The sequence below is a fragment of the Calypte anna genome, chromosome 7, assembly GCF_003957555.1.
Source record: "Calypte anna isolate BGI_N300 chromosome 7, bCalAnn1_v1.p, whole genome shotgun sequence".
NCBI classification, from domain to species: Eukaryota; Metazoa; Chordata; class Aves; order Apodiformes; family Trochilidae; genus Calypte; species Calypte anna.
This window is the reverse complement of record NC_044253.1, coordinates 38,742,174-38,808,817: the sequence shown is the minus strand read 5'-3', so window position 1 is coordinate 38,808,817 and position 66,644 is coordinate 38,742,174. Positions and strand designations below refer to the sequence as shown.

At 41.7% G+C, this 66,644-nt stretch overlaps 2 protein-coding genes across 3 annotated transcripts; one reads left to right on the top strand and one right to left on the bottom strand.

The window, feature by feature from the left end:
• The first annotated feature begins 7,279 nt into the window (after positions 1 to 7,279).
• HIBCH (3-hydroxyisobutyryl-CoA hydrolase) lies at positions 7,280 to 48,575 on the top strand. Of its 2 annotated transcripts, XM_030453952.1 has the most exons (14): positions 7,280 to 7,529; positions 8,473 to 8,515; positions 9,261 to 9,401; positions 10,681 to 10,765; positions 11,602 to 11,682; positions 14,288 to 14,340; positions 29,995 to 30,073; positions 34,452 to 34,597; positions 35,473 to 35,559; positions 36,589 to 36,647; positions 37,402 to 37,483; positions 41,555 to 41,674; positions 42,754 to 42,787; positions 46,355 to 48,575. In XM_030453952.1, exons 1-14 carry the CDS (start codon positions 7,498 to 7,500, stop codon positions 46,468 to 46,470), a joined length of 1,158 nt encoding a protein of 385 aa, XP_030309812.1. In that variant the 5' UTR covers positions 7,280 to 7,497; the 3' UTR covers positions 46,471 to 48,575. The 2 variants fall into 2 exon arrangements, with proteins under 2 accessions (XP_030309812.1, XP_030309813.1); XM_030453953.1 differs by lacking the exon at positions 42,754 to 42,787 and having other exon boundaries at positions 46,355 to 46,423.
• Positions 48,576 to 48,578: 3 nt separating this feature from the next.
• Positions 48,579 to 60,380, bottom strand: LOC103531312 (small membrane A-kinase anchor protein). Its single transcript, XM_030453954.1, has 3 exons — positions 60,295 to 60,380; positions 56,004 to 56,077; positions 48,579 to 51,994 (listed from the first exon to the last, which is right to left on the bottom strand). Exon 3 carries the CDS (start codon positions 51,824 to 51,826, stop codon positions 51,575 to 51,577), a length of 252 nt encoding a protein of 83 aa, XP_030309814.1. The 5' UTR covers positions 51,827 to 51,994; positions 56,004 to 56,077; positions 60,295 to 60,380; the 3' UTR covers positions 48,579 to 51,574.
• Between the last annotated feature and the right edge of the window lie 6,264 nt (positions 60,381 to 66,644).

Here is a 66,644-nt window from a genome sequence, read left to right as displayed (position 1 = left end):
TAAATTCAGTACCACTGAAGCTCACCATTATCCCATACTGGAGGCTGGTAATTTATACTTCCAAAAGAATATATCTGTAGGAATGAATGACACATGCTTATTTTTTAATAGCTTAAAAACCTCTATTTGTTTTCTGCTGACCTCTTTTTCTCCCTTATTTTTAAGTTCTCCAATCTGCTCTGCTGTCCTTTGCATCATTTGTGACATGAAATGAGGTGTCTTGCCCTATGCACTGTTCTTAACATTATTTTATGAACACTTTTAGAACTAAATAAAATAGAAAGAGAGTTTGGAACCTATGCTTAATGTTGACTTTAAAAATCAAAAGTAAATCACTTTGTGTGAAAATTAATACCCACAGGAGGTGTCAGATGTGTTAAATGGAAAGGTTTGACACACACACCCATTCAGCAAGGTACTGACTGTCACAGTATCAGCCCAACTGCCCTGATGGAAAACCCCACTTAAATTTAGAGCAAGAAATTCTTAAAATAAAAATCTGGTGTGCACTCTGTACTTATCAAGTCCCTGGACTGTCAGAAACCTACTAATTAGCATCAGAGGTTTTTGTGCTTAATTCACTCTGGTTTTCACTAAGCCAAAATGAGCCACAAGGTGCTCACTACAATCACATAGAAGGAAAGGTTCACTGCCAGATGGCCCAAGACCCAAACGTGTAACCTTCCAGCTGCCCAACAGATAAAACAGGGAGAAGGGAGACCAGCAGAAACATTACACACATCACTGAGCTCATACAACAGATCTTTAATGATGCTAAATAGCTGCTGGGCAGGCAGAGCTGCGTTAGGAACCTCAGCACTGGGCTGCATGGAGGCCAGAGAGGCCTCAGCACACCAAGGAGCTACATGGGTGGCCAAGGGACAAATGGCCAAGCCCTACACAATCATAGAATCATAGAACTGGCTGGGTTGGAAGGGACCTCAGAGCTCATCAAGTCCAACCCTTGATCCACTCCCGCTGCAGTTCCCAGCCCATGGCACTCAGTGCCACATCCAGGCTCTTTGGAAAGATCTCCAGACACGGAGAATCCACTACTTCCCTGGGCAGCCCATTCCAATGCCTGATCACCCACTCCAGAAAGAAATTCTTTCTCATCTCCAACCTAAACCTCCCCTGGCACAACTTGAGACCCTGCCCTCTTGTCTTGCTGAGAGTTGCCTGGGAAAAGAGCCCAACCCCCCCCTGGCTCCAACCTCCTTTCAGGGAGTTGGAGAGAGTGATGAGGTCTCCCCTGAGCCTCCTCTTCTCCAGCCTCAACACCCCCAGCTCCCTCAGCCTCTCTTCATAGGATATTTGCTCAAGTCCCTTCACCAGCTTAGTTGCCCTCCTTTGGACCTGCTCCAGGACCTCAATATCCTTCATAAACCACCCCCCCAAGGCAAACACAGACCCACCCCAGGTGGTCTTGACCCCTGATGGCCCTTCTGACCCTTCCCCAGGCAGGTTCTGCTCCCTTGGGCAGGAAAGGAGCTAAATGGGGAGCAGAGGGTTGGCCAAAGCACTTCATTGGGTCCTCCTAGCACCAAAGAGCTGGGAAATGGACAGCCCCAGGGCCACAGGAAAAAGTCCCGAAGGGCCAGGCGTGCTTTAGGATGCAGCCCCCCAAAATGGGGAGATCCTCTTTCCCAGGAGTTCCTTTCTCTTACCCTCCTTGCCTTGCATTTCAACACAGCTTGGATGCTGCTGCTTTCTTCTCCAGCAGCAGCTTGGATGCAGGCACAGGATGCCTTTTCCTCCTCCTGGGACAGCAGCTGCCGAGGAAGGAAGACACAGTTAGGCTTGAGAAGCACCAGGAATCAGGGGCCCCTGCTTACAGGGGTTGTCCCTGCTGTCCTGGCTCTGTGACATGGGTCTGGCAAACTGCTGTGCCTGGACTGGAGGGTAAGTTGCCTTGCACACTGCAGCACACCCCCCTTTTCCTTGAAGAAAGCCACCCCACGGGGCTAAAAATATCCCAATATCAGGTCAGAGTTTTCTGCTCATTAAGAGAGAACTGCATGGCTTTTGCAATATTTTGTTTTAATATCACCTCTATTTTGAGAGCCCAGACTAATGAGTTGTCTGTCATTGCACCTCTTTGAATCACTACAGACTCACTTCCTGGGACAGCATCACTATGTATGTATATCTATATGTATGTAAAGTCTGTTGCTTGTGAGAAATCTAATCAAAATTAATTTATGGCTAGAGTTTTGGATTGAGAAGAATACATGCAACTAACTCCAGTCAGGGAAATTTTAATTCTGATTACATTTTGTAAAACCTGTCTGCCAGATAAGTCAAACCAAGCCAGAACCTGAAAGCTGCTCTGTACCCTTGGCTCTTGGATTCTACCAGAGATAATTCTGAAGAAACAGCAGTAGCCCTCTGCACTCTGTACCACCAGTCTTACCTGGTTTGTTTTCCTATATTAGCTCCACTGCTGTTTTCATGTAATACAAGCAAAGAACCTCAAAGAACTCCCTGTTAACATAAATGAGCTTGACTTTAATCCTTCTAGAAGCACAAATTTGGAGGAAATTGTGAATTAACTGATATTCTGGGACAGTGCTGTTTCAAGAGGTTGTATGGGGATGGTATTTTGAAATACAGACCCACACTGGGTGAAAATCACATTCCCTTTTCCTTCATCCAGGCAGCTCTGATACTCACAGCACCAAGCACATCCCTTGTGAGCAGAGCCAGAGACATGAGGATGACAGAGTGGGATGCAATACAAATACTGTTTGCTAAGTGGACTTCTGAAGCTTCCCCCAGTGAGCAGTGCTGGCTGCCACTGTGCCATCACTTGCATTAGCAGGTGGAAAAAAAAACAAACCTAAACCAAACCCAAACAAAAACCCTGGTTCATTCTTTCCAGATCTGAGAAGCTCAACCTTAAAAACTAGTTATCGACTCAAAGACAGCATTAAGATATCCTTGGGGGATGATTTTTTTTATTTTTTGGGGGGCCACTGGAACTGTCCTACCAACAGAAACCTCACTTTCCTCTGGCCCCATTCCCACACACACTCCCTACAGCTATTCCCACCCACGCTACAGCTCTTTTTAACTGTGTTGAAAAAGCTGAGAGAGAGAAAAAGAGAGAGAAATGTGCTGCCGGTAGTGCTACTCCCCCTCAGGTGGGAGGGTTGGGAGCTGGTCAGTTGTTGTTTTTTCTGCAGCATTTTTCCTTGCTGGATGCGTGGGAAGGAAGGCGAGAGCAGGAGGGGAAGGAGAGGGTGCTCCGAGGAGGGGTGGAACATGTGCAATTACATGCAAATGAAAAGCAAACACAATAGCAAAAGCTTTTCCAAGCTGCCCTCCTAAAAAGAAAAAGGTGTCAAGCAGCTTGGGTCTCCAAGCCAAATTCAGGGGTGACCTCCGAGAGGCTGAGGAGAAGAAGACACCCGTGGAGAGGGGAGGGAAGGAGGGAGAAGGGGAGAAGGCGTTCCGTACCGTTCTGGTTCTGTACGTAGGTGGAGGGTGGTTGGACCAGAGGAGTGACAGCTTGCCTGTGGCAGCAGGGAAGAAAGATGTAGGAGGGTGTTTGCCCAGGGTCCTGTCTAACCTCGGGGGTACTGGCAGGGTGGATGCTGAGCCCGTGGATTGTCTAAGCCAGGGTGAGTGGGTGGGTGGGTGGGAGGAACCCACGGGTGGATGGAGCTCGGCTCTGATCCACCCAAGCCACCCCCACGCTCTCCCTGCTGCTGCCCTTGGAGGCTGGAAGAAAACGGAGAGTGTTTCATTCACCCAGCATGGGGATGGGGTGGCTTTCATCTTTTTCCAAACACTGCTGCTTCCCCACTGAGGAGATGCAAAGTAATCATGGAAGGGGAAAAAAAAAAGGAATCATGGAAGGGGAAAAAAAAAATAAAAGAAAAAAATCCCCCACCAAAACAGGGGGGTGGGGAGGGTGGGTGGGAAGCAGAAAAACAGAGCAATGGGGGCTTTCTGTGGGTTTTCTTTTTTCTTTTTTTTTCCCCTCTAATGGATGCCTCCTTGTTAAAGGAGAAACTCCTGCGTGCCATTAGCTTTGCCCTCATCCCAAGTCTAAGACTTGAGGTGTTACTGTGGATGAATTAATCTGAAAAGTCTCAGCCTGGCTAAGAGTCCTGGGGAAGGGCCTCTGTTCCCATGGGCTTTACTCACATCAAAAAGCAAAAAAATTTGCTTCTTCACATTATGTAGGCTTTTCCTGTGTCTTGGTCAGGCTCACTGCTGTCAGACAGTGGAGAAGCAGATGAATTTTCCACTGAAGTCCACATCCACTCTGCCTGATGCCAGCAGAAGGCTCTCCACTGCAATATTAGGTTGGAGCAAGGAAATCTGAACCCGTGTCATCTGTGGAGGTTTTCCAGGCTGCTGTTCACTGAGACTGGAGTAAGAAAAAAACAATCTGAGGGTTGCTTGTCAGTGCAGATGAGCTGGGCATTGCCTCATTCTGTTCCTTAAGCCTTCACACCCTCGTTTTTCCTCATCTCTATACACTGTAAGGATGCATTCTGTAGCCACACATAAAGAATTAAGATGCCCGCTCTTAGAGCAGCAAAAGGAAAGGTAAAATCTGTAGCAGGTTTGGGTGATGTGATGTGATGAAGAGATGGTGTGATGAAGTACTTGTACCACTTACTATCAGGTCATGGGAGCTCTCAAGGCAAGTGTGTGAGGGGTGCAGTTAATGATCAGGGGGATCTGGGAAGCATGAACACAGCTGAGATGCTCTTGGAATCTTTCTTGTGCACAAGAGCTCCCACGTCCTCAAGTTTCATGTTTTTGTGGAAAAGAAACCAAAAAAACCCCAGAAACAAAACCCCAAAACATCTGCTCAACTCTCAAGCCCTCCTACAGTCTGCAGTTTGTTTTCTCTTTCCCAACTTGCTGAGCAGAGTGCCAGGAGATTTCTTTGAGGGGAGGAATTACAACCTGTCTATCCTTCTGCCTATTGCACTTACACTCCCCAAGTCCCTGGCTGGGTTATTCAGTTTCCTGAGGCCCTTTTTTTTTTATAATTATCCATAAACTCCCAGGTTAAAAGTCATCTAATTCTTCTTATTCCCATGTGACCCCACTATTTTCACTCCTTTTTTTTTTTTTCTTTCTACTTAGATGAGTCTTCTATTTACTGTATAGAAAATATTTTCAATTTGATATTCCACTCTGCAGAAAATATGTGCAGAAGAACTATTAAAAACCAGGATGATATCCAAGTTACTGTTTGGACTGGCTTTCAGTCACTAAATGGTTGTCTGTGAGAAAAAAAATCACAATTTCTAATGCCTGCCACTCCCCCACCTCCAAAAAAACCCTGTAAGTTAATTTAAACCATCAGCACCACGTTTTAAAATTAAATAGAATGCTAGGCTCAAGAAAAATGGCTCTTCTGTCATCACCTCTTCTTCTTGAAGGAAAAATTAAAAAAAAAAAAAAAGAGGAATTTAATCATTAAGCATAAATTCAGTGTCAACACTGTGGAAAGAAATCAGGGGCTGTTGCAAGACAATGCTTGCTGTTACCTGTTTACAAATGAGTAGGCTCCACTCCAGCTCTAAATCAGACGTACACAGCTGGAAGACAACAAAGAAAGGGTCTACACTGTTATTTATAGTGAAGGTTTGGAGGCAATATAGGGGGAGGAGGGAACAGATTAAAATCAGCACAAGTAAGAGATGAATCAGACCACTGACTTATTTTAGATTCTAGAAACAGGCATCCTCTGTAATGTTGTCCTAATCACCACCTTGGCCATGTGCACCCTGTGCAGGTGGCATTTATTAAGAGATTTACAAGGGTTTCAAACAGCCTCCACCTGCTCTTGCCCAAAGTTAGCTTCCACACTCTGATTTCTTAACTTCCATAAATAAAAAATTACCCTACAGAAAGGTTCCCCTCATGTACATCTGAAAGATGTAGGACATGAAGTTCAAAAATGTTCTCAGCTTGATAAACTCCCCATAACTTAGTTATGTCTGGATGAGAGATGTAGAGTTATCCTCAAAAATAATTTAAAAATGCCAAATAAGTAAGGCAGCTTGTAAGAAGCAGTAAGCTTCAGATTTGGCAGCTGTGGTGTCATTTAGACTGGTTTAGATTCAATTGCATGATGCTGGCTGTAAAACAGCATATACGGCTGTATATAATCAAGATGACACTAATAGGCTGAATCTTTTATGATCACATAATCTGCAGGTAAAAGTTTGAATAGTCTGGATAAATTCTGCAATTAATTAGTTTGCAGCAGGCAGTCTCTCTATGCCCTCTCTATGCACCTCGTATCCTATTCTCAGCTATTTTTTTTGTCACAGTGTACAAGACTGAAAAGAGTGACTGCATAATTCTGAAGTATTCTGTCTTTTCTTACGCCTATTTAGTCTGAATAAGATTTTTACAACCACATTTAATATAGCCTGAGAGCTGCTGCTTATAAGCAGAGGCTGAATCATTGCTTGAAATGAAGAGCAAGGTTGCCCTCTGGGGACTCCTCTAAAAGTGCTTCCAAGAGCTGGGAATTTTATTTTTTTTCCCAGTAAAATATTTTTTCTATAGGGTTTTTAAGAGATTATTTTTTTTTTAATACAAACGTGGTTCAAGCCAGGCAGTGCTAAGACCTGGCTACATGGAAAAGATGGAGCTACATTTCTAATACACTATTGTCATTTGCTGCATGGTTCATCACACTTTGTGCTATCAGCATCATGCTTGTGTCCAGCTGAAATGAAAATAATAATAATAATAATAAAAAAAATCGATTTGGTTTGACATAAGTACTGAAATAAGAGTGAATTCAGCATTTTTGACTCTTACTATCGTGTCCATATATTCCCAGAGCAGCTCCTTAGCCTTGCCCTGTGCCTCAGGTGTGGATGATGAGGAGGAATAGGGAGGTCGGGAATAAACACGTTTTACTACAACCAACCAACCAACCAACCACACACCTGGTCAAAACATTAAGTTTCAGTCCCCAAGGATCAGAAAGCGAAGTCACAGGGATATTTGCTACATTTGCTCCATCCCTACCAAGCCCAAACCTCACCTCATGCCCTCACAACCCCCTCATCCAGGCCGGGGAGCCAGCTCCCCTTCAACCGGGACCACAGGTAAGGAAAACCCTTCGGGAAAGGGACCAACAGCTTTATTCACAACCTTCAAGTCATTGTCAGGCGCTATTTTGACCGAAAAAAGGGTTGTTCGGGGTGGGGACCGGGCAGCTCACCGCCTCCGGGATCCCCCGCCCGCCCTACCGCCCGGGAGGGCGGTAGGGCGGGCGGAGGATCCCGGAGGCGCCCGGCTGCGGGGGTCGCCGAGGAACCCCCCCAGCTTCTTCGTACGACGCCCAACAAAGCGATATTGGGGTGAAGATGAAGAAATCCCTCTTCTCCCTCCTTTCCCCCCCACACGCACAGCGCATGCGGCTTCCCCAACCCTCCCCTCCTTTTCCTCCTCCTCCTCACAGCCCGACCCACCCGCTGACGGCGATCGACCGCGCCGGTCCTCGCCATGGCAGCCCGGGTTCTGAAGCCGCTACCCAGGTAATGGGGAAGAGGCTGTGGCCGCCCAAGCTTCTCCCCCATTCCCCAACCTTTCCCTGAGGGGCTTGAAATGGCGCCGGCAGCTCCGCCATGAGCCCGCGCAGGCCTCAGGCTCGGCGGTTCTACACGCCCCCCCCCCCCCCCCCCCCCCCCCACTTCGAACTGGTATAAATTAATAATTTAGGCCTAGATTAGCTTTCCAGCTGGTTAAAACTGATCTTCGGACACATTAATTGCGTTTTGTGCTCTGGTGTAGGCGAAAGAGGAAAAAAATTACCTCAAAAAATCACCTCAAAAGTTGCCTCAGGTTGAGGCAAGCCAGGCACGCCTTAACAAAGGGTGGTGTTAAAGTGCTCCCGAACGAAACCCTGTAACAACTGGTAAAGGACAACAAAAAAAGGTAACAACTGATAAATGACAACAAAAAAGTAACTAATAAATGACAAGAAAAGGTAACAACTAACAAATAACAGCCGCACTGCTGGAGGAAGGGGCTCACAAAACGTCGCAGACACAAACCCTATCTGCAGATGGCACAATGCTCACAGGTGTTTGTTTTTTTTAAAAAAACAACCAAATTGCTACTATTTCATGTCCAGAAAAGAGGCTGTGGATCTTTTAAAAGACACACACTTCCAAATGGCAAGTATATTCCCCAAACTCTCTTATTATTTCCATGTTCCCCTAAACAGAAATCAAACATAGAAGTGGTATCTGCTGCCTCTTTGCCAGCAAGCAAAGAAGTTTCCAACTGTTTTAATACCAAAATTGTACTCTAATGCCACTTGATTTAAAAAAAAATAATTAAAACAATTGCATTCAGGAATTTTTCCTCACAAAACTTGGCTCATAGAATGGCTGGGGTTGGAAGGGACCCTAAAGATTATCTGGGACTATGTAGCTGGCTTACAGTTTTAGCTATCTTTTTTTTTTTTTTTTTCAGGCTGAAACCACTCAACAGACTGCAAGTGATACTGCAACATGTGGTAAGGAGAGGGTTTTGTGTGACTTGGAAGCTTTTGGGACTCTTTCACTCCCCTGAGACAGTACATGCAGTTTCAGGCATAACATTGCCCATGGATTTGAGCAGTTGGTTACAAGTTTCTATTACACTGTAAATTAAATCATTTTGGCCTAACCTACTTTTACAGTTAATTTTTTAATCCTAGCTTCCATGTATTCCTTAAGTATCATTCAACTGTAGGTTTGAAATCAGTTGTGCAATTAGTTTAATGATTTGTTCTCCACAATTAAAAGTTATTGACGGACAAAGCCAGGGGTACACTGGGTTTTGCTCTGTGAAGCTGCCAGCAGGGACACCTGGAGATACCATTTTTATTTTTGCAGGTATTTTCAGAATATGAGAATCAGAATTTTTTCAGAATATGAGATCTTAAAAAACCACAGTTTGGTGTTTTGTGTTTTTCTGTTTTTTGGTGTTTTCCTTTAAATGATCCCAAATGTCACTGTCAAAAGTGTGACAGAAAAACTGGCCTGAACGTTATTGCTCTGAAGGATGAAAACATAAAGTGATTTCAAAAGAACTACCCAGAAAATGCAAATAAATCTCAAAGTACAGTGGGAAATCAATCATACAGTTCCAAAATACAGGTTTTATGATCTTAAGCAGTGTGTTCTGAGAATGTATTTCCATAAACACTCTTTTAAGTATCTTACTCAAGGTATCTAAATGATCACATTTGCTTTATCTTTTTATTTTTGCATTTACAGAAAATGTCCCAGCATACAGACTCGACAGCTGAAGTGCTCTTGGAAAAGAGAGGGGGTGCAGGAGTAATAACTTTGAACAGGCCCAAGGTTCTCAATGCACTAAATATTTCTATGAGCCAGCAAATTTATTCACAGCTAAAGGTTAGTAGCTCTGCTTCTACCAGTCTGCTAGACACGTCATCCAAAACCAGCTTCAGACTTCAGTCTGACACTTCTTAGTGTATTGATTTAAAGAATTAAATTACATGCATTAGCCAATGAGATCATATATATAGAATGGGTTAAAACCAGACAGTTTCAAGCAAGTTAAATGTGTTTTCTCCTTTCTAAGAAAAAAATGACAAAGTTAAATTTAGCATCTGGATACATAGGAGACACACGTATTAAGCTCAGGACTGAATTAAAAGCAAGCAGCACTCAGAGTTTTAAAGTTCCTTTTGGCAGTACCCATCTGGTCAGTCAGCACACACAGATTCCAACCTATACAATATTGGTGTCCCTTGACTGGGTACACCTTTTGTGGAAAGGCTGCAACTCTGAAATAAACCCTACAAATCACTAGGAAACAAGGTGTTGTCAACATTATTCCTCAAAGAAGAGCTGCTTGGGTTTAGAAATGCTGTTTCTACCAGGTAGTGAAGTAATGGGAAATGTTAAGGTTATAAATAGGTTTAAATATATTTAATTTATTAAAATGTAATTAAATTATTTTCATTATATTATTTATCAAAGGCAGAAAGTCAAACTTATCAAATACCAGTACTTGTGGGTTGTTTGCCTGCCTTTGGTATCTTTATAGATGGCTGTGCTGCAAGTTCATGCATTCTTTGAAGAACATTTAAAGAAAAAAAAAAATACTTAATCTATGGTGATGGGTACTGGGCTTTATTTGAAACATAACCTTAAAAGCTGGCACAATTTTAAACACAGCTGCTGTTTTACAGAAATCTCTTATCTCTCTCAGATCTGGGTACACTTTCTTGAAAAAGGGATATAAAAGCATAATTTAAGGGTGTGAAAGACATCTTTTTTCTCAGTGTGGCTGCACCACTGCTGAAACTTTGTACCAGTTCAGCTCCCACCCCCAACAGACTTTGTACCCAGCAAAATACCTGTGCAGAGTTTGATTTGGTCCTGATTGCAGTCATTTTAACAAAATCCATCCACAATTTAAATGCTGTTTTCCTTGCCATGTATCTCAGATTTTCACAGCTTCCATGATTTAGCCTAAAACACTGTTATTACATCTTCCACATTCCCAGCTTTCTGCTTTCTGCCCCCTTGGCTCTCACATTTCAGTTTAGGACAAACTATTTTAAAGTATGGTTTGCTTTTTGAAAAAGTAAAATAACAGAGACAGTGTAGGGTTTTTTTTTTTTGCAGATTTTAGTCTTACGTGGAAACATTTCCTTCTTTTTAGACTTGGGAGCAAGATCCTGAGACTTTTCTAATAATTATAAAGGGATCTGGAGGAAAAGCTTTCTGTGCTGGGGGTGACATCAAAGGTAAGGACTGCAGTTAAACATCTGATGTACCTTTGGCAGTGACATTGATTTCCTTTATTTACTGTGACTCAGGTCAACAGAGGCTTCCACACAACAGTGAGAAATTGTGCTGACTTCTTCTAAAACCTTGATGTGCAGGTGCTATTGACTTGCCAGGAACATTATATGAGACTAAAAATTAGGGGGTTTATTAATAACTGGTAATACCAGTCAACCCAAACAGAGGGTTCTTCACCACATCCTTCTCAGAATTTCATGACTGACAACTCCTTTACAATAAAAATTAAGGGGTTTTTGTGTCTGATTGAATTGGAGAAGGCTGGATACACAGCTGACAAGGGGGATATATCTTCCTTTTTCTTGTAACTACTGTAGGAAATCTCCAAACTGTCAACATTTGCAGCTGTTTTAAATTTTGGGTAAACAAGCAGCACAGGTTATTGTTGAACTGTGCTTTGCTCTAATTGACTTCTCATTTTTTAGTGTTCAGAGTCTTCAGTATAATCAGTTTTAAGTGGCTGCTCTAAATAGTACAAAATATCACAAACAAGACTACCTGACAAGGGGTTGCACAGAGTAGAAAATGGACTGCACCTTCAGGAGAAGTACATTACAAAGTCTACAGCATAACAGAATTTACTCCAATTTGAAACCTTGCATTCATATTCAGAGTCTGAGCACATTTTCTCAACTAAAATAAAGCAGGATGAAGTTGCTGTTGGGTTACTGAAGGAAAAAAAAATACCACCTTATGACATGATATTATTTCTTTTTTTACTTGTTATGGTATTTTCTCTCAACTTACAGTTATCTGTACATTTTTTACTTCTCTTAAGCCATCTCAGATGCAGGGAAAGCTGGAGACAGACTGGCACAAGACTTCTTCAGACAAGAATATGTCCTGAACAATGCCATTGGTATGTTTAATAGCAAATTCTGAAGGCAGGAGTTTTATAATACTGGCTTTGAATGTAAATTCACTTCCCCTCCTTGCTAATCTATGGCAGTGATAACATAATAACAGTGACTTTTTTTTTTTTTAACCAAATTTGATACCAGTAGTGTAGCAGACCAAATATTTATTTATTTTTATTATTTACCTCGCACATAGAGTTTGTTTCTTTTGTTTAAGCTAATATGAGAGCTACCTTACTCCATCCCACTGTTCTGGGGAGCTACATTTGCATTATGGATCTTTGTAGGACCCATTCTGCACCAAATATCATTGGTTTCCTTTAAAGAAGACCTGAGATAGAAATAGATGCACACAAAATGATTAATATTCAGTCAGAAAGCAGATCAAGTTATGCCAAAGATTTCCACTGAAACGAGCTGCATAAATGAATACTCAAGCTAGGAGTTAACTGGTTTTTTGAAAAGAACCTAGGAGAATGCATTCTTGAAATGACTAACAGCAAAGACAGGGTAAAGGATGTCAAGAAAGGATATTAATTCTATAGGGTGAAAGCCAAATCTTGAGTGTTTTGGTGAGAAGAAAATTCTCTATAACTACTTTAATACAGTTTGAGTTTTTAAACATTTTAGCCAGTACAGGAGAGGTGAACATGTTGCGTATCAACCTAGGTTGACAGAAGAGCATAAATACCAGGGTAAGAGTAATTTCTGCAGAGTTATTTTTACATGGTTTTACAGTTTCCAGCTTTAGCATGTTTGTCTTACACCTTTCTGGCCTTCATCAAGAAAAATAGTTTTAAGGTTTCAGGTACTTGGGGAAAAAAATTCATGTTAGAGTGGCAGTTGGAGCAGGTGATTGTTGTATGGCCTTTCCATCTAACTTATTCTAGTCTGTTCAGATCTTGCAAGGGTACATATTCTAAAAGTTTGAGCTTCTGTTATTTATCTACTTTAAAATGATAAGTACTCTGTGTATAATGCAGGTAATTACAAAGCCTGCAATTTTGGTAAGTTTGGTCTTCTTTCAAGACTGAGGCTGCTGCCAAAAAGATTTCTTTATATCTTGTATTTTATAACTTGAAAATGCACAGGGAAGCTGTTTTCACAGCATTTACTGTTGGAAAAGTATGTTTCCATAGGAAGAATTCAAAGATTAGCACCTAGAGCCCACGTATTAGCTTCTGTGTTCATGGAAGAACAAAACTAAAACTGCAGTTCTGTTACAGACTACTACAGAGGATTGAAGTGCCTATTAAAATAATTCTTTTTTTCCAAATAATTCTTTTTTTCTTTTTTCTCTCAAAAAATAAAAATAATTCTTTTTTTTATTGTTTTGAATCTTATTCAAAAGAATAAAATGCTTTTGTTTTCAAACATATAGGTCGAACAAGGGCCTGTATTTATGCAGAAAAGCTAGCACCATTGGTGCAGCAGACACACTTATCAGCAATGATTCAACTGTGACCTCACTGAATATGAGGCAGGGGTTTAATTCACAGTGAACTTCTGCATCTTTCCATGAGAATTAATACAAAGCCTCAGCTCTTTATTTTCATGCCTCCTAGAGGCCCCAGATGCCTGTGCTTTTTTTTTTACCATAACTGTGGCACTTGAGGACATTATCATCTCAACCTGCCTGCACCACCATCAGGGCTGGAACATCCAGCAGAGCTGGCAAGACACAACATGTTTGCACTGCAGTAGTTTGTAGTCACACTTTGGCTGAAACCTCCCAATGCACCTGGCTTTGCAGCCAAGTTCTGGAGTGCTGTGCACACTGCTGGGTGTGAGATGGGCTGAAAGGGAATTTGTGAGTTCTGGTCCTGAGCACAGGGTACACATAGCTGCACAACTTTGGTCAACAAGGATAATATGCTCTCATTAACACAAATCAGCAGGATACAGCCCTGTCAGATATGTGTGTCATTAGCAGCTTCTTCCCATCTTTTATTCACTCTGTTTTCCTAACAACAGTGTAAGTGACCTTTAAAAAGCTTAAAACTGCATGTTGTAAGCAAAGGCTTATTCCTGGCTCATCAGCATTCCCCTGCTACCCTAAATGCAAAACAGCTGATCATACTTGTGAGTGAAATGCAGCAGAGCAATTTTGTTACATATTCCAGATTATAATTGAGACTGTCATTAGAGAAGACTGATTTCCAGTTAAACTGTTACATATGCACACAAATCAATCTATAAGATACAGACATACATATGTGACCACTGAGACACAAGCATGTTACACTGCTGGGTGTGAGATGGGGTGAAAGGGAAGCTGTTGTGTCCTAGTGCCCTACAAAGGTGACTGGAATAGCCAGATGTGGCTCCAGTGTCAGGTAATCCCCTGGCAACCAACCTGACATGGTTGTTTTACAATGTTCTTTTACAACACTCAATGCAGTCAGTCAGTAACTGGTGTTCCTTTTAGCTGCTTAAGAACTACATGAAGCCCCTTCATTGTCAGGTGATGTTTTACTGCTTAATTTACCATTTATTTTCTGTTGCTTTTGCTGAAGTAAGACTTGAGGAAATGTCATGTATACAGTTAGTCACAGCCCCAGTCTTCTGAAAAAATAATTATGTACAATTCTTTTTACATTTTTACAGGCACTTACAGGAAGCCCTATGTGGCACTTATTGATGGCATTACAATGGGAGGGGTGAGTTAACTACCTTGCTGTGTTACCTGATTTGATTTGTTTTGCAGTAATGTTCTGTACTTGAGTTGAATGAAGTGCACACATAACTTCTCAAATATTTCAGGAGCAGCTAAGGTGATCTGCACCTTTTTCTCTTTCTTTCTGCTGCTCTTTTATAGGTAGTGCAACCCCTTTCTCTGAGGATCTGGCAGTTGTGTTGAGAAACTGAGCAGAATCATGTCTGTGTGGGAAATAACCCCTCAGAAAGGTTTTCTAAACAGTAGAGTGGGGGTTTGTAGACCATACAAGAGCTGAGAGTTTTCCACTCAAATTGTATTAGAAATAAAAGTATATAAAAATTCAATAGAAAAATGTCATTCTAAGCTGTACTTCAACAGACACTCATAAGACCAGCTTTGTATTTTTAAACAAAATACTCTGGAAATGCAGCTACTTTCTCACCTCTGCAGTACTCCTAAAACATGAATGAGAAGGTCCTGGCCCTCCCCACCCCTCAAGGTTGCACCTGGAGAAGACTCCCATCACATTGCTGGTTATACTTAGTGCCTAGTACTTGTTTCAGCAGTTGTTGGCTCTAAATTAAAAAGGCAGTACCATGCTTTTCTAGCCACTGAAATGCTGTTCTCTTCAGCTTGACATCTGATGGACATATTTGCATGATAGCAGGGAATGGAATGCAATCTTAAGTCATTTTGAACAAGGAGTCTGACACTCAAGTCCCTCTGTCAGATTGTCACTGAGGTTTATATTGTTTTCTCACCCATGAATGCTATGGGCTTACAGTCTATTTAAATTAAACTTGTCAAAGAGAAGCTACAAGAAATGGAATGCTACATGATCCATTATCTCTCACAACTCTTCCCTTTACATTTGGTCTCTTTTAGTTGTGGTCTTTCCAGCTTGTGATCTGAACATGCCATAGCTCTTTTACCCTTGGCTTTTCTGCTACCCACCCCATAGATCTCAGCTAGGTAAAGGCCTTAAAAAAAATAATAAATATTAAATTCTTTGGCTTTAGGAGGGCGTGGGTTTTGCTTGGACTTAAATACACCTCTGTATTTCACTATATACCATTTACCTATGAATGAAAACTCAGGCACGTCAATCTCAACCTTGCTCAAAAACCCAGCACTATGCACAGAGGGCTCCATCATTCTCATGTAAAACTACTTTAAATCAAAAAGCATATTAGAAACACGGTTGTTATAGGTAGTGAAAGTTGCTACTGATGAACAGATATCACAGAAATGCAATGGTAAAACTTGGAACTGGATGAAAAAGACAAAACCCTTCAGCATTGCTGGCTGGTAGATGCCTTTCTGGAGCTTAATTAGCCAACAGATGGGGCTGTGGAGCTTGTGTTCTGCACCCCTGTAGCTATTCACAACTTGGTACTCAGTATAAAGGCATCTTTTTGTACTTAAAACAGTGGGCTCAAGTTAAAAGTGTGTTTGATGAACACAAGATGACTGAATTTTACTAAAAACTGTGAAACAAATTATAAATACCACGTTTACTGCTAAGGGGTGTAGATTGAAGGGAGCACTGGGCACCTCCTCTCAACCTTGCTAAAAACTGTTCAGACTGTTTTAGGTGAGATCTATCACAGCTTTTTACTTCCTTGAAATTAAGTATCTAGAACAATAGACAAGAAATGTAGAGGATTTAGACACACTTACATAACCCCCCTATTTTTAATATTGTCTGTAAATTAGACCCTAATCTTGTGCTTCTTGATTCTAGGCAAGTCCCAAACTTTTCCCTACTTTTTTGTAGATAAATAGAGGTGTGCTTTATAAACTCAGTCCAACATATGGTTCAAACAGGGCTTTGGCACAAAATATATTACTGTCTCACATAATCTAACAGATTAAAATGATTAATAAGCCTGTTTCAGGGCCTAATAATATACACCAGGCAGATTTGATTGGTGACTTTTAAATGATTTGGCTTAGAATTCAAGTGGAATATTTGACAGAAAGAAAAAAAAAGAAAAGAAAATTATTAATAATAATGGACACAGACTTTAGAAGTTAATTATGTGGTCCAGGTTGGTGGGCTAATTTTATATGAAACATACTTAAAACTTTGGTGCCAAAACAGAAGTACATTGTTTTTAGTCTAGGGAAGAATCTGTAACTCCATCTACATAGTATTCTCTTCCTTAGTATCCTATTTTCTAGAGCATGCATGATTCAGAAGCTCCCTGTTCTAGGTTTTAGTTCAGAACCACTGTGCCAAACAACCATCAACAATCATACTCCCCTCTCTATTAACCCAATCTTTTATTGACATGCAGTAGCCTTGTGGCTATCAGTTTCAGTGTTCAATTTTGTCCTTTCTGCAAAGCAATTTGTTGCTATTTCAGGTCTATTGTCAAATATTATTGAATGCTTAGCTGTTTAATTGTTAATAAAGCCAAAAGAAGCTCTAAACCATTTGGGTTTTTACTGATGAGTAAAGACTGTTGCTCTTATGTATCAATTCCTGCCTTTGGACAATTAAATACAGGATTTAATCCTTTTAGTCCAAACTTTTACACAGTGTATTTGCTGACTTTATTTTAGCAGGTTATGGATTTATAAAAATTAATGCATTGTGTTAATGCTTCTTGCTTTAACAATCAATGCTTTGAGTTTTAGGATGAGAAAAGAAGAATTGTCTGTGGGGCAAGTAGATTATAATGTCATATAGGAAGATTTTAACTTAATTTAGCAGCTGCCAGTATGAGAAGACAACCTGCTGACTAAGTCCTTGGGTTCATGAGGGGCTTTCCATGAGTTTTGCCATTGTACCTAGGAGTGCAGGTTTTTGTAGGCAAGGACTTTTACTTAAACTGAGAGTCTGCATCCAAGTTACTTACTTTAAAAAATTCTATTCTATTCTAAGTTACTATCTTTAAAAAATTCTGTTTTCTAATAGTCACTTGAAAGTACTGTTTAAGTCTATGTTAGTCACTCAGGTTGTAATGTTAAATATGTGAAGTTTTAAACCATGCAGAAGTACAGAGCTGACAGGAGCCTCAGGATTATTCCTTAGCACTTGAAATAGGATTAAATTCATCTAGGTGATTGCTGAGCAGATTTTTGCATTATGCTTTCAGAATTCTAACAGCAGGAATTCTGTTTTTGCTTGATATCCCACCTAAGTGCTTATTTTCAAGTTAAGATTCCCTAGTGTCCAACTTAAGTCTTTAATATGTGTAATCAATATATTCCTCTTACTCACAGCTAAGAATATTTTGAGATTCTTGCATTCCTTGCTCTCAACCATCTCTCTTTAATAGGGATTAGGACAGCTACTCAGCCTTTTCTAGAGATTAAGTCTCTTGTTCTACTTGCAATCCTCTGGAATTTCTCCAGTTTATTTACTTTACAGTTCATTACCAGGGACCAGACAACATTTCAGCTGGAGGACTCATCAGCACCAAGTAGAGCAGAATAATTATCCTCCACATATTACAGAGAGACTCTGTCACAAGGAGGTCACTAAACAGCCTCTCAAAGCATCAGGAGGACACCACTCCAGTTATTCTTAGAGATTTACTCTTGAGCCTTTTCTCCTTGTATGACACGAGTTCTGTCACACCACATTTCTTATCACTTACCTTTCACCACTTTCAAAGCCTTCCTCAAACAGAACTTGTTTGGCAAGAGTCAGGCTTGCAGAGCTCCTCTTTTCCTCAAAGACCACAGAGAAAAAACACCAACCCAGTCCTTACCTCCTCCTTCAAGAAACTTGAGTGCTGTCTCACCTGGCTTGGCCTTTTATAGCTCCACCACCTGAAGCTGCTGAGGCTTCCCAGGTGTACTGAATGTGGGCTGGGTGGGAACCCTCAGCCCTCATACCTTTTTTTTTTTCCTTTTTCAACATCACTGCATTATGTATTTGTATTAAGCTCATGGTTTCTATAACACCCTGATAAATGCATGGAAAACATACTTGTAACCTTCATTTGATTTTACTTTCTGAAGTGTAGTTCATTTTGTTAATTACTGTCTAAACTCCAAAGGGAGATGGTTTTGAATTTGGGTCTTGCCCTTCAAGGTGTTTACCTTCCCCCAAAGTAATCTGTCAGTTCTAGAAATCATTATTTCATCATCTAATGTTAACTCTTTGTAATAATGTTCTGAGACTTTGCTAGAGATTTACATCACCTGTGTAATTTTTCTTGGTAGCAAAGTTCTTCAGCAGGTTCAAGTAAATGCCTGACATGAAAAATTCTAAATTAAGTGCTAGTGAAATCAATCAGCAGTTTTTTAAAGTAGTTGTTGGCTTGGTTTTGTGATCTTTGTCTTTTGTTTAAATATCCCCTGTACTTCTGTGTATGTTTAGGGATGTACATTGCCCAAAAGAGCTTGTTGGCACATGACAGTAGGAGTTGGCTTACTTCCCATGCTTGCCCTAAATGAAAAAAAAAAACCCCATGTTAGCTTATTTCTTAGCTGTTTGAGGTTCTGACACAAGAAGAAGCTGCAAGCTGTGGAGGAGTTTGCTCCAAAGGTTATCTTATGAAGTTGTGGTATCTTTTCAGGAATTAGTACCTAAGAGCAGTAATTCTCAGTCATAGAAATAAATAGAATTCTGTGAAAAGAAGGCCAGCTTCTATAGTAAAGGAATTCTTTACAAGGAGAGCTAAAGTCACTTTTCAGGAGTATTTTCAGGAGTTATTTTTGTAGTTCTTGCATCTCATTTCAACTGTAACTTTTTTCTTCTCATGCTTACTTTGCTAGAAAAAAAGTATTTCTTTTTAATAGGAAAAATACCTTTAAAAGTTCCTAATTCAGTATTCAAAATACCAGCTGCACCTTGTATTTTTCTAAACTGCTTAAACTGAAATGTTACCAAGGGGAAGATATCCAGTCAGAATTTTGTTTACGTAATATTTTGGTTGTTTATTATCATGTCTCTATCTTACCTCGTGTGGCATTGCCTGTGTAGGAGTTTTCTGACAAATCTGGACCAGAGTCATCCAAGAAAATGAGTTTTTAGATATATAGTAATGGTTGAAGAGAGTTTACTGAGACTAGAAACTTAGAGAACACTTTCCAGCAGCTCAATTAACAGGAGGTTTTCTTCAACATTGTTATTAGAGGCTTGCTATAGGTACCATGGGGATTCTACCAGTATAGATCCAAATATCTACACTTACATTTTAGCAGGATTTGGTCAGCAGCTCTCATTAACACGAGTAGTTCTTATCAAATAAATCAGTAGTGGTGTCACATGCACCTTGTAGGTTTGCATTTTAGTCAAATTCCAACACTCAAAGGAGCTGGAGCTGAGCAATAGCTGTCCCATTTTTACCCAGATTGTGTGGCTGGAACTCTTTAGGAATGTTCTTTTCCCTACCAACATGTATGTAGAATTCCTGGCATATGTTTGCAGATAACATTTTTGTCCTTGTTTCTTCCCAGATATGTTTCAAAAAGTGAACATCAATGCTGAATTTAAAGGAGGTGCTTGTAAAATGGAATTATTTGGGTTTTCTGGTTGCCTGATGTTATGTGGTCAGGAGCAAAGCAGCATAAGGAATAATTAACCTTTCTTACTGCTGCAGACTTAAAAAAAAAAACCAAGTTAAATTAATAAATAAGGCTTTGTGAGTTAGCCTCTGAGTTAGAACCAGCTGGACTGCAGTAGGTGGGAGGAGGAAACAAGGGGAAGGGTTCTGCCCTTGCTCTCTGGGCCATTTACAAAGATTTTTCTTTGAGCCACTTGCCTGGCTCTGCAGACTGGTGAAAAAAACCCATTGTGATTACCACACCTGCTCTTTTTTCCATAAAAAGTACTTAAATAGAAGTTGTGAGCCTGTTTCTAAAAACCCAAGTTAAAATCATCTAAATGACTGAATAGTGATATTTCAACATGTGCAGCTGGAGGGACTGAAGCCTGAGAGAGGAAGGTGGGAAGTGTAAAGACAACCAACTGCTTTACTTCATGATGATATCCACTTGAACTATGAGATGTTATTAGACAGTCTCCAGGGAAAAGAAGTAAAATTATGACATGCTGCAATAATTTTAGCTGCTACATAAATGCTACGTAAGTTAAGTGTCTTCTGATTCTCCTCGGGCACAGAAAATACAATGGCAGGGGGAAGGCTCCTGGTCTACCTGGACTTCAGCAAGGCCTTTGACACCGTCTCCCACAGCATCCTCCTGAAAAAGCTGTCAGCCCACAGCTTGGACAGGAGCACCCTGTGCTGGGTTAGGAACTGGCTGGAGGGCCGGGCCCAGAGACTGGTGCTGAACGGGGCTGCATCAAAATGGCGGCCGTGGTGTCCAAAATGGCGGCCGTGGTGTCCCCCAGGGATCAGTGTTGGGCCCAGTGCTGTTCAATATCTTCACTGATGATTTAGATGAGGGGATTGAGTCCATCATCAGCAAATTCACAGATGACACCAAGCTGGGGGGAGTGTGGATCAGCTGGAAGGCAGGAGGGCTCTGCAGAGGGACCTGGACAGACTGGAGAGTTGGGATGATCCCAACGGGATGAGGTTCAACACAACAACCCCATGGGGAGCTCCAGGCTGGGCACAGAGTGGCAGAAAGGGACCTGGGAGTCTGGATTGACAGGAAGCTGAAGAGGAGCCAGCAGTGTGCCCAGGTGGCCAAGAAGGCCAATGGCATCCTGGGCTGGCTCAGGAACAGCGTGGCCAGCAGGTCCAGGGAAGGGATTCTGCCCCTGTGCTCAGCCCTGGGGAGGCCACAGCTTGAGTCCTGTGTCCAGTTCTGGGCCCCTCAGCCCCTCAGGAAGGAGATTGAGGTGCTGGAGCAGGTCCAGAGAAGAGCAAGGAGGCTGTGAAGGGATCCAGCAGAATTCCTGTGAGGAAGGGCTGAGGGAGCTGGGGGTGTTGAGGCTGGAGAAGAGGAGGCTCAGGGGAGACCTCATCACTCTACAACTCCCTGAAAGGAGGTTGGAGCCGGGGGGGGGTTGGGCTCTTTTCCCAGGCAACTCTCAGCAAGACAAGAGGGCAGGGTCTCAAGTTGTGCCAGGGGAGGTTTAGGTTGGAGATGAGAAAGAATTTCTTTCTGGAGAGGGTGATCAGGCATTGGAATGGGCTGCCCAGGGAAGTAGTGGATTCTCCGTGTCTGGAGATCTTTCCAAAGAGCCTGGATGTGGCACTGAGTGCCATGGGCTGGGAACTGCAGCGGGAGTGGATCAAGGGTTGGACTTGATGAGCTCTGAGGTCCCTTCCAACCCAGCCAGTTCTATGATTCTATGATTCTATTTCCTCCCACATTGTAATATGTATTTCCATCATGGTTTTTGGTTGGTTTTTTTTTTTAATTTATTGTGGTTTAGGGTGTGCTGGTTTCTATAGCTTTTATACAGAGTTGCAGATGGCAGCATTTGAGGCTGACATTCAAAAACTGGGAAATGTTACAATTAACCACAGCAGTAAAATCTCACATTTTTGCCCACTTGGGATACAACTTTCAATTAGAGAAATGTGCACGAGTGGTTTTGCTCACAGAACCAACAGCTTTTCATTTATTGCTTCACGTGTGGCACAAATTTTATTGCAGGCCACAGAATTTCTCCTTACTAGTTATTAACATAAATATATACATATTGTGCACTTTGAGTGACTAACTGTAGCATATGAAAGGTCATGAAAAATTATTATTTTACATGGCATAGCTCTTCTATACTATAATGGACATAATTATCCCTTTCTCCCTTTTACAGCTAGGAAACTGGAACTTAGAAATGTCAGTGCTTGATGACACTTCCCCCGAATTCTTTTTCCCCTTTTAACAAAGGACATCTTTGGTTTTATTTTAATTTATGCTCTAAAATCTGCCCTGAAGTAAAAGCAATTGTCACGCTAAGCCTAGATAAGCTGCTTTCCATTTCTCTCTCTTCCTCTCGCCCTCTCTCTCTCCCTGTTGCCAATGAATGCTTCAAAGCTGACAGCATTCTGTAAAGCAGAATACAGATTTTTCCAACTGTTGCAACCCAATCAGCAGGAGGGGGACTTGTGTACCACTTAGCTTTTTGTATTACGGGCTCTTGGAAACACTGCTGAGGGAAAGGATTCTCTCTTTGCTGCTGTTACAGTGTTTTTACCAGCTGGCCCCTTGGTCTGCCTGCTAAGCTCCTGGCTGGGAGCCTGGGGACAAATGGTGCATTTCATTTTGTAGCTAATCGGACTAGAACATCAGCAGCTCTTGACATAGGCAGGAAAATCACCACAGAATCACAGGATTTGTGTGGGGTGTTACTCAGGGCTTATCATCAAGCACTGTCTGGAAAACAAGTATTTTGAATGATGGGGCAGTATCACTGCAGTAAGTTAAACTCCTTCCTTCCTCTCCCAAATCTACAGGGACTGAGTTGCTTTTTTGGTGTTTGTTTTGTTTTGTTTGTTTTTGTTTTTAGAAGCTAGTTAAGTTTGGGGAAGAAATCTGTTAATTGAGAATGTTTGGTATATTTTAAAAAGAGCAGAAAAAATACTGATTTGAGAGACATATTTTGTATTTTCAAAGTGTTTACATCACTCAGAGTGCAAGTAGGAAATTCTGAGCCCTACCCGTGTCTGCCTCCTTTGCTGTCATCTACAACAGGTCCCAGCCCAACCTTTTGAGAAAAAAATGTTACTACAACTTCTTAATATAACCTAGAATCATCCTCAGTCCACACAAGCATTAAAAATGCTGATTTGAGGAGCAGGGTGGCCCTGCACAGGGTGAGTGTTGGCAACTCTCAGCAAGACAAGAGGGCACAAAGGGTCTCAAGTTGTGCCAGGGGAGGTTTAGGTTGGAGATGAGAAAGAATTTCTTTCTGGAGAGGGTGATCAGACATTGGAATGGGCTGCCCAGGGAAGTAGTGGATTCTCCGTGTCTGGAGATCTTTCCAAAGAGCCTGGATGTGGCACTGAGTGCCATGGGCTGGGAACTGCAGCGGGAGTGGATCAAGGGTTGGACTTGATGAGCTCTGAGGTCCCTTCCAACCCAGCCAGTTCTATGATTCTGTGATCTGTGATTCTTCAGGCTGGCTTCTTAGGGGAGAATCCACACTCTGTAGGAGTTTAATCTACACTCTGTGCAGGAATGGGTGCCGCTATTTAACACCCAGAAAAAGCAGATTTCATACAATCATGCTGCAGGTAGTATTTTGGAATGGCAGAGTTTGTGTTCCTGCTCAGTGCAATGACATTTAGATCACATCATAGACCAAACAAAATTTGTCTTCTCTGAGACCAAAGCTGAAGTTTTAAGCTGCATTTTCTAGATTATTTTTCCCCTGAGGCTTGTGTATGTTTGAAGGAGGTTTTATCTGTGGCTTCAAGGAAAGCTTTCCTACCCCTGCACTGTTGGCTGTAATTGCAGGGATTTCTGCAGGCTTCTGGACAGATTTTTTTTTAACATCAGACTCTTTCATTCTAAAAATTCCACTATTTTCCTCTAATTCTAGGCCTTCATGGAGATGCCTCTTCTAAAATTGGGAGTTCTCATTATTTCCCCCCCTCTTCTCCTTTATTATAGATGAAGGACAAAAAGTTCTGAAGTTAATTATCTTTGCCTGCTTTTCCATCCTTTCATATTTCTACTAATTTATCTCAATTCTAGAAGAATTTGAATGCTCATTTTCTCCTTGAGTTCCTTCTTATCTCTGATACTTTTAAAGCACTTTTTCCCAAGAAACAGGACATCATTACAAAATCCCCTCAGTTCAGCCCTCTCACCCCAAATAGCTGTGCCCCTGGTTAAATAAAGTTCTGCTGCAGGTGCCTGCCTTGAAGAACAAGAAGTGTTTGTGCAGTTTTAAGATGAAACCCAAAAGCTTAGTTACATGTTGCTGCAAGCAGCTGAGACACCTTCCCTCCCTCCTGCCTGCCCTCTGCAGATAATGTGGGCATCCAGATTTCTTGATGTGGCTCCAGTTTTAGGTGGCAGAGAAGGACAAAGGGACAGAGCTTGTCTTGCAGAATGTTTGAAATAATAAAATCCCAAATTTACTCTCTTTTTTCCTGAATACATGGCCAGTTATATATAGGGAAACACTGGGGAGAAGAAAAAGAATGGGATGTAACTCTAGACAAAGTTTCACTCTTCACTCATTATTTTTCCTATAGGCTTTTCAGATCTGAGTCTTCTTAAATCTCCTCTTTCTGTTGCAGCAGAAATCTTGTGTCCATAAAAAGTTCTACTCTGGCATAAAAGAGTATTTTTAACATATAGCTGTTGATGCCAGAGAGCTTGGCAGGCTTACTAAATATAAGTCTTGGAAAGTAATAAATACTTTTAAAAAAGGAACAAGGAGAATGAACATTCCTAATTCTGGAAATGAGTTAGTTCAGAAAATTCTGAGTAATCAGCAGTAACTCTTAGTAGAAGTTTTAGTTTGCTGATGGTGGTTGACTGGACCATGAGAGCAAGCTGTTCAACCTGCTGTGTATGCAGCTATTGCTCAGAACTACCCTCATAAAACCAGTCTGGGATCATTGAGAACTTTTTCCTGGTAGTAAATAAATCAAAACAAAACAATTCAATCTAAATTCTGTTGGGAAGAGGCACTCATTGTAGCAAGTGCCCAAGAACATCCTAGTATTTTTTTTCCAAGTTTCACTGGAGGAAGAACCTGACCTAAATGATGGTTGTCATGGAATCACAGCATTGTTTTGGTTGGAAAAGATCATACTTAACCTATCATACAGCCAAAGCCACCACAAAACCACATCCCCCAGCACCACATCTGCAGCTTTTAGAGATCTCCAGGTCAAATTTGTTTAAATAATTAATTAGGGGTCATGAGCAGAAGACTGGAACATTATCTCTTATTACAGATCACCTGGCTCGAGTCAGGTTGTTGCACTCCTGTATGTCTGCAGATATTTGGGCTGAGAATCTGTAATATGTAATCAGTCTGTGAATAGAAATATTTTATACTTAAATTATATTTCATTTATGTGTCACAGTAATATTTTACATTTTAAAATACCACACTTTTCACTCACTTTCAAGCGACTGAAAAGTGCACGAAAAGCACTGTCTTTAATGATATTTTTCAAACCCTTTTGTAGAGTTTCCTACATGTCAGCAGCTAAAGAAAGTGATATTCTTAGTCCAGACTGATTTGGACTGCTCTGGCTCACGAAGTCATCTTGTCTGTTAGCATCTACAGATAAAAAATGGATTATGCTCTCTCATGACATTAATGCTGAAGGAAGATTAATTTTGATTCAGTTCAAGGTTTGCTGTGTCTGGATTCAGGGGTTGCTGCTCTTTCATCAGTGATTTTTGATCTAGCATAGCTATAAGCTCCTGCTGCTTCCTTAATTCCACTTACTTTGCCAACCAATGCTTTTAAAAACATTTGAGCTGCACCTTGGCTATTTTGACACATCTATATTCAGCTATATTTACCCTCTGTTGTGTTATCCTCAGCTTGTCTGTTGATTGCCACATTTCTTTGTGGTTCTAAACCAGGAGCTGCATTCTCATGCAATTAATCAGTGGATGTCAACTGTTACAACAGGACTTCCACTCCAGACAGTATAAATATTGGTGTTATTTACAAATTTTTTTGCTTGAACAGCAGGGTATTTTATTACCCTGGTGAAGATGGTACAAGCAGCATTCCTGAAGGCCTTTTCTGGTTGTATTGCTTTTATTTTGTCACTTGTGCTTTCCTCAGCAGTGATTCACTTACAGTCTGAAGCTATTTAATAAAGAGACAAATGTGATTTATGGTTCTGCTTTTCTGGATGTGACCAGATGTTGATGTATGTCATTCAGAAAGGGTCTATTATTTTGCTCTTTATGGTTCTTTGTTCTGGTGGTCCTTAATTTCTTAATAACTTGCCTTGATGTGATGAGTTCTCTGATTTACTCATCTGAATCATCCTCACTTTAAGATAATACAGCTTAACTTTTAAAATCTGCAGTAGTTGTATTCCCTTTCTCCACCTATTTGTAATTTGAGCCTTGCCTTTCATTAGAAAAACCCTTTTAATAAGGTTCTTCCTTCATCATGAGAAAAAAAAGATAAACAAATGGTACATTTTCCATATGTACTTTTGAAATATGACATTCAGGAGGAAAGCATATGCAGGGGAAGTCAGATTCAGGTAACATCCTGGCTTTTTAGGAAGTTTGTTGAGGAATGCAACCCAAACTGCCTGTGATATTACATGTCCCCAGGAGGTGTGCTGAATCTAAACATTAAAATCTTAATATCCATGCAGTAATAAATCTGTAATTTGTACCCAGACACTGTCACAGCCAGTCTGTTTCTAGGTACACACCATCAGACCACCATTTCTCCTATTATCTATGGTTTTGATTAACTTAAATACAAACCCTACAGAAAGATGGTTTAAATTTAAATTTAAATTGACTGCTTGTTAATTTCTTAGCACCTGAACCTCTAGTCTCATCCTGTAAGTACCCTTTACAAAATCCAAGAACTCAGCTGTCAGTGGGAAAAAAAGAAGTTTCAGGCCAGCATTAAGATAAATTACCTGGATTAAAAACCAAGCCTGAATCACCATAGGAAGTGTTAATTCACTAGTATCCTGGAGAAGTCTGAAGGAAGGCAGTAGCTTTAAGGTATATTTGGAGTTTATGAAAAGTAGGACTCTGACAGTGCAGGACAAAGTATATTTTAATAAAGACATTATCAAGACTTATATGTGGAAAGGGCTGGACTGGTGAATAGACCCAACTGCAGATACTTTAGTAGTGTACAAGTCCTGCTAGGTGAGACTTTACCACTGTAAGGGTTCACTTAAATACTAAAAAAAAGAAGATTTACAAAGCCTAGAAGTGGAAAGGGAATTTCCATTTAGACTTCTGAGTAGAAGAGTTTGCTCTTCAGACAGAATACTATGAAACTAATAAGCATCTGTCCTCCCCCTGAGATGGAGGAGGTTGAACCCATGCAGTGAATGTGTTAAAGTAACCATTTGGGAAGTTGCAAATAAAGATATGGAAGTGTCTGATCACCAGATTTGTACCCTTAAAGCATCTACTCATCTTTCTCTCCTAATTTTATCTTAATATTGGATTATTTAGAAATATTCTTGAAAGAAGCAAGGACATATTTGTGTCAGTTTCTATATAACAGATAAAAAGAAAATACAGTTTTAGTCTTTTAAATATACCTCTGAAATTAAGCTCTTATCTGTACTATAAAACTTGAAAGCCATCTAGAAAACAAATCCAGTTATGGTTTAAGCACTTGAGAAAGTCAAATCTGATTTAATTACTTCTTTCAAAAGAGAATTACCCCTTTCAACTTTTTATTATTGAAACTACAGTTATTTTTAACACTAAAAAAACATAAAGCCAAGCTTGGAAGAGGTGGTCTCTGCACAGAGTTCACACTCTGGTCTTTGTTACTTAATGCTCAAGCTAAAAAAATGAATCCTTATACAAACTTATTCTAATTTTTTCTCGTCCAAAATAAGCCAGAAAAAATGCTTTATGATAGTATTTGTATTCTTAGATATGGGATTAGAAAAAAATAATCTGAGCATTAGAGCAAAATGAGAATGCTGTATTTCAGATTTCTTTATAAAAAGTGCATTATTGCTGAACATGCATCAGAATACCAGCAGAAAGCTTGTGCTTGCTCTTGCTGTAGGAAGGACTTTACCCAATGCAATAAAAACTGCTGTTATGATACAAAGAAAGTTGAGACTGATGAAGTCAGAATGATATAAAAAAAAATTTGGGAGCCATTCAGTCACTTTTCCATTTCATTTGAGGGTCTGGAGCTGATTTAGGAGTGAATGTAGCTATGTGTAAGACCTTGGAGGAGATCTTCAGCCCCTGACTGCTCCTGGAGTGAAAGGGCTGAAGGAGAGGGAAGGGATGAGACAGAAAATTGTTCCCTATGCAAATAAGATTCAGGTATTTGCTCAAACCCCATTTCCCTCCCCAAAATAGCAGTATATAAATATAAATATAGATTTGGCTTAGTTTCTGTATTTAAATTCAAGCACAATAACCAATTATCTTACATGGCCACTTGTCAGGCAGACTGCTGTCTGAGAAACTCCATACGTCTGTATGAAAACCTGGGACTGGCAGATACTCATTTTACAGGGAAAAGTTGCAGATGTTTTCAGATTCAGTCATTTATCACCCTTGTGGAATAAGCAATGCCAATTAATTTCCTGCTGGGCAGGTTTGTAAGAGAGTCCAGGGGAGAATGAATGAGAATGGGGAGGAAATCGATGTAATTTTTATGAAACTGAGATAAATTTTTAAATTTAAATGTAAATCCCCCCCCGAGATCTCTGTAGATAAATGTAATTAAAATTCCCAGTGTCTCCTTAACAGCCTGTCAAATATATAATCCTGGTCCAAGCAAGTATTACACAACTAATCCCACTGCTTCTTGATAGAAAATATGAAATATTGTGAAAACTAACAGACTTAGTTGAGTAAAGGGCCATTTTTCTATAATCTAAGCAATTAGAAATGTTCCTTACAAATCTGTCACATCTTCATTAGACACTGCCTGTCTTTTAGCCCATGGCATTTAAGAGATCTTAATTTTAAGAGCAAAATTGGGTGGCTAGGAGGACTAAGCCAAGCTAAATTTAACAACAAAAAAGGCAGGAAGATGAAACAGCAGAAAGGAGGAGAGAAAATGTTTATATGAAGAAACTTATGAAATATTCAGTTCAGGGCTTTGTCTCCAGGCAGGATCTAACACACCTTTCTATTGATTTGTATCACGTAGATGAGCTCTAAAAAGTGGGACTCCTTTACCCATGTGTTGGGGTGGTGCCCAGTAACCCAAATACTCTTGGATTACTTCCAACATGATTACTAAATAACACTGATTTTGTCAGATAACAATTTCTCTTAAATCTGTGAGTTTACCTGTTGAGCATTTTAATTTTCCTAAATTAAATTAATTTCATGTGAACTGAAAATACATAATGGGGGGAAGGGGAGGCTTGCTGCTGACTGCCTAAATAAGAAAGTATCTGACAGATCATGCCAGGAGCTCTTCTGCTCTTGAGGGAAATGTCTGGAATGACTCCTGGAAAGGTGAATACTCAGAAATATGAATTCTGTTTCTGACTTGGAGAACCAGGTTAAATAAGTGAGGTTCTAACCACATACTTGGAATTGTAATCAGTAATATTCAAGGTTTTTCCTGCTTAAAATATCTCTGCATTGACAAAGTGGGTAATTATCACGTTGTAAGAAGAGTTAATTATTGTTTCTTTGGAAAGTCTTAGAATTACAACTTTGTGCAGTTCATACATATTAAAACAAAACATTGGGATTTTGTTTGTTGTTGTTGTTAGCTTGAAGTATGTCCCAAAATAATACAGGGTGTAACATGAGGAAGAGGATCTCAGCTCCCCTAGAAGGCTGATGGAGAAAGTGGGGCCACTTGTTGCTGTTGTTGCTGTCTCTCCTGGGGGTTTGGGGTTCATCTCTGCATCCCTCTCATCAACCTTTCAAAGCACAGAACCCCATTTCATCCCCATCCTAAAGGTCATGGGATGCTTCAGCAGTGTTTGAAGCACAGAAGCCCTTTCAATACTTTGTTGAGTTGAGAATGGTGAATAATCTGTAGCAGCAGAGCACAGCAAGAGGGGTGTTGCATAAAGTTATGGTCTGGTTGTTTTTACTGATGGATTTACAGCTGTGTTCTTTGCTTGCTCTCCATGCACAGGGAGTTGGCCTCTCAGTCCATGGGCATTTCAGAGTTACTACAGAGAAGACACTTTTTGCAATGCCAGAAACAGCAATAGGTAAGCATTTCATCAGCTGCTCACTTGCTAACATGTTTAAAGTTGCACTGTTTGTGTCATCAGGGTGAAATGGCTTGGACTGGAAGCAGTGGCAGCAGTGAAAGGATTTTAAAGAGGAATCAGAGATGGCCATGCATGAAAAAGTAAAGTAAATTCATAGAAACTTAATCTCTATTCTGGGATCAGGTTGATCATTGAGGTTCTTAACCTGGGCTTTACTGTTTAGACTGGCACAAGGCAGTCAGGATGCAATTTTTAAATAATGGAAGCAGATCTGAGGAACTTAAATCCTTGCTACAGATGTAGGTAAATAAAGTTAAGGATCCCAGTGCCAAGTGTGTCAGCTTTACATTTGGATCTGTGTCAGACTGGCTGTACTACAGGCTGTACAATGCTCAGGAGACAGATCTTGAAATCCCAGCTTGCAGATTTATTACTATAGACCCATTACAGTTGGTTACAGGTTGTGTGCAGGCAAGATCACAGTGCTGTCGTTTTTGTTTTTTTTTAAATATATATGTATATTTTATATATATAATATAAATGTTACATAAATATATATGTATCTATATGTGCTTTGTGTTTTCTAATGTCTGATACTACAGCTTCTTTCTCAGCTCTGAGTTAAAAATGCTGTGTCTCAGAGCTGCATGAAGATGGTGAAGAAAAGTCAGACTAAAGTGAACCCTCATGTGAAAATGTTCACCCTCCTGCAGAATTTCCAGTTGGTTTTGTTGTTCTTATTTGCAGTTCTTATCTTTATGCCCTCAAGCAGGAGAATGAGGCTTGTCTGTAGTATGTGTGGTATGTTCATAATGCTGAATACATTTATGCAGAAAAGAAAACCTTGTCTAGTGGTTAAACAGCTTACACAATGCTGGACATGGTGCTACAAGGTTCAACCTTAGTTTCAGCTCAGAGAATTTGCTAGGAATAGTGACCATGATTTTCTTAAAAGTATTTCCAAACAGCTGCATGATGTTAGAACAAAGAGATAATGTAAAAAAGAATCAGGAGTCAGTTCAGAAGAGAGAAATACTCAGCTTTTGTTGAGAGGATTTTACCTACAATTTTGTCATTGCAACTAAAGTTAAAATGCACACTTAGGTAAGGACTGAGATTCTGTGGTGCCCCACCTATTAATAATGTTTTTTCATATTTTTAGAGGGTGTCTTACACACATTATCTATTGTTTGTTGCTATCCAGCCTCTATGAAACATTTCCCAAGGCTAATTCTGAAGTTCTTGAAATATTAAATGAGCTTTGTCAAATAAAACCTAATAACCCCCATATATAAGCAAGCTTATTTTAACACCTGAACAAACAGAGCAATTCCTGCTAGGTGAGAAATGCCATGTGATTTTCCTGACCAACTTTGGGATGAGAAAGAAAACAAACTGCTGCAGCCCTCCAAATATTTTTCTCTGCTGCAGGAAAACTTAGGAAAGTAAATACAGTGATTAATTAACATTAATACAGTGGATCTGCTCAGCTCCTGAAGTTCATAATCAAGTGGAGTACAAGATGACCATATGAAGGAAATGATTTTTTTTTTTAACTAAAGAGAGGTAATGAAATTATAAAATTATAAAGTTATAAAATGATAAAAATACTTTCTTTGCTTTCTTCTTGGAAAGTAAAGATATGAGTGAAAAAAAAACCTATGGACTTTACATAGGTTCCTTGTGTTGACAAGGACTTATTTAAGCAAAAATAGTCTGTGAAGATGTGTAAAGGAAAAGCTTAGAACTTGCATAGGAAAGAAAGTAATTAAAACCCTTTTGGGATCAGTTTGAAGCAAAACCACTCAAATCTGTTTGGATTTGAGGGATTAGCTCTGTGATGTATGTTTAAAATGTCTAGCTATCTAGACATTCTATTAATTGTTTTTTTTTCATATGTTTGCTTATTTCAGTAGGCATTGCACCTTTTCTGTGAAAGGAAAACACAGCTCTCACTCAGCTGCTATGTTTTCAGACAATCATTCTGCCTTTATACAGCATGATAAATAAAAAGAGGTAGATGTGCTGCTTTACAACCAAATAAAAGGCAGTTCTAGCTTATAGGAGTTTGAAGCATGGATAAGATAAAGCCCTGCAAAGCAGCTTAGGTGCAGGGGGGTGTGGAACACACACTGATGGTCAGAACAAGAGATGAAAATATATTTATTATAAGAAGGGGGCTTTAAAGGTGATGTTATAGTGGGCATTTTCTTGTGTCTCCCTCTAGGGTTTTAATAGGGATTTGACAAGTAATTGGTAAGTGCTATCAAATGGAAGAAAAGAATGTACATGGAATATGTTTAGAGAAACCCAGTAGGAAGCATAAGCACATGGGGATAATTATTGAATTAAGATTAATATGTAGAAAGGGGACAAGAGGAGTGAAATTATAAGATGACAGGAAAACAAGGACCTTGGAAAAGATACAGTAGAAGCCATAGCAAACTACATTTATGCAACCAAGTAAGTTTAAAGAGGATTAGTCACACCCTCACTAATCCTGTTTGTCAATTTAATTTTTAAAACACAGAATTCTTCATTCAGTTTAGTTTCGTTTGTCTCTAAAGCAACTTCAGCTTGTCACCTTCAGGGTTTGTTCAGAACTGAATTTCCCTGTGGATGGCCATGTGGAACAACCTCGTAGATCCCCATAGGAAGATGGTTTTTCCTCTAGAAACTTCCTGCGACATAGTTGCAGCATTTTAATTACAGCAAAGAGGAAAAAATTGTTGCTCTTATAGTAGATGGGGAGAATAACACAATTGCCTTGTTTCTTTGGAAACTTTTGTAAGAAAAGTTTCATTTTGAAATGAGGGAATTGAGACAAATGACCAGAAATGTAAAACTAAATGACAGCAGGGTAGATCATTCAGAATGTCAGTGGAGATGAAAAAGAATGTAAGGGATGAAACGATGAAGATCCAGCTTGGGGCTTTTAAAGGGTGCCAACCATTCAGTATTTTAGGAGAAGAGCTGAATGTCTCAGGAGCTTGTGGGATGAGGAATAAATCAGATAATGGCAGCTTGCACATCAGTGGAAAGGGGAATAGAATGCTACAACTAAAGTGGCTCCTAAAAATCATCTCAGTGATGCATTAGAGGCTGCAGAGCTGAGGGGGGACCAGGAGGGAACCAGAAAAGAAGCTGAGAGATGGTTGAGAACATAAAGACTGAAGTGCAAGTGTCTAAAAGAAACTCCCCTTGATCCTGTGCAAGGGGAAGGAATATTCAGGGACCACTAATTTCCCACCTCTTGAAACAGGGTCTATAGCACACACATTGACTCTTTTGGGATCAAAAGTAATTACTTGTCAGTGAAAAACTACCACCTCATTTCAACATCTTAATTTTTGCAGTGACTGTCTCTGCTTTGGCAAGTATTCTCTGAGCTTCTTAGTGCTCATTTGCATTTTTAATGTTTCATTTATTCTCTCAAAGTGAATAAAACCCAACAAGACAAGTTCTATTTCTTCAAAACACTTGCAGTTTCATTAATGCACCATTAGTTGTTATTTTGAAGTAGTAGCTGGACAGTGCTTCTTTCCATTTCAGTTTGAGACTGATACAGCCAATCTTTTCTTAAAAATAGTAAAAGTTGCAAAAAGTCCTTGAATTTGTGTGTAGTTAATGTATAGATGTTAAAGAAGTGATGATTTGAAATAATTCACTTTGATAAAAGTAGTTATCTTTTTCTACTGCAACTTCTGTAAGGTTTTTTTGTTTTTAAAATCTTTTTAAAGTCCCCTAAATCTTATTACAGATCTGAATTTTTAAAAATTTCCCTCTGTAGGTTTAAAGTTTGAAAACTATTCAGTGCAGGTTAGTCATAGGTCAGCATCTTATACCTCCACCTTCAGGAAGACCCTGGCACTATTGTTGATCCATTCCTGAATACTCAACCCTCAGATTTGTTAAAACTTTTCTGTGCAGTTCACCATTGTTTGATATTTTTATATTTTGATAATTAAATTTACTTATTTTGATATTTTTATCACAGTAAAAGCTTTCAGAGAAAAAGCAGCACCCAGTTTGGGTTTGCACACATTGTTTCACAGTTCTTTGTGTGACTCCCATTTTTTGCACTTGATTCTCCAGCTGCCTAAAAATCCCTCAAGCTGTTGGCAGACAGAGTGAACCCCAAGGTCTGGTTTCTGTCTGTAAATTATGTGCAGGTTAAGGGATACACCTGGGAGGTGATCAAGAGTTTGCTGTAGGGAAGGGTTTTGCCATCAAACCTAGAAAGTTGGGTGAGAGATGTGTGACAATGGAAGTGAGACAAGAAGAAACAGTAACTGAATCACAAGCAGTATTAGGAACAGTTCTTTTCCCTTCATGTTTGTTTTGTTTTAACTCTGTTTTGTTCTGTTTATCACAGGCCTTTTTCCTGATGTAGGTGGGGGATATTTCTTGCCAAGGCTCTCAGGAAAGATTGGCTTTTACCTTGGACTGACAGGGGCTAGGCTGAAAGGAAGAGATGTCCTAAAAGCTGGAATTGCTACCCATTTTGTAGAAGCTGAGAAGGTAAGCTGCTGAGCCACACCAGCAAGGGCACAGCTCTTGGATTTACACACACCTGTGAATTTTTACCCATCTGAGTGTGTGCAGAAGTGAGTTACAAGGCTGTGCACTGTGAACAAGGATCAGAAGATAACTCTGAAGCTGTCTTTGGAACACTTGCCAGCCAGGGATAGCTTTGAAGAGGGAACAAATGCTGCTCTCTTCCTGAGTCTGCTGTTGAAGGGTATGACTGACTGAGCACACTTCAAGTTGCTTGAAAAACTGGCCACTTTAGACAGCAATGCCTGAAAGCAGAGACCACCTGCAAACTTTTTAATCTAGGTAACACTCCTTAACATGTTTAATTCTTTACCAGTCTTCCTAAACTATAGAAAATCAATTTTTTCCTTACAGTGGCTGCATGAAAGTGTAAGAATTGGTGTATTTGATAAAATGAGAGTCACACAGTAATTTTCATGGCCCTAAGTGAAACAGCAACTTGCTTTCTCAGTGTGAAGACTCATGAGCTGGTTAGATACAACTTTGAGCACAAGATGAGTGCCAGGCTCCTGTTCTCTCCTCTTGGGCTTCTGTTTGCTGCCTTTACCTGCTGCAGCTAGAGGCCTGCTTGGGAAGAAGAGTTCTTTTTTGATGTCTGATCTATCTTTTTTTATATCTGATCCCTGTTATCACTGCAGACATAACTAAATCCAGATGATTCAACCCTGAAAAGTGAAGTCTGACTCCTTTTATTGTTGACTTGGTTCCCCTTTGAGATCTGCCTGAGAGTTAGGAGATGGGGGGATGTTTATACACATATATATTCTGTCACCATAGCAGGAATAACCCAAGAAGTGCATTTTATTCTACTTGCTTTTAATTAAATCTTATTTTAATAGCTACCTGCCTTAGAGAAGGACCTGATAGCACTGAAGTCTCCTTCAAAAGAAAATATTGCAGACTTACTGAACTCTTATCACGTGAAGGTAATTTAATCAGCTACTGAAATCAAGTAAAATTGTTAAATATATGTAAACACAAATTATTCTTTATCCATTCTACTGATTATTGATTTTATGGTTAAAAAATAATGGGTTTCCAGACTCAGCTCTCTATGAAGTAGTAATCTGTAGCCTGTAGTGGAAAAAATAAAATTGAGAAGTCTGTCTTCACTTTGTATTAATTTTGGATAACCCTCTAATTCCTATTGTGATCATCTCTCTCTCTATGTGATTTTTTTCAGACAGTACCATGATGATGCAGCAAACATATTGCTGCTTACTTTCCCCTCTGTTATTCTTGGGTTGTTCCCTTCACTTTTCAGATATTATATATGTTGGATATGGGAAGGGGAGCTGTGTATTTTTAGTTATCAGAGCTGAAATGACAGAGGACCTTTCTGAGCTTCAGCTGCTGCTACTGAAACATCTGCTTATGTCCTAAAACCCCTTAATGCCAGAAAATCTGAAACATTTGACAGCCTATCCACATGAGGCTGAGAGATCTTTCACACTTTTTAGTTGTCTAAATATTTTTTTAAATGACAGGGGAAATATAATAAAGAAAAATAGTGTTGTTTTTAAATATTTTTAATGTGATTTTAAAATATATATATGTATCTGTACATTAGTTTAAGAAAAACTGTTTTTTAAAAAAAAACACTCAGGTTTTTGGGTAGCTTTATCTGCCCTGGCTTTCTGAGTGTATTTGATAGATATGCATGGATAAAATAATCCTGATTATTTGTACACAAGATAACCACCCAGTGAAATATGCACACACAGTAGCTCAGAGCAAGCACTGAATTAGGAGGTGACATCTTTAACATTCACAAGATGCAGTGACAAGTTCATTATACATCCTGCCAAACTGCAAGTCATTAAAACTGTCTGCCTTAGGAATATTAAATGTTTGTTCATGATACTGGATTTCTGTAACACAAATCACTGAAATTTTACAGTACAAATAAGCTTTTCTGTTTAAAGTAACCAAGTATGTATTTGCTTTTTAAACAGAGCAAAGTTGATCAAGAAAAGGAGTTTGTACTTGATGAACATATGGAGAAGATTAACAGGTACTCAGCAATCTTTCTTTTTTGTTATCCTCATGGATAGAGAACATGAAGTTAGATCCAGTAAGCATCAGTTCCACAGAGAAGGTAACAGAAATGTCATTCAAGTTAGTAATGTAAAGCTTTTTTGTCTTTAGGGAGATTTGTCTGAAGCTCATTAAATATTTTACTCAGTATATTAGGTACTCAAGCACTATTTGCCTGATTTATGCAACATTCTATAAATCAGCTACCCTGTGGCACATTAAAATAAACTTTTCCAATAGAAATTGGATGGGGATCTGTGAGTAATTGTTGAGCTGGACAGAAAATGTTGCTTAGCACATTTATATTTGTTGGTATCAGGCCATTTCTATTATTGTTTGGAACTTCTGTGTATCAGAAAGGGAAAGAGACATCAGTGAGAGTGAAAAGGAGCAGCTAAAAATCTTGGAAGAAAGGTGGCAGTAACTAAATTTAGAGGCAAAAGATGTTGATACCAAACCCATGGAAAGGAGCTGATGTGTGTTACAAAAAACACAGATAAGATTGATGGTAGTAAATCAGGTTTCTGGATACATATAAGAGTTTATAAATGAGATTTTTAAAGGAAGAAGTGATGCCCAGCAACTGGGTTACTTAAAACTGAACCACAGGGTACACACTGATAAGAAAATAAAATCACCCAGTTATGTGCTGGGTTTCTGTGTTACTGGCACTTCATAGGGAAGAGGAATGCTGAAGCATTTCCTTCATTTATCTGTTTTTTGTCTTTTAGCATTTTTTCAGCAAATAGCATGGAAGAAATTGTTAAAAGATTGAAGCAAGATGGGTCTCCTTTTGCCACTAAGCAGCTAGAGGTAATGTCTTCTGTGTTCTTTTTGTTAGAAATCTGAGCTCTGGTTCTGTACTTTATCATGGGGCAAACTTCAGACACTTGATTAATATAATTCATGCTACATAACTTCAGTAGGACACCAGGCTGAGATCCTCACATAAATTGTCCTGTGGAATTGTCAGTGGTTCTGCTCAGACCAGAATAGTCCTCTGTAAAACCACACAATATGATACCATCAGATGTTGCATGAAATTGTCATCTAGTAAAAAAACCCAACCAACCAACCAAAAACCCAAAATCCTTTTGTTTTTCCCTCTGCAGGATCAGGGGGTTGTGGGTGACAAAGGTTCCTTGGGTTGGAGTAAAACAGTGCCAGAAAAGTGTTGTTCATTTCCTTCTATTCCAAATATCTCACTGGGGCAAACAGAAAGCAATTGATCATCACAGAGTGTTTTTTGATCTTTTTAATGTCTTTCTGAGTGCTGATTGTAGTCACTACTCAAAAAATACACAGTAATACCACACACTTCACACACACTTCAGCCTCCAAAGCAAGAAGCAACTTACACTCATAAGCAATATGTGCAATTGCTCTTTTTCCTTTGAAGTGTCTGTATTCAGGTGCCTTGTAAAAGTTTGTGTTGGAGCTATTAAAATACTGCCTACAACTGGATAGAAAACAGAATTTCTCAAATCAAAGCTTCATTTTCACTTTGGTTACAGCTCACAGTTTCACAGGAAAACAAAACCTCCACTAAAACTGACAAGAAAGCCAGATTTATACCTGAATCCCTTTTGGATTTTTTTTCTCTCACAAATGCATTTCATAGAATCACAGAATCATAGAACTGGCTGGGTTGGAAAGGACCTCAGAGATCATCAGGTCCAACCCTTGATCCACTCCCGCTGCAGTTCCCAGCCCATGGCACTCAGTGCCACATCCAGGCTCTTTGGAAAGATCTCCAGACACGGAGAATCCACTACTTCCCTGGGCAGCCCATTCCAATGCCTGATCACCCTCTCCAGAAAGAAATTCTTTCTCATCTCCAACCTAAACCTCCCCTGGCACAACTTGAGACCCTTTGTGCCCTCTTGTCTTGCTGAGAGTTGCCTGGGAAAAGAGCCCAACCCCCCCCTGGCTCCAACCTCCTTTCAGGGAGTTGTAGAGAGTGATGAGGTCTCCCCTGAGCCTCCTCTTCTCCAGCCTCAACACCCCCAGCTCCCTCAGCCCTTCCTCACAGGAATTCTGCTGGATCCCTTCACAGCCTCCTTGCTCTTCTCTGGACCTGCTCCAGCACCTCAATCTCCTTCCTGAGGGGCTGAGGGGCCCAGAACTGGACACAGGACTCGAGGCATGTGGGGCCAAAACCTGAAAAGCCTCCAGTGTTTCACTCAGTTCTCACAAGGTGCTTTCTTACAGCTTTTTCATGGCAGGACAGTGCCTCTTCTGAACACTGACACTTCATGATTTAATAGCCTTCATTTTCACTGAATGACATCCAGTGTAGCATGCAGGACACTGCAGAGACTGAGATTTACAAGACACCTCCAGATCTGCTGGTCAGCTCCTGAAACATTAAATGGATGTGCAGCAAGTGGGGAAATGAAAGTACAGGAATGAAGCTGGATGGTATCTGGCTCATGTGGAATTCAAGTAAAGGTGCTTTCTGACCAGTAAGAAAGAGATAAGAGAGTCCTTGAGCATCTTTCCTGGAATGATTGGGTTGGATACTCATATTTTGTCAAAGCTCACCCAGCACCTTTGCTTGCTGCAGACAGAGACACACTTGGGTACCTTAGAAAGTAAGTGATGGGTGGTTTCATCTACTGCAAGGGAAGTGGAACTCTGGACTCTGGGAGGGTTTTTTGGTTGTTTTAACTCGAGGACACTAAACAGCTCAGGTCAGAAACCTCAGTGGGCCTTGGAGACAAAGGCAGCCACTATTCCAGCAGTTAGCTTTGTAAGGAGCTCTACTGAGTGCCAATTAATGTGGTCACCTTCTAATAGTATCTTACTGGAATTTGGGCTTATTGCAAATTCATCTTGTAGTTTTTAGGATCATTATGTTGAAATCAAGATGATCTCAAAGTTAATGGAATAGATATAAAATACTTCTAGGAAGACTTCTTTGCATTTTAGTACTCCCCAGTTCAGCCTATCCTATAGCTCCTCTGAATTCAGGCTCGTTCCCTAGCACTCATCCTTTCCTCCTTTTTGTACAGAGGATTTATTTCTAGATCCACCAGTGACTCATTTTTCTGTAATTACACCTACCCATTTTCTTTCCTTGTTCCTTTTCCTTCAGCTTGATTTATGGCAGTGCCTCCTCCACCTTCAGCTTCACTGATATGCCAAGATAAAGCAGCTGCTGGGTGCACTAGGCTGCTTAAGTGCTGTTTCCAGATCTGCCCTGTTTCAGTGCTTGCTTTGACCAGAAAGAGCTTGCCATGACCATCTCAACCAGGGAAACATCTGGCAGCATTGTCCCAGATACCATTTAACTTGGTTTGAGCAAAGACTTTTCTCAAATGTGAAACTCAAAGGAGAAAAGCCCAGTTCAAAGGTAAAGCCAGCAAAAGAAATGAGAGCTATAAGGGTTGCACTCAAGAGCTGCCATCCAAGCCCTACATAGGGATGGAATTAGAGGCACAGTTGGTTTCTTTATCTGCTGAAAGGCAGCTCCTTGCTGGAGAGCTTTATCAGAACTCAGGAGACCCTGAAAGTCTGAGCCAGCATTAGTTTTCTAAATGAACTTCTCTCCCAAGCAAAGTGGTCAACATGCAAGTAACAGAATGTCAGAACCAGTGCCTTTAAGGTACCATGGCACAGCCTCCTCCTTGCAGAGCAACTTCATGTTTTCCAGCTTAACTGGGCAAAATGGGTCACTGCTGTATCAGCTGCTGTCTAGAGGGGGATGAAGAGTAATTGGGAGCCAGAAAAACACATTAATGTTGATGACTGGAAACCTGCCATTTCAGTCTGTGGGTAAGGAATCTAATGTCTGCAATGAAAATAATATTAAGAGGCAAATCTCACCATCTGCCACTCTTCAGTAGTGGTAAAAATGTCCTAATTACCAGGAAATGTCTATTGGGCTGGGAATAATAGAGCTTTTAGTTGGGTTTACAGGGAAAAAAGAATCTTGGTTAGAGAAAGAAAACAAAGATCAGCAACAGTGAGATTTAGCTCCTTTCCCCCACAACCCTGAAAGCTTTAAAGTTGTCATAAGTTGGTATTTGTCTTTCTCCCCACTTCTCCCTGCTGGTTACAGACATGCTGTTAAGTGAAGGATAGTCACAAGAGACAGATTTTCAGCATTTCTTTGTGTGCCTTAAACAGATCCTGTCCCTTGCATAATAGTTATAGCCTGTAGGTCCAAGAGGAAGAGGAAAACAAGACCTCCAGGCATCCTGTCATCAGAAAGCTGAATTAATGCAGGATCCCAGACAAGAAGCCTGGCCAAATGTACATTCATGCTACATTTCTTTTAATAGGTTTTTCTTTTATTAAGCTTTTCTTTCACTGCTTTCTTATTACTTAGTGTATTGTGTACTCTTTGTGGATGACCATAAAGCAACTACTTAGAGTTTGTGGCTAATCTCACCATTCTTGCCTTACTGCTCTGACCATCATGCCAAACAAAACTAAAATGCTGTCCAGCACTAATATCAGCAGCAATATCAGTGCATCCCAGAGCCATCCAGACTACAGAAGTGATATTTAAAAATGGAGTGTAAGAGCTTGTAACACGTGGGTTCACTTCTCACAAGAATGTTTGGAAGGGGATTTCAAGCTGCGTTAGATTCTCTGGCTAGTAATTTGATCATAGATGGTGTGACCTTTGAAGTTCTAGGCTTTCTGTAAGTGATGGCACAGGTCCCAGAGGTCTTGCTGGTAAAAGTTTATTCAGGCAACTTCACTAAATGACAGCCTGGTGGGAGGGAGCAGGAGAAGGGGGTATCACATGATGAGCCTGAGGAGAAGAATTTACCTTACAAAGAATCATTGACCTTACAAAGTTTAAGATGCAAAAAAGACAGACACACAAATGTACCTAAACTGAAGAACAATAATTGTGAATATCTTCTCCAGACTCTTAATAAGATGTCACCTACATCCTTGAAGATAACTCTCAGACAGCTCAGAGAAGGAGCCTCCATGAGCTTACAAGAGGTTCTCACCATGGAGTATGGACTGAGCCAAGCATGCATGGTGAGTAAGCAGCTGAGCCCTCTGTCTCTTCCCAGGCACAGAGGGGCAGCAAGTCTGCCAGAGGTTAAGTTTTAAAGAGATCACACCCAGGGCTCACCATTTATAGATTTTCATTTTTCAGCCATCTTCTCTCTGTTTGTTAGGCTGTCACTTTCTTTGTTCCACTCCCATGTGCTTATATGCAGCTTGGAGACTACATTTATGTGAGTCAGATGGGAGTGGCAGAGGACTTTCATAAAGAAAACTGTTATCATGTTATAATATGGAAGCTTTTGTATCTAATTTTTAAGCTGACATTCTTGAACAAGGTCCCCATTTAAATTATGTAGTTCTCAGTGCCTCAGTTGCCATCAGCAAGATGGGAATAGTTGTGTAACATTGCCTCTCAGGACTGATGGAATGAATTTATTGAAGAAAACAAGGTATTTTAGGGTCATTTGTAGTAAGGGCTGAATACTCAGGTAATATCTGATACAGTGATCAGAGTTACTGACAGAATTATCTGTACAAACACCTCATAGAACTTCCCCATGGCATCCTCATTACCAGTTTTGGTACATTTTATCTTCTGATTAAGTGATCTGAACTAAAGTAAATTTAAAAAGCTTTTAAAAAAAAGGCATGAGTGAAAATGTCTGTAGTGTACATGTATGTTGTAGTGCCTGACAGTATTCCTTGCCACAGTTTTCCTGAAAATAATGTTGTTGCTCCATTGTTAGTGAAGCATCCTTAGGGCTTTAAATGTTATATTTACATCTATAAAATACAGTTGTATGTTTCATAGTACTTCAAGTGAGCAGGATACATTTTGCTGTTCCTTAAAACTGACCTCTCTGGAGATTTTCTGATCCTACACAGCTCAGTCCCCATCATGCAAAACTCCTTAGAAAAATCTGAAAGGGCTTGCACTGGATAAAAGTTGGCTGATCAGTGAAGACCTGTGCCTGCATTTAAGGGGATATAGATGAGAACAGGACAAGTGGGATTTCACCAGACCTTGTATTTCAAGCAGAAGAGGGATAGGGGAAGTTGGGTTCAATGGAATCACTCATGTCACAGCTTGGGGTTTTGTTTTGCAGCAAGGCCATGACTTCTATGAAGGGGTCCGAGCAGGTAAGCATGCACACCAGGAGCTTTTCTCAAAATGAATAACATGCAGACTCACTCCTGTTTTACTGCTCTGGAGGTTAAGAGAACTACATACAGCAGCAGCCCTGAGAACACTTCCCAGCTTGCTACAATTTTAGTTTATTGGACTCCAGCACAGACAAAATTCAGTATTTATTGCAGCCTGTAACAGCCAGGTTGTTTCCTTTGTGTAATCTCAGGCTCCTAATGTTATTTTACTGCTTGGTAAGGCAGAAAAATATTTCTGAAATATTTTTCACCACCTCATTGAGAAAGTTCAAAATCTGTTTAATCCTGACAGCAGTGAGTAGCCAGGTCATTTTTTGCAGCCAGAAGTAGTGTTACCACCAGATAAAAAGTGGTTTAAGACTCAAAAAACCAACTACTAATATAGAAAATTGTTATAACAGAGACTACTTTCCCCCATGTCCAAAATACCTTGGTATAGAGGTGTCTTACTATTAAAAAACTGTATCTGTAAATGTAATATTAAGGAATTCAGCATTTTAAGGCAATGCTCTAGATACATCATGGCAAACAAGCAGCAGCTCAGCAACTTCCTCTTGGGGACAAACAGATTTTGTCCTTGATTCTACTGCTGATTCACTATGCAGTTTGTCAAGCCCAATGTCACATCTGTTAGAAACTGCAATAATTATTTATTTACTGTTCCATCCAAGATGAAGCCAAGCAGAGGCATTTCCTTTTCCAAGGAGCTTCCAGTACAAGACATTTGGATGAATAACACTTTGAGGTTGAGGGATCCTTTTAATTCACACAGTTCTGTACTCTAGTATGTGTTATCACCTCCTCCTCACTCTTTTATATCTGCCTTTTTAAAGTAGTTTAGAATCCATTTCAGGATCAGTCTGAGGGTTCACTATTAGTAACACTGTGTTAAAGAGAGCCTGAGGTAAGAGATGCAAAGTTTGGAAAATTTTCTGGTTTTAATTAATCAAATCTTTAGCACTCATTAGCAGAGATTCCTTTGAAGCATTTACCACACACGGAGAAGCACATGGTTTTCATTGTGGTGGTTATGAGGACAAAGATATCTTAAAAAGAATATTCCTAGGATAAATTCTGTATCACCACATGAGCTGCTGAGATGCAGCAAGTCAGGAAGGGACAAACTCAAAAATTCTTAGGGTCAGCTGAACACCAAGCCAGATTCTCACTTGGAGTGCACAAAGTCATGGAACCACCTGGGGATGCAGCAGAGGGCAAAAGCAAAGCACTGGTCAGGATGGGCAGTGACCCACACAAGCTGCTGGTAAAGAAAAGGGTTGTTAAAGAAAAGAAAGGTTGGGAAGCTTCTTTCACACAGGATGATGCAGCAAAGGCTTAGCTGTATCAGGGGAAGGAAAAAAAGCAACCCCAAACACCAGACATCCAGCTGCACTGAGGGGATTGCTGAGAATAATAATTTGCTCTTGAAGCACTTTTGCTGGGCTGCTTGCTAGATAAATCATGTTATCAGATTTGTCTTCTCAGAACTGTTTCTCTTGTTTAAGTGGTACAGAATCTAACTCAAGATCATTTCTGTAGCTGGGTCTAATCTCATAAAAATTATCCAGCAATTTGATGAGCATCCTTTGTAATGGGAAGTAAGATTATTAAATACCTCACAGGATCAACCAGAGTGAACAAAGATTTAAATGATAAAATTGTTGATTTAAGTGTTAGCTTTCTGTTTATTAAAACATTACATTCCAAGAATTTAAGAGCCAGCTGTTGACCCTGTCTACCAGAAGAGGATCTACCACACTCTAAAGTTGTAATAATCAGATATGAGTTTTTGAAGATGTTTTTTCAGCAGCAGTGGCCATAGTTGGGGTTTTCATAACAGCTTTTATCTGCTTCAAGCCATAACTTTAGTAGGCATGCTAGGGAAGTAGTTTGTTTAAAAGCTTTGTAAACCTGCTCGGACCTGAGGTCACAATTTTATCTCACTTTTAGCCAGTTTTCTTTCAACCAAATTCAAAAGCTGCTGGTGAATAGTCTTGCCCATTTATAATACTTGTGATTTGAGCTACTAAAGAGAAAACCAAAACTGCTAAAGCACGAAGTACACAGATCATATTTCATCAGCATTTTCCCATATAGTGGTAAATGTGGTCTTTGCAACACTTTAAGATACTGATTTTTCACCTTAATTTACAGAATAATCCACAAAATAAGAAATTCATACATTCTGGCTAGTTTTTGGAGTCAGTGCTCAAACACATCTAGGTAGACTACAATCCCAGCTGCCTGGGGGAACAAAAATCTCTTCAATTAAGCTCCTGTTTGTGCAGGAATGTGCCCTTCAGATGGAACTGATCCTGCCAGGGTCTGATTCCTGTGTCTTTGCTCCTGCAGTGCAAGCAGCTGGCAGGTGTGAGCCTCACCTGGGGCACACAACCCCCTGCTGCCAGGGAGAAGGGGGAGAGGTTTCATTGCTCCTAACAGAATTCCAGGTGCTGAGTGGAGCTGAGCAGTAGAACATGACCTGAAGTTCAGTGGGGTCACAGATTTTGTTTAAAAAAACCCCATAAGAACAAACCCTTACACCACAACATCTCTGTTCTGTTGCATTTATCTTAATCAGCCTTCCTGTAGCCTACCTTAGAAGTCTTCAGAATTTTGGTTCTCTTTGTGCAGTGATTGATACCTCAAGCTGGAGAGACACAGAATGCAGGGAAGTTAATGGGTGGGTTTAGTTAAGTCACACAGAATGATTGCTGTTTAGAAAGACTTTACAGCTTACCAAAAAAACCCCAGCAGCAGTTGTCCTTCCAAACATCTGATCTCTGTGAGCAGCTTCTCTCCCCCTGCCTTTAGAACCAACCTGCTTTGGACTTTTTGTACAAAAACCCCAAATAAATCATATTCTCAGCAGAAGGGTGCTCTGTGCCCACCCTCCCTTATATCCTGTGGGCTGTGCTGCTCAGGAGCTGCCCCAGGCCACAGGTGCCTCAGGGGCTGATGTCACACACCTGAGGGGAGTCTGTGTCATTTTCACAGCCCAATAAACTCCCTCACCTCATTATTGTTTGCTGCCTCACCTTCAGCATGGCTGTGACACAAGGGGTGCTTTTGGAAAGGGGTGTTTTCTTTCTCACAAAGACACTCTGCTCTTTCCCCATTAGTTCTTTCATTCTGAGTTTGTGTGATGTTGTTTAACTGAGCTTTAGGCATTTAACAGCTACTCAAATCATCTCTTGTACCCAGGTGTAAAAGCCCTGGTCCAGAAAGGAGCATCATGCATCCTGTTCCCACTTTCACATCAAAAAACAGTAGGAGGTCTAACAGAAAGCACTAATTTCAGGTCTGTTCAAAGCCTGGGCTGCTTCTGAAGTCATCCCCTGTTGCTTCTATCATCAGGCACCTCTCAGATACTTTTCTAGACAGGTCACAAAGCAAGAATTTTTATTAAATGTTACCAAGCAGAGCACTCTGGTTTTACTCCCCCATGTGTTCACTGCCATTGTCTGTCTTGATGCCATCTGAAGTCAACTTAATTATTGAGTTTACAAGTAACCTTTGTGTGTTTTTACATTCCACCTTCAGTGCTGATTGACAAAGATCATTCTCCCAGATGGAAGCCAGCTGCTCTAGAAGAAGTCAGTGATGAATTTGTGGACAATTGTTTTAAGCCACTGAGAAGCAACGATTTCAGGCTGTAAAGATGAAGCCTATTGACCTGCTTCTACACCTGCTTCATTCCATGGTATAAAAATGTACAGTAGCAGGGCACAGTCTGACAAGACTCTCAGCTAGCCTGAGACTTTTAAGTTCTTTTGTTCAGAAACATTCTCTTTTGTTATACTGCAATAATGATAAATAATTGTATCTCTTGTTAATAAGGGGAAAAATTACTTCAAGGCAAATCATTATTTTTACTGCTTTTTATTTCTTGCATCAGCTCTTAGTTGAGGAGGAGCCTTTGGGGGAGGCAGCATACTGAAGGGATGAGCTAGTAAGTAAAGACATCAGGAGACCTCTGTGTTCTGGGCTCCCTCTCTGAGCTCTTAAATTGACATCGTGCCTCAGATTCTCCTCTGCACAATGCAAACAAAATAGACTTGAAGCTTTCAAGCAGTCAGAGCTCCAAAGGGAAATGCAAGGTGTGCTGGTGTTAAGTAGTTTTTAAATAAAAGGTCAGACTGACACATTATTAGTCTGGGAGCAAGAAATTGTTCTATTGATTTACCATTTGGTCCATGTTCAGTGTCACTGATGTAGATGTTGCCTCAAATGTCAGACTACTGCCAGAGCCTAGAGCACATTTTTATTTGTTTGCAAAGCCATTATTTTTTTTTTAAATGCCATTAAGTTTGATCAGACTGCATAATTAGTTTCCCATGGTTTCAGACATTGCAAGTTTCTCTTCATCTAACCCTTGTGAAGGGAAAACCAACCTCAGCCCTTCTGAGCACTGGGCAGCACATTTTCTGTTGGAGTGGTTATCAAATTGTTTTGGTGGGAGAGAGCAGCCTGGCTCTAATACTGCCCCTGGCTGGAGTTATCTGTACCCATCAGTCTGGCTGCCCACCTTCCCTTTCTTTTGGGTGGAAAAGTTGTGGGAAGTAAGGGAAATGCAACAATATGCACTGAAACTAATGAAGAGAGGAAACCATGAAATCTCTGCTGCTGCATGGATTGTGGAACTTAACAACATATCCACAAATGTATTTGTTGGGATCAAAATTCAAATATACATCAAACCCCCCTTGTTTTATGTTGCTGGGTTCTGATGCTAATAATAATTGAAGTTATATGACACAACCCTTGATGAAAGGAGAATTTATTTTTTTTTGGGGGGGGGGATAAAATGAATTTTTCTCTTATGAATGCAATGCTTAACTTTCTTCCCCATTAAGTTTGCTTGCTTCTTTATGGTTAATCAATATAATATCAATATAATAATCAAATATTCTCTCTTCATACTGGTTTCTACACTTACAGGCAGGTCACAGATACAAAGTTTGGCTTTTTTATAGATGAACCACTGAGACTAAAGGAAGAAATCTTTAGTTCAAATAACAGAGTCAGTAATCAGCACCTGAACATCAGAAAGTCAGAGCCACAGCAGAACCATTACAGAGTTTTCAGCCAGGTTTAAGGCTCCTTCCTTCCTAGAAGCTGCTGCCTGGAAACAAAGTCCAGGCACTTCAGGCACCAAGGTGATCTGCTAGAGGGGCTTGCAAAGAATTGGGTGAGTAAAATACAGAGAAAAAATCAAGAACAAATAGCACCTGGTTTTGTCACTGGCATCTTTGAGATGAAATTGTTAGAATTTCATCCAGGAGTTAATGTGTGTATATATTTGTTAGGAGGCAGTCATTGAGTTTATTTTCAAAAGTATTTGAAAGTTTTAATTAATATATTTAGGGTAAGTTCTTAAAATGTGGCTTGAAATTCTACTTCGTGCTTGTTCTGTAAGAAATTAAAGCTCCCTCCTTATTTTTCTAAATTTTTGTTATTTCTCAGATTCTTAAACAGTGGCTGGTTTTATTTTATTTTTAATTGTTCATTCCATTATTTTTGTACAAAAGGAACAATCTTTAGAGATTGCATTTATTGAAAAACACAGTAATTCCCAGGGAGTAGGGATCATGGCTCCCTCTCTGAATGTTTTAGCAAGGATTTACTTCTGTGTCAAACAACTTCAACTTGTGTGTTCAGTTGGTGCCAATATTTATGTGTCTGGGAGTTATCCCAAGCTCCTGGTAAGATGCCCAACTCCAGTCTGTCCATTTTTACCAAATAAAAGTCTTAACAAAACAGATGGTAAGTTTAATTTTATTTTGGTCCAGAAGAAAATATATTCCACAAAAAAATATTGTAAAAAATATATCGTGGCATGTTTTATTTGGGAATTCTGATGTGTCACACTCCAGAAATGTCAGTTTTACAAAGTGCTGAAGTTAGTATTATAGTGTTGAGCCATTATTAGGATATCAGGTCAGTCACACAGTACCCACTCAGACTATTACTTACATTTCCTGGAGAAAATACAAAGCAAACATATTTTTAACTCCTAAATAGAAGTAAATGGTTTTGCAGAGCATGCCAGTCCCATACTGGAGTGCCTTTATTCCACAAAATCAAGACAAACAATTAGTGGCCACATAGCTGGAAAGCCACTGGCAGGGGTTTTAGCAGACTAATGCCCAGTTTAGAGTAATCTCATGATAAGTAAACAGATAAAGGTAAAGAAGTCTTTATGTTTTTTATTATGTATTACTATTGTGCCTATTTAAAATCCAGCAGAACTCTGGAACGAGACCTCCTTTGATCTGCCACCACTTTGTAGTATTGAACGGGTCTGGGTTTTTTTAAGAGCAGGTACATTATTTATTAAGGAGAGCATCTTGTCAAAGAGATTATTTTCCTGGTGAGAAGCTGTCTGCATGCTTGTTTGCAAGCTCCTTTGCTTCCCACTTGCTGCACACTTTTCCTGAAGTGCCAGTGCCACAGCAAGCAGCATCAAGCAGCTGGAAGGACACTTCAGGCCCTGCTGAAGGTTTAATGAGGGAAGAGCAGCTCTGTGGCTGCAGGTAAGTGACAGCAGCAGGCAACGGGGGGGTGGCTGTCACACTCTGGGTGGCTCCCTCCTTCCTGCAGCCCTCCCCTGCAGAAGGGCTCCAAAGAGGAGTTTAATTATACCTGGGTAACCTTGGGAATTCCAAGTGTGGAGCAGTACAGATGCTGGGATTTCACCTGAGGCTGTTTTCTGTCATTTTTCTGTTCCTGCCTGCTGTTGGGCCACGCAGAGGCAGCCTGCCAGAGGAGAAGCTGCTTTCAAACAGCTCAGTTCTGACTCCAGGAGTGCCAGAGGCTTAAGGCTGCACCCAAAGGCAGGACCTGAGACACTGCAAGAGTGAGCACTGCAGCACCCACCAAGGTACCTGTAGGCAGATGCACCTCAAAGAACTCTTTGAGTGAGTCCTCTTTTCTGTCCTGTTCACCTAGCTGGCAAATAGCCTGGGGGTCTTAGGCAGTGTTCACATTTTTAAACCATTTTTTTTTTTGTCCTAAAGCTTGATTTTAGCTCTCCTAGGAATAAGAATACTTTAATACTGTGGTTAAGCAATATCCAAATTAATATATAACAATCTGATCAGTGGTTTGCTTTTTACTTCACCCTAATACTTGGCATGGGAGGGTTTCAGAGCAAATGCAGGGGGTATGAGTGGATGTTTAACACACTTTACAACTTCCAGGAACATCACTCTTAGCAGCAGAATTTAAATGGCCATAATACCTTAGTCCCACAGGACTTCAAGAAGACTACATTACTTCAAAGAAGACATTACAACATAAACATTTCCCTTTTTCAGCAAAAGCCTGAGAACAGTCTCAACAGAAGGGTCTGGGCAGTGTGAATTAATGGTAATCTTGTGCTGTGTTACAAAGAAGTTTTTTTTCACCTTTGATGCTCTCATACAGCCACTTCTCCACCCATACAGGTGAATTTCAGCTGAGTTTGTGTCACAAAGTTTGCAAAACAGCTCAATTCCGAGACTGTCTTATGTCTAAGAAAACATTTAAAATAACCCTTTGCATGGTCCTCTTTCTTGCCATGGCTTGGAAAGTCACACTTTGTATCAGCCCTGGAACTGTGTGTACCTTTTAAAAATAGTAACAGTGTTTGCCAGTATGGAAAGCATCTTTCCATAAAACAAACTAAAAAAAAAAAAAAAAAAAGGAAAGCACTTTGATTTAGGAAAACAGCAACACCACCACTAACAGAAAAAGGAACAAACAGGTGCTAAAAGCCCCAGCATCTGCAGGGCCATCACTTAAGATACCTGTAATTAATTCACCTCAAATGCTAGGCAGGAGCAGGGCAGGGCAGACTGCAAGCCCTGGAGGAGCAGGGTGCAGTGTGTGGGTGCAAGCTGGATAAAATGGGTCAGGATGTAGCCCTTTAGCTTTGGGCCTAAGGCTTATTCACTAACTCAGTGCTCAGGCTCCAGGTTTCTGTAGCACTGAGCCTGCAGGAGCTGCAGGAAAATGCAGTGGCCCAAGTCTAATGCAGCCACAGCTCCCCCAGGCTAAGGAATAACCTCCTTGCATTTCCAGAAGCCAGAGCATCTGTTAATTATAATGCACTGCTTAACAACAGTGTCATGTTTCTCACTGGTTCACTTAGGAACGGAGGTTGAAATAGTAAAATAATCTACCTGGTTCCCTGAATGCTGCCTGGTTTTGTGAAGTGCTTCTCACTGATGGAATTATTTTGGTTTAGTCAGCTCAAGGGAACAAAGGAAAATCTGGGGCAGCAGTTATCTTTGCTGCCTGTAGGCCTTGGCTTCACTCTAGCAAAACCTGGACAATTTTACCAAGTGCAGGGAGATCTTCTCTTTTCACCTCCAAACAGACCCCTGATTTTTTATGTGGTCTGTAAAAATAACCCACACTTCATTCTTCAGCATCTCTGGGGCCTCCCTGGCAGCGCTCGTGCAGGTGCAGGGCAGCCACATTCTTCTCCTCCTCTTCTTTAATTCCTGATGACATTCAACACACACAAGGACAGAATACAACCAACACACTCCTGATTAACAAGTGACACTTGATTTAGCTCCTACTGTAATCCCATTGCTTTCTCAGCCATATAGATTAAAAGGCAATTATTATTATTAATTTTTTTTTCAGCATCTCCTTGCGAACACACTCACACAGGTGGCACGATGCTTAAATCACTGGTGATTTTACTTCATGTGCAGTCCCAGCACCACAGAGCTCAGCAGACAGGACACAGTGTGCAGGCAGCCCCTGGGCTCAGGGCACATCACTCTCGATGTAAGGGATGTCACTGTATTTGCTTTCAGTCACTGCCAGCTGCTTCAGGGCCTGATCCAGGATCTCCCGGGAGAAACGGTCGGCGTAGTCTTGAACTATAATGCTGGGGGGACCTTTTCCATCCCCCCCTGCCAGCAGTGAGGACTTGTCCCCAGTGCATCCTTCCCCAACAACCTCATCCTGCAGAGCACTGGTGTGTGGGAAGGCATACTTAGATTTGAAGCATCCCATGGTACCTTTGGAAAGGCAGCTCTCAAATTCAGTTCACCAGCATCTTTTGGTACACCTGGAAAAAGGGCTGGATGCACGGGGTTGCTGCTGCTGCTGCTTGCCAGTGGTCCCAGTTATATTCCAAGAAGGAATTGTCTCCTTTTGTGCTTCTTTTCCTTCTGAAGGAATCTGTCAAAACAGCGTTTCATGTAAGCGCAGTAAGTAGCGTGGCATTCTCAGTGAGCTCAAAAGGAAAGCTAAATTCACTCAGACCCAGCTCAAAAGGAAAGCTAAATTCACTCAGACCCTGGCAGAAGCAACTTCAAGAAATCTATCTCCACATGGTGTGCATTAAATGTTTTTATCAGTAACATCCACCCACTACAAGCAAGGCAAAGCTTGACCTGAATTCAAGCTGCCTTTGAATGTGATTCCCAGCGTGTAATGTCAGCCATCCAGGAATGTAAAGATCTTAGGAAAAAAAAATAATAATCTGTTTCCTCCAGAATGACAATGCAGTTCTGGTTCCCCAGATCTGTAAACAAATGCTGTTTTACTCCAGTGACTGCTGCTAAAAAAAAAAAAAAGGAAAAAAGCAATAAACCCCAAAGCAGCCCCACACACAGAAGCAGCACCTAACAAGAGCCTTGTGTCAGGGCTGTTGTGCAGCCTTTGGGCAGGAGTGACACTAATTCTCAGTGTCATTCTGCTGCTGTTGCAGGAGCCTTGAACATGCAGAAACGAGAAACAAGAGCTGCCTTTTGTATTTTTCCCCTGGGGAAAGGGGGCTGGGGAGGGTAGGGAAAGCAGCTGCAGGTCTGGCAGAGCTGGAGCAGCATTCAACCAAAGGAGAGTGAGGAACTGAACACCTGAGGGGGTCCTTTTTGTCAGACTCCTCAAGAACCAGGATTGGTCAGCCTCGAATTCTCAGATGTGTTTTTTCTGTTTACTGTCCAACAGAGCTGTTCCTCCGTAGAAACAAAGCAGAAGCAAAGGAGATATGCCTGACTTGCTTGGCATGAGCTTCCCCACTTATCAGAGTTAATAGACTGCCAGCCAAAATAAAGACTGTGCTACACAGGAACCAACTGTTCCCTGCAGCTTCACCCGATGACGTTGTACTAAGGTCAGCCAAAGTTAAAGATTTTTTTGTAAATAGCCTTTGAAAACATAATCATGGCAAGGATATCAAGCCTTACTTACTTGCTGGATATACTGGGGGGAAATGGGGCTCCAATCCAGTAACCTGACCACAGGCAAATATTTGCAGGGGAAATTAATCCCATTTGCAGGCAGATGGTGCTCAGCAGGTAGGATGGGACTTCCCCAGTCCAGCAGCTGACTTGTAAGAACCAGGTTCACAGTGACAACCTTCTCTCCTCTTTCTGATGCTTCAGAAAAACATCACTACCTGTTCAGAAAGCAGTTTGATGGGCTGAAGTGCCAGCACTCCAAAGTGGTGGTTGGTGTTCCTGGCAGGAAGTCAGGCCTAAAGAGCTTCAGAAACCACCAAGTGCTTCCAAACATTTTCTGTAGCTTCTGATCAGAACATTTCAGCATTTTAGAAGAATGTTTGTAAGGCACTTTAAAAAATCCCATAGAGTTTCTGTAGTGTGTGGTGACACACTGCAGAGTAGGCAGTGTAGGTACCAAGCCTGTAACATAAACCCTGCTGCTACCATTTGTGCTCAGCACAGAGCAGAGCTAAGCTATCAGTGAGATTTCTATTGTAATAACTTGTTATTAATTGAGTAAAAGAAAGGATTTCCTTCACTGCACAAGAAACCACATTTTTTCCTATGGAGCTTTATAAAAACCCCATGAACTTGATGCCCAGGTCTATCACCTGCATTCACTGATGAAACCTAAAATGGTTCCAGAACATGGTTACAGACCAGAGGCCAAGGAGATGCCTGAAAGCAATTCAGACATCTAAATAATTCAAACCTTCCAAACAGCAATATCTTATGCATGCCTAATTTCAATATTTACCAGTAATAAAACATTAATAAAAAGAACTGCTCTTCTGGGCAAATACACAGCTTGAATGTGGCAAGGAATCACCAACAGCATCTGGAACCCAGCACTGCTGATACCTGGAAGTTGCAGCTGAGGTATTTCAGGAGCTTCCCTGAGAGGTACACAGGAGTGCTGTCCAATAATCCCTTCTCATTCTGCTGCTGGGAACAGTTGGAAGCTTTGGATTAGATATCATGCCCTCCTTAGGCTTAGCCAGAACTGTGAATATTGCAGAATATTTAAGCCTCAGAGTCCCCAGGCATTTATTTCATCACTTTCATCCCTGACACTTTTATTTCATGACTATTCAGATTTGGATTTTTTTTATCTACTTTTGGAGACATATTCTTTTATAGGTTATCCTTTTTTGGTGCTTTTTTAAGGAGGTCTGTTAAATGCTAGCCAGTTTTGGGATTTTATCAAATAGTTTCAAGATGTTTTTGTCCTACAACTGGAGATTTCCCCTCCTGTTAGGGGACAGCAGCAGATGAGTCAGTGTCTAGCAGAAAGAAGGAGGGAATGTGAGTGGAGGGAGGACAAACATTTCCTAAAGTATGAGAGGAGAAATTCCCTAAGTCAGCATCTTTATCTGCAGGACTTTCTTCTGTCCCCATCTTCTTTCCTCTGCCCTTTCCTTTGGGCTAAACCAGATGTTTCTGTGACTGCCCTACACAGAGGGAGGGGCAGGCTATCAAACTCCTGGATAGCAAGACATGCAAGACAACTAAATTGTTCCAAAGTCATTACTAGATGAGCTTAAAAACAAAGTTACAGACCCCAGTTTGAATTCTTGACTGTGCTCATTTCATTATTTACAGAGCATGGTACTTCCCAAGTTGCTGCAGTGAGTTTTATAGTTTGCCCACTCAAGTTAATAATTTTTGGGACATAAATGATGGCAAAGGAAGCTGCCCTCAGCCTTCTGACTACTTTCCTGTTTTTCTGACAACCATGGCTTGCACACATACAGCAAAGTGCTCTTTAAATCCTCTCCACCTAGCTCATCTCCAGAGTGTGATGTTCTGAAAGGGATTTTAACATTAAAAAAAAAAAATTACTTCCATTTTACTTCCATGACATTTCAGTAACAGTAACCAAAATGTTTTGACAGGGGTCTGCTTCTTTCCAGTTCTAATTTGCTGCCAGTTGTGGCTCAGAAACCTCTGCATGGTTGGAGGCTCAGGGCAAAACCTCAGCAGATGCAGTTCCTGAACTGCTGTGCTTAGCTCTGGGCAGAGGTCAGGGAGCTGCAACCTGCTGTGTTACACAGCCAGCTAGGAACTAGAGCAGCAAACCATAACATAGCTCCTCTTTTTAGAGAGTGATTTTAAAGTAAGTGAAATGTTGAGTTAATTCACCTGGAAAACACAGGTTCCTGGTTGTGCTCAGTTTCAGTGGACATGCAGTCCATATGCTTTTAAATACCTCCTTTAACTCCTGAAAACAATCAGTCCCCTTCCATATCCCTGGAACTGGAAGTTCCCATGAAAAAACTTGCAGTGTCATGGCACTTGTGAGGTTATTTACTGCATGTGTGCCCTCTGGTAGTACCAGGGGAGAGGAGGTATTGAGGGAGCTGTACCTTGCATCTTAACTCACCTTGCATTAGAGGGCCGAGCAAGTCTCTTGGCCAAGCTGGCTTAGTGTTTTCTGCCCTTTTCTGCCAAATTAATTTCTAACCAGTGAAGGAAACAAACAATGAACACAACTTGTCAGGAAACACTTTGCCAGCCTGGCCAAGAGACTGCTTATCCCTCTGGCACCTGCCTCTCTGGAATACTCCTCATGGTGATGAAGCATAAGAACCAGAGTTTTGCTCTTACACCTCTCAAGCTATCACATGCAAGTAAGTTCCCTGCTACCATTTAAATGGTTTCCATTCATAAGACCTTTGAAAAAAAAATCTCCTTGAAGTTCAAAGCCTTACTGCCTGGAATCTCTTTTTGTCAGACTGTGTTTTAGCAGTCACTGGATTGAAAACAAGTCACATTTTGCAGAATAGCTTAGGGCAGCTGTGCCCAACTGAGCACAGCCAGTAACTTCTCCTGTGACAGACCCAGGCTCCTCACTTTCCAAACTTTTAGGTTTGAACATGACTCCTTGTAACCTTCCTCCAGCCAGGGAGTCTCCTAGTTTTTTCCCCTTGGTATCCAGAAGAGAATCTCAGTGTGCTACTCACCCAAAATGAGGCTGCTTTTAACACGTTGTCTGACTTGTCCCCACGCCAGTGCAGAGAGCTTCACACCTGGGACTCTGCAAAGGGAGCCAATAAACAATCCTCAGCACTCAGGAAATACCAGAATCACACATTATCAGAGTTAGATGCCTCTCTGCAGTGCTGGCCTTCCAGAAGTCTGCTTGCTTGTGCACCCACAGTACTTGCCTTTGGTCAAAGGTAAAAGGATGATACAGCACTTCAGAAATCAGATTAAATGGCAGCCTGCAGCCATTTGGAGCCTGCCCCTCATCCTGGGGATGCAGTAGGGCCACTGCTCAGGGAAGTGGGTCCTGTGCAGTGTGCAGGATGCCAGCCTCCTTCCACAGCAAAGTCCAGAGAATGGTGATTTCAGCAAGGACACACCAAGGGAAACACACCAGCATCTGGAGTACCTCATCTTCTGCCTAGATTAACAGTTCTCTCCTGTTTTCCCTTCTGCTTCTCAGAGCTTCTGCTGAGACCTGGACCTTTATGACCCAGGTGCACAGGGACAAAAGGCAGATAACCACAGTGCTGTCATTACCACAGGAACAATAGACAGGACTCTCTGTAACAAAGGTATTCAAACTAAAGGCAGGTGACCCAGCTGAGGTGCCAGCTCAGCTTTGGTAAACCAAACAGCACCCAGACCTGCCAATTACACCATGTTAAATATTTATATGTAATGCTGGAAAGAAAAAGCAGCCCAGAACATCCTGTGCCTGCCTTTCCTCTCCCTAACAAGGTGGGATTTTGCTCAGGAGGATACGTGATACTATGCCTCTGGGTAGTCTGCAGATTTGAAGAGGGGAGAGGCACATAAATGGCAGAGGGCTGAATCATTCCCTTGGAGCACAGCATCTCCTCCACCCCTGCAGGACTCAGGGGCTCCTCAAGCCACCAATTTTCATTTCTGCCTCCCCCTAACACCCAGCATTCTGCAAACCCAACCACAGGATGCGCTGCGCTGGCACTGGCAACAAAGATTCCTCCTAAAAGCTGGAAGTTTTAAAAAGCTGCACTTATCTCCATTTAAGCACAAGCTTCAGCTACCTCAGGCCATGACTGAAATACCTAAATACCCTGGAACAACTCTGCAACCAAGAGCAAAACTGAAGCCCTCATTCCTCCCAGGGCCGCCCTCTGCCTCTCTGCTGCTTGCTGCCATCAGGAGATAAGAGCCAGGGGCTGGGAAGGGCTGAATGCAGGAGCCACAAACAACTGCTGGGCAGGATTAGCACATCCCTGGAAGTCTCCTGGATATCTGTCTGAGGTACACGCTGGAATTTGAAAGGCTTGAGTCCTCCCACTGCCTCCCAGGCCAGAAATGATAAAATTTTGCAGGTTTCAAAGGCAGTTTGGAACTGAATGTGGAAACAAAGAGGCTCACTTTTCAGAATGGGGCATCACCTCTAACTTTAAAAGGCTTTTCAGGAAGGGGACAACTGATGTAGCAAGCAAAGGTGAAGTACAGCAAGGAGCCTTTAGGTGAAACTATCAATAGTCCAGAAAAAAGCAATGCCAGTAGGTACAGTTCTCAGCAGCCACAAAGTTAGTTTTCATCTAGGGGGAAAAAAGTCATGTTAAAAGTAAAGAACTTGGTGTGCTTGGTAGCTAATTTCATGAAAATAAAATTGTACTCAGTCAGCCTGTCCTGAAATCCTCCCTCCCTCCAGCACAGTGGTTTATTTACCAGAGCTGCATGCAGCTCAGAGAGAAGCCTGAAGGCAAGAAGATGCTGAAAAATTCCCATTTAACCTTGCTGCTTTTCCCAGCAGCTGTACAAAGAATCACAGACTCACAGAATGTTTTGGGTTGGAAGGGATCTTAGAGATCATCTAGTTCCAACCCCCCTGCAATCCTACTATTTTGGAGAAAAGATGTACAGCATATTAACAGTAGGTGATTTTTCAATGCCTGGTGTTTTGCTGCCCTAAACGTCTCCAATGTCTGTGAAAGCCTGTTTTCTGGGTGAGTAAGAGCAGATCAGAGGAGTTTCCTTAGCAGGTGAGGCCTCAGAGCGAGGCTGCAGGGCATGAAGAAGATGCAGAGCTTCCCAAAAGCCTCCCAAAACTCCATCTTCAGAGAGTTAAGCCAAAACTGAAGGAACTCAACAACAGAAATTACAGACAAATGCCTTGGTTCAGAGGTAGGAAAAGCTAATGGTTGTGGAGCAGAGCTGAAACTATCTAAGAGTTCCCAAAACCAAAATAATGCTCAGAACAGGACATCAAACAGAGACAAATCACACTGAATGGATATGAAGTTTGTAAATCAGACATACAGCTGTTTCCTTGCCCATGGAAATACCCTTCCAGCAAAGCCCCCTCCCTCCCCCTAGCCTGTCAGCTGCAAATCTAGGGCCTGGACTAGACCCCCACAGACTCTTTCCCCACAGCAGGGGAAAACATGAGGTTTAGCACCAAAGGGTGTCAGAGAGGCCAAGTGAGCCCCACACTGCTGTTAGGTGTCCCCAAAGCACAGTGCTGGGTTGACATGAAGCTGCCTGTTGGGTTTGTTACAGTGCTCTGACACTGTTTTGAATGATCAAGAGGAAAATCTGGTATGTTCCTGTATATACAGCCAAACTTTCATCCCAAGTTAACTGTGGAGCTGCAGCCCACCTCCTGGAACAGAGGAAAACATCAAGCTACTTATATTTTCTGCTAAAAGTTAGGACCTAGCCTTTTTTAAAGGCATATCACTTCATAAAGTTATAGCACTGTCCCCAACGGATGCCACCCAAAGACAGACTGCTGCAGAGCACAAATGGGGATGCACAAATCTTTCCAAGCTGGAAAACTCCTGTTTTTGCTGGCTGCTGCCCAGCCTGGGGATCCTGCCAGTGAGAACTGATGAGCAGCAGCAGGTAAAGCAGTGGATCAGCACCTCAGTCTGACAGGGTCGTGTTCTGTTGTAGTATCTGTCACAAGACTCAGCTGCAAACATATGGAGCTGCAGATCATAAGGTACAAATGAGGAACCTCAGTTTCCTTCCTGATGCTCTTCCAGAGGCCCCACTGGAGCAGCACAAATGAAAGTCAGGGGGAAGGAGATGGCCAGGAGCTGCCCAAGATCAGCCAGAGGAGAGCAGAAGGAAAGCAGCACACAACCCCATTCAGTTCTTCAATCTTCCTGTGCAGAAGACAGCTGTAAAACTAGGAACTGGAATGGGAATACAACCAAAGACCTATTTTTCCCCACAGCTTCCCCATGTTTTAAAATCACAGCCGTGTCACCAGTGCTTGGCAGAAATCAGCTGGGGAGTAAGGCAGCCAAGCCAGGAGTTAATCACCTGATGCTCCAGCTCAACAAAAGCTGCCCAGAATTGCAATGCAGACCGATGTCAGCCTTAAAAATCCCTCTGCCTCATGGCTCCCCCCCAGGATTTGTTTTCTTTGATTTCACCACTCCTCAGGCACCACCTTCTGCTGCTCCAGGAGCTGCCACCCTCACACCCAGCACACAGAGCAGCCAGGTGCCCCTGCAGCACTGCTGGACCCCCTCCCTGCCCCCCAAAACAACGTGTCCCCAGAGCCAGGAGTGTCACCAGGCTCTACCCAACCCTTCGTGTGACACAAACCCAAGTGACTTCTAAGAAAGAATTTTCTGAGGAGAACATCATGTTCTGAAGAAAACCAATGTGTTGGTTGAAAACACCACTTTAAGACTATACTACAAATCCCTGCATTTTTAATTTTTTTAATGACTATATTTAGAAACCCTATCTGGACTGCTGCTTCCTCAACTCTGAGAAAGCATGAGATGTTTCCAAATATTTTACAATTTCTGCCACGGCTGATCAGAAGCTACTAAACCTGTACTTTACAGCCTGGATCTAAGAAACCTCCCCAGTGCTGCCTTGGGGAAGGCACCCAGGGCAGAGCAGCAGCAGCCCAGAAACCCTCCTGCCACCAAACCCACTCGTCTGGCAGCTTCACAGAGGTGGCCACGCCGTGTCCCTTCCCACCCCGGCACTGCTCCTGCTGCTTTAGGCAACACTTCACAAGACATCCCCAACCCAACCGGAGCAGCACCTCGGATTTGAGGGCTTTATTGCCAGCACCCTCAGGGGGGAGATGATGGGAGGAGTGGAGGCGTCACGACCGCCTGTCCTAAGAAACCCCACCTCGCACCTCTCCCACCGCACACCCTGAGGATGCTGAAGGTCAGTCCTGCCCCACGGCCACTGCTGGCCCCATGGCTCGCCCAGCCCGTCCCCAGAACCCCTTTGCAGCTCCTCAGACAGATAAGAAAACGCTCTCGGACATACCAGCATGGTGGGGGTGGGTTCAGCGCTCGGAGCATCTCGGAGCCGTGATGCCACCCGCACGTTTCCCTCCATGGAGCGGCGGAGACTCCTGGAGAGGCGGGGGGGCAGCTCCTTCCTCCGCACGATCCGGGCCCTCGTCCCACCAACGCTGCCTCCACCCGAATCCTGCCCGGGAACGACAAGGACGCCAAAACATCCTCAAAAGTCCACGGTGACAACACTTGGAAGGGAAGGGGGGGATAGGATAATGGGGGGGAACCGCGCAGCCGCCCTGCCCAGACCCCCGCAGGCCCCTCCCTCACACCGGGAGCGGCTCCCGCATCCACGCTCCCGCATCCACGCTCCTGCTGTGGGAGGGGGCAGAGGCTCCCCAGGGCTGTGGGAGGGGGCTCGGGCTGCACCTCTGCAGGGGATGCGGGGTGAGAGGAGGGGGGGGACGGGGACGGACCCCGCACTTCAGTGGCACCGCGGCCACAACCACCCCACCCCGCAACCACCCCCTCCACCTCCCACCCGGCGCGGCAAGGCCTGGGATTTGAAATAAATAAGAGAATTGAATAATAATAATAATAAAAATAGGGAGGGGGAAAGGAAATAATCACCCGGCCCAGGGAAATCGCCTCTCGTCGGCTTCTCCTTCGTTTAAAGGTGGGGAAGCGCTGCCCAAGGGTGGAGTCACTCCAGGAAAGGTTCTGGTAATGGGAATCGGACTCGGTCCTCCTGTTAGACCGCCCCGGCACGGTGAGGATGAGGGGAAGGAAACGGAGGGGGTTGCCTGAGGGATGTAGCGCCCGGCTGAGCCTGCCCCACGGCAGCACAGCAGAAAAAAATATGAATGACACCAAAGCTCGGCTTTAAAAAAACCAAAAAGGCCCCCGCAGCCCATGGGAAAGCTTCCTGAATGGAGCTGAGCAAAGGAAAGTAGTTTGCTCAGTACATTTGTAGGTTTTCTAAAATATAACAGGAGAGGCTGTGGAGAGAAAGTAGGTTGGGCATTAGGAAGAACTAGGGTGCTGAGCCCTGGCCCAGGCTGCCCAGAGCAGCTGTGGCTGCCCCTTCCCTGGCAGTGTTGGGTGGGATGGGGCTGGGAGCAGCCTGGGCTGGTGGGCACTGGATGAGCTTTAAGGTCCCCTCCAACCCAAACCACTCCATAAACTATTGCTGCCTTTGGCATCAAGGCCACTACCCGACCCCTAAAAACATGCTCTGGGCTTCTCCTGGGAAAAGCCCCACGGAGCTCACCCCTGGCCAGGGCTGGAAAACAGCATCCCAGGACTAGCAGCATTCCCAGGGTGCCAGCAGTGATGGGCTCCGTGCTTGGGGACCCGAGGCTGGTGCAGGGCCCTGGCAGGTTTTCTCCTGAAAGCTCCTGCCCTGCAGCTGAGGCAGCAGATGCTTTAAAAACACCTGCACAGACCCACAGCTAAAAGCCTTCTGCTGTGTTTAGCCAGCAGTTTTATTGTCAGCTTTCATCAGCCAAGGAATTTATGGGGAAGGTATCAAAGCCAAAGAGTGATCCAGGGGCTGGAGAGGCAGGGAAAGCCACAGGATGCATCCCCCTGAGAGCAGGGGGCTGGCACCTTCTGCAGCTCCACAAACACAGCCCAGCAGCTGATGCCAAGGGTCCACAGAGCCCAGGCAGGAGAAATCCCCCTTGCAAGTGTTTGCAGGAGCAGGTTTGAGGAGCTTGGCCCAAAGCATATTAAAGCTGGTGGCACAATATCCTTTGATTTCCAGAAGCTGTGGCTTGGGACACACTGACCCGGGTAGGTTTTGGTGAGATGTTTTTATGTCTGATTTACTTCACCTCTGAGCACGTGGAGGAGCAAACAAAATAAAACCAGGGAACTAAAGTAAGACAGAAAGGCACTGTTACTTTGCATTAACACCATGGTATTATCACACCAGGGATTTTTCAACTGTAGATAATATATATTTTAAATACTATATACACTATATAAACTATAGTATGCTTTCAATAAGAATTTCATAACTAATTTCTGAATTGTCTTCACAGGGGCTTGTGCACTTTTTTTTTTTCCTTTTCACTCTAGCCTGGTTCCTAACATGAGATTCTACTTTTCAGCTTTTCAGCCAGAGTAGTTGGCACTGAGCAACTTGAAGAGGTGTGGCAGACAGGTCACAGGCTGCCAGCACAGCAACAGCACCAGATTTGGACCCGTCCTTGCATCCCAACAACAGATAAGAACCAGACTGCACTTCTGCCCTGCCTGCCTCCCATAGCACCACCCAGCTACAAACCATTCACCACCTCAGCCTGAAGCAGGGGGAAACAGGGAGAGAGAGATCAGTGTGATGGGAATTTGGAGCTGGCATTTAGTTCTGGGTGCCAAAAGGTATTTAATATTTCATTAGCTGTGGAGCATGAAAGGCACAGCTTATTATTAGGTCTGGCTGAAGCCAAGCAGTCAGTCTGCTTAAATGCAGAGCATCCGTTTGAAATGACTCCCACCAGGCACAGACCAGGCAGTGGATGAAATATTTAATTCATAAAGCATTTCAAAGGGAAGGGCTGGGGCCAAACATGGGTGCTGGGATGCTGCAAACAACAGTGTCAGGTAGCCCAGCACAGAGGCCTCAGAGGTGCACACTGACCCTTTTGGGGAGGACACAGGCACCACAGTGGGACTCAGTTTCCCAGATCCTGCTGCCTCTGACACCCCTCCCCCCAGTTTTAGGGGCTGAAAGCACTGTCCTGCAGGGGTAAGGAAGGCACGCTTCCTCCAGAAGAAATTATCTGGGATTGAGTTTGACATTTTGGTGTCACCTGATACTTAACTTTATTAGCTATCTTTATTAGTTAGTAAGAAAGTTTCCTAGATCTTACTCTGATACAGCCCAAAGCCTCCAAGCAGTGAGTGTGCCCTGCTGTGTGTGCTCGTGCCCATCCCAGCAGGGAACAACCCCTTGGATGTCCCCAGGGTGACACAAGCACTTCCCAATCATAAGGTGCATGCAGCATAAATACTGTTTTTTCACAGTTCCTGTCTACCCCAACCATCACAGCCTCTCCCTGAGTGCAAACCCTTCCTCCTCCAAACCATCAGCTCCTCCTCTGCCCAAATCCAACCAGCAACCCATCAGTTGCTTGCTCTGTTCTTAATTATAATTTTTTCTTTACAGTCATGCATGACTGAGGCTGTTCCTGAGGCACATATCTGTAATTCAGTTGAAGAGTTAAAGAAGGGAAAATGTGCCAAGTCTCCTCTGCCCCAGTATCTCCCCTCCCCACGTGCCCATGGTCATGTGGTGACTTTATAAAATCTATTTATATGTGCAGCAATCCACTAACTGTACAGGCTGGAAAATGTTACACAGTCTGACAAGAATCAATACAGAGTCTGAAGAGCTGAAAATCCCCCAAGTTTTCCCGTTGACTAAAATCTCCTAATAATCCAAAAGCCTCCAAATTTTACCCAGTGTGCTCTGACCACCTTGCACTAAGGTGTTTTGTTAGAGTCACAAAATCAAAACCGTGATGCAGAGGAGGCCCTCCTCAGTGCAGCCACCTGCTCTGCAGAGTGAGTAAATCCCTTTTAAATAAGTGTTCTATTTTCCAAAAAACTTTGTTGATGGGAAAGATGTTCCTTTCCTCAGCTATGGATTTTTTTCTTTTTCTTTTTTTACCTCATACTTGTTATGCATCACTCTCATAGTCTGCACAACTGAGGGTTACCAAAGCCTTTTCTCAGAGCTTATATTTTCTTAAAATATTTTCTTGATGTTTGCAGATTAAAATGAAGGACAAGTGTGACCAGAGTATGCCCATGCACAGAAATCACTCATCACTGCCCTAGTTTTCAGCTCTGTTACTACAAAAGCACATGATGGTGCCAATTGCCCATTTGCTCCAAACCTCAGGGCACAACATTGATTCCTAGAGAAAGATTATTTTTTGGAGCCTCCCATCCTGCTTTTAGAAAGGGTTTGGTCTCTTTCAAGTGTATATTCTACACTTTCCAAGTGTAGAAGATAAATCTTTCTCATCTGAAGGTATCTTGAATATTTAAAATACAAGTGTATAATGCATTGGTATTAATTGGATTTTTTGTTGTTACCTGGCTGTGCATAAACTGCTCCAGTTTAAAGAAAACAACACGAACCAGCTGAATATGCCCTAAACTTTGTGCACATGGTTGAATCCTCAGCACTACATGAAGCAAGCTTACTGTTCCCACCAGTCTCCATCATGATGAAATACTTGGGGAAAGAGCTGTTGGTTTTGTGCCAAACAAATGGGTGAAACACCCCATTTAGCACAGAACTTGAAGCACTTTTATACAGGTACTTACACTCAGCACAGGCTCCAGTATTTCAGCAGAAAGAGGCCAAGCTGCAGAAATTCCCAGTCACCAACACCTGTGCAAAGACATTGTGCAACTCTTTAAGCCACCAAATTTACAAACTTCTCTGTAAAGAAACAGCAGTTCACCTAAAACTTCTCTAGATAATTCTCTAGATGTGCTAAAAAGTTAATTACAACAATAAATTACTCTGCCCAAGCAAAAAGGAGATATAAAATGTGAGTATTAATTCTTTTTTCACATAGAACAATTAGAAGTAATAAAAAAGAAGGAACCAGAAGAGGATTCTTAAAATAAATCACATGTTTCTATGCAGCATGGATTTTTTTAAAACACAATTGAGTGTAATACTCAACAGTTTCTTCTGTTTCAACACATTAGCCATTAATCTAGAAATGAATAAATCAATAACAAGTTTGTAGTGGAAGCCTCTTCAGGCAATTCTTTGTGTTCTTAAAACACAAAGTCTCTAAATGGGTGTTGGTTGGTTGATAAAACCTGTAATATTTTCAGAAACTTGCATCATCCTGCATCTCATTGAAATGTTGTTAAAAGGATCCCATTAAGAAAATGTGCTGTGGTTTTTTGTTTGTTTGTTTGTTTTTGTAGAACAGAGAAGACAAAGTATACAAGAAAACATGAAGTCAGAGAAAGCCCATGGGGGCTTTTGGCCTCTGTTTTCTGCAAGACAAGGCCTGAAAACGCTTTCCATATTCCTGCTTTTCAGTCAGAAACCTGATCCTGCTCGGAATCCATCTCCCTCTTGCCCATTCTCCATCAGTTTGGTAAGTGTCCCATCTTGTACCTTTGGTCAGCAGATTTCTCAAGAAACATTAATAAGACAGAGTGAATATTAAACACTGAAAAATGCAGCTATTTAACCTAGGTTACATCTGGGACATGTTATAACACAAACCCACACTTTGATCATAGCCTATAGGTAGTGAGGTAAAAGCAGGACCAGATCTAGCCTAAGGATATGTCAGAAAAGGAGTTTAGTACTGAAAGAGGACACCTTGCAGAGTGTTCATGCTGTGAGAGAAGGAATGGGAATAATGGACATTTGGATTATTAGTCACACCAGACACAAGCACATCTTCCTTACTGTCAAAAACTGAGACACTTTCATCATGTGAAGCCTCCGTTTATAGACACCACACTCTCTCTAGAAGTGTAACTCAAAGAAAATCTGTTTTATCCCCAAAACCAAATTTTTAGCTAGCTGGTAGCTGATGTGGAGCAGTTTCACCAACCTGGATTCTCTCTGAATCTCAAAGATTATATATTATATTACATCATATCATATCATATCATATCATATATTATGAAAGCCTAATGCTTTACTTAGGCTCTTGGTCCTTTTCAGGTGGTTTATTTTACAACAGGGAGCAGTGCTGACTCCCTGGGATTCCTTAAACCAGGCAGAGCAGTCAGTGTTTCCAAGTAAAAGCAGGGCAAAAACACCTGAGGAGTTCAGAAGCAATCAGGGCATTTAAAAAAAAACCAACATTAATTTATATTAATGAATATCATATTAATTCTCATTGGAGATGAGAGCTCTTCAGAACTCCTCCAGCAGGAGGAGGATGACCACTTCAGTGGTCCCAGGGCTTCATGCTGATGGCTCATGGTGGTGCCCTGGCAAGGACCAGGAGGTTTTTTTTTAAGAAACCTTTCTAAATGATGGCTCCTTCTGTGGTGCCTACAGAAGCAGAGCACTAAATCACCAAAGCAGCACTGCACGTTCACCAGGGAGGAGAAAAGCAGCAACAAAAAACTCCTGAGCTTTTACCTTCAGTCTGGATAAGAAAGTGGGGATCCTGCTTGGCAGAGGGTTAGCAGGGGGGCTGCACAGAAGTTGTCTGCAGTGTGGACACGTGGGTTCTGCCATCCCAGTGCTGGCAGCAGCTCAGGGATGGTTTGCACACAGTCAGGGACTGCCCTCCATCCTTACCCTGTGGCTCAGTACTAGAGAACACAAACCAGGAAAAAAAATTAGTATTATTTATATTTTTGCTAATAATA

Coding starts and splice junctions, on each gene's coding strand:
- HIBCH (XM_030453952.1), top strand. CDS start 7,498: ATGGCAGCCCGGGTTCTGAAGCCGCTACCCAG. Junction 8,516..9,260: donor AAGTGATACTGCAACATGTG/GTAAGGAGAGGG, acceptor TTGCATTTACAG/AAAATGTCCCAGCATACAGA. Junction 34,598..35,472: donor ATTTTGTAGAAGCTGAGAAG/GTAAGCTGCTGA, acceptor TTATTTTAATAG/CTACCTGCCTTAGAGAAGGA.
- LOC103531312 (XM_030453954.1), bottom strand. CDS start 51,826: ATGGGATGCTTCAAATCTAAGTATGCCTTCCCACACACCAGTGCTCTG.